Source organism: Triticum aestivum, chromosome 4D (genome assembly GCF_018294505.1).
Source record: "Triticum aestivum cultivar Chinese Spring chromosome 4D, IWGSC CS RefSeq v2.1, whole genome shotgun sequence".
Taxonomy (NCBI): Eukaryota; Viridiplantae; Streptophyta; class Magnoliopsida; order Poales; family Poaceae; genus Triticum; species Triticum aestivum.
The window spans coordinates 223,683,384-223,755,271 of NC_057805.1; the positions used below are offsets into that span (position 1 = coordinate 223,683,384).

General features: G+C 49.6%; 1 protein-coding gene and 1 long non-coding RNA gene across 3 annotated transcripts; one reads left to right on the forward strand and one right to left on the reverse strand.

Moving 5' to 3' along the window:
- Positions 1-52,125: 52,125 nt before the first annotated feature.
- LOC123097346 (uncharacterized) lies at positions 52,126-54,687 on the reverse strand. Its single transcript, XR_006447090.1, has 2 exons — positions 52,720-54,687; positions 52,126-52,607 (listed from the first exon to the last, which is right to left on the reverse strand). It is a non-coding gene; the product is annotated as an uncharacterized lncRNA (long non-coding RNA).
- On the forward strand, positions 53,966-58,897 carry LOC123097345 (uncharacterized). 2 transcript variants are annotated; one of them, XR_006447089.1, is made up of 5 exons: positions 53,966-55,616; positions 56,944-57,040; positions 57,151-57,640; positions 57,781-57,891; positions 58,462-58,897. XR_006447089.1 is itself a non-coding variant. In XM_044519068.1 (4 exons), the coding sequence occupies exons 2-4, from the start codon at positions 57,482-57,484 to the stop codon at positions 58,621-58,623; spliced, it is 432 nt and encodes a 143-aa protein (XP_044375003.1). In that variant the 5' UTR covers positions 56,872-57,040; positions 57,151-57,481; the 3' UTR covers positions 58,624-58,897. The 2 variants fall into 2 exon arrangements, 1 of the variants encoding a protein (XP_044375003.1); XM_044519068.1 differs by lacking the exon at positions 53,966-55,616 and having other exon boundaries at positions 56,872-57,040.
- The last annotated feature ends 12,991 nt before the right edge of the window (positions 58,898-71,888 follow it).

Here is a 71,888-nt window from a genome sequence, read left to right on the forward strand (position 1 = left end):
AGAAGCATGAAGAGCTGAGGGGCGAGGTCAAACTCCCCCGGCAAGGTCCTTGCCGGGGCGGCCTTCACGGCCCCAGCAAGAGCCTTGTCGGGGCAACTTGCCCAACACCAGCGGAGCCTCCACCCTTGAGCCTGAGAGTTCCGACGTCCTCAACCACATTGGAACCAAGGCTCGGGAGGCACATCCATGGTGGCATGCAGATCTTTGTGAAGACCAAGAACATACAAGACTAGATGGGAATCAGAAAGCGAAGATCCTCGGCAAGATCCTTGCCGAGGATACCCACGAGACCCCCCGGCAAGACCCTAGCCGGGGACGCCCATGACGCCGCGGCAAGACCCTTGCCGGGCCCTGGAAAGATTCTTGCCGAAGACATCCGCGGGGCCGCAGCCAGGCCCGCACCTGCCAAGGCTCCACCGCCATTCCCACACAGCTGCCAGCCCACCAACTAGGCAGGCACCTGTGTGGCGACGTGCGGCTTCCAGGCCAACTCAGCAAGCAGCTGCGTGGTGGCATGCAGATCTTCGAGAAGACTCTGCCACCGCACCAACTCAGCAGCCAGCCAGCGTGGCGTTACACACCTCGTCAGCTCGGACGCGTGTCGGAGCGAGGCGAGGCAACGACAGGCGGCACGAGCTTACTTGCCGTCCCCAATAAAGCAAGAAGGGCATGTTGGCAGCGCATTAAATGTGTTTTTCCTACCGTGCCAGGAGATAGACTCGACCACTGTACAACTTTCCACCTCCTATGTGCCACTGTGGCAGCCCCTTTTGACTATGAAAGGAGGCCCGCGGCGTACTGAGAGAGGATTCCAACTTTTGGACCCTGCACGGTTTGTAGCTAGTCCAAGAACAGCAGATAAACACAAGCTAGCAGGAGTAGGGTATTACGCATCGATTGTGGCCCAAACCTGGATAAATCTCCCATGTTGATCCCTCAAACCCGCTCTTTCCACGACCCCGCGCCCGCCGACCGTAGAAGGGATTCCCCGTGATCCCATAGGTGTCATTTCCACCGACATCTTTGGCGCGTCAGGTAGGGGGCGCAAGCTGTGAAAATCCGGTTTGAAGGTTAGCACACCGACTTCATCATCACCATGGCCCCCAAGAGAAATGGGATCACAGCGATCGGCTCGTCCGGAGCCGGCCCGTCCACGCCAATGCGAGCAGGCGGACGGGTGGCCACGGATGGGGCCGGAGACGTGGCCCGCGAGCATCCACGACATTCTGGTGATCGAAGCCAGGCGAGCGGCGCCGTCCGAATCCGAAACGACGAGCCACACGCCGCTGGGTCCGGGGGCGGGGCCATGCTACCCACGGGCGGCGCGGCAGCCTCTACGGCACCCCGGCTGGCACCCGTGCCGCGCCCTTCCCAGGCCACGCGCGATGAGCAACACCGCGATGCCGGAGCCCCCGGGCACCGCCGCAGAAAGAGCCATGTGCGCCACTCGCGGGACAAACCAGGCCGGTGATACGTCCATTTTGCATCATGCTTTTATATTGATATTTATTGCATTATGGGCTGTTATTACACATTATGTCACAATACTTATGCCTATTCTCTCTTGTTTCACAAGGTTTACATAAGGAGGGAGAATGCCGGCAGCTGGAATTCTGGGCTGGAAAAGGAGCAAATATTATAGACCTATTCTGCACAACTCCAAAAGTGCTAAAACTCCACGAAAGTTATTTTTGGAAATAATAAAAAATACTGAGCGGAAGAATTACGTCAGGGGGGCCTCCACCTGTCCACGAGGGTGGGGGCGCGCCCTACCCCCCTGGGCGCGCCCCCCTGCCTCGTGGGCCCCCTGTTGGCCCTCCGGTGCCCATCTTCTGCTATATGAAGTCTTTCGTCTGAAGAAAAATCATAAGCCAGCTTTCGGGACGAGACTCCGCCGCCACGAGGCGGAACCTTGGCGGAACCAATCTAGGGCTCCGGCAGAGCTGTTCTGCCGGGGACACTTCCCTCCGGGAGGGGAAAATCATCGCCATCGTCATCACCAACGCTCGTCTCATCGGGAGAGGGCAATCTCCATCAACATATTCACCAGCACCATCTCCTCTCAAACCCTAGTTCATCTCTTGTATCCAATTCTTGTCTCTAAGTCTGGGATTGGTACATGTAGGTTGCTAGTAGTGTTGATTACTCCTTGTAGTTGATACTAGTTGGTTTATTTGGTGGAAGATCATATGTTCATATCCTATATGCATATTAATACTCCTCTGATTATGAACATGAATATGCTTTGTAAGTAGTTACGTTTGTTCCTGGGGACATGGGAGAAGTCTTGCTATTAGTAGTCATGTGATTTTGGTATTCGTTCGATATGTTGATGAGATGTATGTTGTCTCTCCTCTAGTGGTGTTATGTGAACGTTGACTACATGACACTTCACCATTATTTGGGCCTAGAGGAAGGCATTGGGAAGTAATAAGTAGATGATGGGTTGCTAGAGTGACAGAAGCTTAAACCCTAGTTTATGCGTTGCTTTGTAAGGGGCTGATTTGGATCCATATGTTTCATGCTATGGTTAGGTTTACCTTAATACTTTTGTTGTAGTTGCGGATGCTTGCAATAGAGGTTAATCATAAGTGGGATGCTTGTCCAAGTAACGGCAGCACCCAAGCACTGGTCCACCCACATATCAAATTATCAAAGTACCGAACGCGAATCATATGAACGTGATGAAAACTAGCTTGACGATAATTCCCATGTGTCCTCGGGATCGCTTTTCTCTATATAAGAGTTTGTTCAGGCTTGTCCTTTGCTACAAAAGGATTGGGCCACCTTGCTGCACTTTATTTACTTTTGTTACTTGTTGCTCGTTACCAATTATCTTATCACAAAACTATCTGTTACCTATTATTTCAGTGCTTGCAGAGAATACCTTGCTGAAAACCGCTTATCATTTCCTTCTGCTCCTCATTGGGTTCGACACTCTTACTTATCGAAAGGACTACGATAGATCCTCTATACTTGTGGGTCATCAAGACTCTTTTTTGGCGCCGTTGCCGGGGAGTGAAGCGACTTTGGTAGGTGGAATTTGGTAAGGGAAAATTTATATAGTGTGCTGAAATTTACTGTCACTTGTTACTATGGAAAGTAATCCTCTGAGGGGCTTGTTCGGGGTATCTTCACCCCGACCAGTAGAGCAAAGAGTTGCTCCTCAACCTACTAAACCTACTGAAAATGAAAATGTCTACTTTGAAATTCCTTCGGGTATGTTAGAAAAACTGCTAGCTAATCCTTTTGCAGGAGACGGAACAATGCATCCTGATGAGCACCTAATCTATGTGGATGAAGTTTGTGGATTATTTAAGCTTGCAGGTGTACCAGGTGATGTTATTAAGAAGAAGGTCTTCCCTTTATCTTTGAAGGGAGATGCTTTGACATGGTATAGGCTATGTGATGATACGGGATCATGGAACTACAAATGATTGAAATTGGAATTTCATCAGAAATTTTATCCTATGCATCTTGTTCATCGTGATCGCAATTATATATATAATTTTTGGCCTCGCGAAGGAGAAAGATCGCTCAAGCTTGGGGGAGGCTTAAATCAATGTTATATTCATGCCCCAATCATGAGCTCTCAAGAGAAATGATTATTCAAAAAATTTATGCTCGGCTTTCTGATAACAATCGCACCATGCTCGATACTTCTTGTGCTGGCTCTTTTACTATGAAGACTATTGAATTCAAATGGGATTTATTGGAAAGAATTAAACGCAACTCTGAAGATTGGAATCTCGACAAAGGTAAGGAGTCAGGTATGACACCTAAGTTTGATTGTGTTAAATCTTTTATGGATACCGATGTTTGCCGTAAATTTAGCACTAAATATGGACTTGACTCTGAGATAGTAGCCTCTTTCTGTGAATCTTTTGCTGCTCATATTGATCTCCCTAAGGAGAAGTGGTTTAAATATCATCCTCCCATAGAAGTAAAAGTAGCTGCACCTATTAAAGTTGAAGAAAAGACTATCACTTATAATGATCCTATTGTTCCTACTTCTTATGTTGAGAAACCACCTTTCCCTGTTAGGATAAAGGATCATGCTAAAGCTTCAACTGTGGTTCGTAAAAGCAATATTAGAACTTATACACCTCCTGAGCAAATTAAAGTTGAACCTAATATTGCTATTGTTAAAGATCTATTGTCTAATAATATTGATGGGCATGTTATTCATTTCCGTGATGAAACTGCTAGAATTGCCAAACCTTGTGCTAAAGATAAACATAGACCTGTGGTAGGCATGCCTGTTATTTTTGTTAAAATAGGAGATCATTGTTATCATGGCTTGTGTGATATGGGTGCTAGTGCTAGTGCAATACCTGTTGACTTATATAAAGAAATTAAGCATGATATTGCACCTACTGAGTTAGAAGATATTGATGTCACAATTAAACTTGCCAATAGAGATACTATTTCACCAATGGGAATTGTTAGAGATGTTCAAGTCTTGTGTGGGAAAACTAAATCTCCTGCTGATTTTCTTGTTCTTGGCTCCCCACAAGATAGCTTTTGTCCCATTATATTTGGTAGACCCTTCTTGAACACAGTAAATTCTAGGATAGACCGTGAAAAGGATGTTGTTACTATTAGTCTAGGTGATATGTCTCATGAGTTTAATTTCTCTAAATTTCGTAGACAACACCGTGAAGAGGAATTACCTAGTAAGGATGAAATTATTGGTCTTGCTTCTATTGCCATACCTCCTAGTGATCCTTTAGAACAATATTTGCTTGACCATGAAAATGATATGTTTATGAATGAAAGAAGGGAAATAGATGAAGTATTCTATAAACAGGAACCCATCCTGAAACACAATTTGCCTGTTGAAATCCTAGGGGATCCTCCTCCACCCAAGGGTGATCCCGTGTTTGAGCTTAAACAGTTACCTGATACTCTTAAATATGCTTATCTTGATGAGAAAAAGATATATCATGTTATTATTTGTGCTAACCTTTCAGAGCATGAAGAAGAGAGATTATTGAAAACTCTGAAGAAGCACCGTGCTGCTATTGGATATACTCTTGATGATAATAAGGGCATTAGTCCCACTCTATGTCAACACAAAATAAATTTGGAGAAAGATGCCAAACCGGTTTGTGATCACCAACGACGACTGAATCCTAAAATGAAAGAAGTGGTAATAAAGGAAATACTAAAGCTCCTTGAGGCAGGTATAATTTATCCCATTGCTGATAGTCGGTGGGTAAGTCATGTCCATTGTGTCCCTAAGAAGGGAGGTATTACTGTCGTTCCTAATGATAAAGATGAATTGATTCCGCAAAGAATTATTACGGGTTATAGGATGGTAATTGATTTCCGCAAATTAAATAAAGCTACTAAAAAGGATCATTACCCCTTACCTTTTATCGATCAAATGCTAGAAAGATTATCCAAACATACACATTTTTGCTTTCTAGATGGTTATTCCAGTTTCTCTCAAATACCTGTGTCAGCCGATGATCAATCAAAGACCACTTTTACTTGCCCTTTTGGTACTTTTGCTTATAGACGTATGCCTTTTGGTTTATGTAATGCACCTGCTACCTTTCAAAGATGCATCATGGCTATATTCTCTGACTTTTGTGAAAAGATATGTGAGGTTTTCATGGACGATTTCTCCATTTATGGATCCTCTTTTGATGATTGCTTGAGCAACCTTGATCGAGTTTTGCGGAGATGTGAAGAAACTAACCTTGTCTTGAATTGGGAAAAGTGCCACTTTATGGTTAATGAAGGTATTGTCTTGGGGCATAAAGTTTCTGAAAGAGGTATTGAAGTTGATAAAGCCAAGGTTGATGCTATTGAAAAGATGCCATGTCCCAAGGATAAAGGTATAAGAAGCTTCCTAGGTCACGCCGGTTTTTATAGGTGGTTCATTAAGGACTTCTCAAAAATTTCTCGGCCTCTGACTAATCTATTACAAAAAGATATACCATTTGTCTTTGATGATGATTGTGTAGAAGCATTTGAAATACTTAAGAAAGCATTGATCTCTGCACCTATCGTTCAGCCACCTGATTGGAATTTACCCTTTGAAATCATGTGTGATGCTAGTGATTAGGCTGTAGGTGCTGTTTTAGGGCAAAGAGTTGATAAGAAATTAAATGTTATTCAATATGCTAGTAAAACTCTAGACAATGCTCAGAGAAATTATGCTACTACTGAAAAGGAATTCTTAGCAGTTGTATTTGCTTGTGATAAGTTCAGACCTTATATTGTTGATTCTAAAGTAACTATTCACACAGATCATGCTACTATTAAATATCTTATGGAAAAGAAAGATGCTAAACCTAGACTTATTAGATGTGTTCTCTTGCTACAAGAATTTGATTTGCATATTATTGATAGAAAGGGAGCTGAGAACCCCGTTGCAGACAACTTGTCTAGGTTAGAAAATGTTCTTGATGACCCACTGCCTATTGATGATAGCTATCCTGATGAACAACTAAATGTCATAAATACTTCTCGTACTGCTCCATGGTATGCTGATTATGCTAATTATATTGTTGCTAAATTTATACCACCTAGTTTCACATACGAGCCAAAGAAAAAGTTTTTCTATGATTTGAGACACTACTTTTGGGATGACCCACATCTTTATAAAGAAGGAGTAGATGGTGTTATTAGACGTTGTGTACCTGAGCATGAACAGGAACAGATCCTACGCAAGTGTCACTCTGAAGCTTATGGAGGACACCACGCTGGAGATAGAACTGCACATAAGGTATTGCAATCTGGTTTTTATTGGCCTACTCTCTTCAAGGATGCCCGTAAGTTTGTCCTATCTTGTGATGAATGTCAAAGAATTGGTAATATTAGTAGACGTCAAGAAATGCATATGAATTATTCACTTGTTATCGAACCATTTGATGTTTGGGGCTTTGATTATATGGGACCTTTTCCTGCCTCCAATGGATATACACATATTTTAGTTGCTGTTGATTACGTTACTAAGTGGGTAGAAGCTATTCCAACTAGTAGTGCTGATCATAACACTTCTATTAAAATGCTTAAAGAAGTTATTTTCCCGAGGTTTGGAGTCCCTAGATATTTAATGACTGATGGTGGTTCACATTTTATTCATGGTGCTTTCCGTAAAATGCTTGCTAAATATGATGTTAATCATAAAATTGCATCTCCTTATCACCCGCAGTCTAGCGGTCAAGTAGAATTGAGTAATAGAGAGATCGGATTAATTTTGCAAAAGACTGTTAATAGATCTAGAAAGAATTGGTCCAAGAAACTTGATGATGCACTATGGGCCTATAGAACTACATATAAAAATCCTATGGGTATGTCTCCGTATAAAATGGTTTATGGGAAAGCATGTCACTTACCTCTAGAACTAGAACATAAGGTATATTGGGCCATTAAAGAGCTCAACTATGATTTCAAACTTGCCGGTGAAAAGAGGTTATTTGATATTAGCTCGCTTGATGAATGGAGAACCCAAGCCTATGAAAATGCCAAGTTGTTCAAAGAAAAGGTTAAAAGATGACATGACAAAAGAATACAAAAGCGTGAGTTTAATGTAGGTGATTATGTATTGTTATACAACTCTTGTTTATGATTTTTTGCAGGAAAACTTCTCTCTAAATGGGAAGGCCCTTACGTTATCGAGGAGGTCTATCGTTCCGGTGCCATAAAAGTCAACAACTTCGAAGGCACAAATCCGAAGGTGGTGAACGGTCAAAGAATTAAACATTATATCTCAGGTAATCCTATAAATGTTGAAACCAATGTTATCGAAACCGTAACCCCGGAGGAATACATAAGAGACACTTTCCGGAATGTTTCAGACTCCGAAAAGGAATAGGTATGTGGTACGGTAAGTAAACCGACTCCAAAACAGTTCTAATGGCAATTTTTTCCGTTTTGGAATATTTAGAAAAATAGAAAAATAAGAAGCAGTCCGGGAAGGACACGAGGGCTCAACGAGGGTGGAGGGCGCGCCCTACCCCCCCCCCCCCCAGGCGCGCCCCTGCCTCGTGGGCACCTCGTGTGCTCTCCGGACTCCGTTTTCTTACACGATACGTATTTTGGTCGGTAAAAATTCATTATTTAATCTCCCGAAGGTTTTGACTCCTCTATCACGCAAATATTTTCTGTTCTTGTTTCGAGCTGTTGCTGCTGCAGATTAGAGCAAGATGTCTTCTCAAGAGTCAGTCGGGGAGAGCCGGGTGTCTCATACGGCATCGAGACCAAGGACAAACAGCGATGCTGACCACTTTGGGCCAGCAACGGAAGAAGAGATGGAGGCTGATTTGATGAGGATAGATGCCATGGAGGATCAAGAGGTCACTTCTCGCTTCCGAGCTGGATTCACGATGGGGGAACTACAGAGCTCGGCTATTCCAAACTCGGTTATCCCTTCCAATGTTTGATTTCTTTCTTATGAAAATATGAAGAAGAGTGTCACTTGTTCTCCCGCAGCTATGCAACACCCTTGGGTGCAAGGAGCTTTAGCCGTTACAGGGAAGCTTTGTAAGGAGATAATGGATCTCAAGTAGCAACTCCATAAGCTTGAGGAAGAGAATCGTATCCTAAGGGGCATTATCGCCAAGAATATCACATCACCATCCCCGAAGAAGGAGACATAATCACATGGGTATGGGCACTCCCCTTGGCAACTGCCAAGCTTGGGGGAGGTGCCCCGGTATCGTATCATCATCACACTCCTATCTTTACCGTTTTTCTTAGTTCGATCCTTTTAGTAGTATCTTGATCTAGTAGAATAAATTTTATGGCATGATCTAGTTTTGAGCTTTGCTTTATGATCCCTCTATGTAATCGAGTCCGTGAGCTATATATAATCAAGATTAGTGTTGAGTTAAGCTTGATTATTTTGTTATGATCTTGAGGGAATAAAAGAAAAGAAAAAGAATAAAAAGAAACAAAGAGATCATATTGATCTTATGGAGAGTAATGACTTCACATAGAAAGAGTATGATGATTGAAAATTGTTGAGAGTTGACAAACATAGCTTTGGTCATCGTTGCAATTAATAGGAAGTAATAAAGAAAGAGAGGTTTCACATATAAATATACTATCTTGGACATCTTTTATGATTGGGAGCACTCATTAAAATATGACATGCTAAAGAGTTGATGTTGGACAAGGAAGACAACATAATGGGTTATGTTTTCTTATATCTGAGATAAAGTATATTGTCATGGATCATCCAACATGTTGAGCTTGCCTTTCCCCCTCATGCTAGCCAAATTTTTTGCACCAAGTAGAGATACTACTTGTGCTTCCCAATACCCTTAAACCAGTTTTGCCATGAGAGTCCACCATATCTACCAATGGATTGAGTAAGATCCTTCAAGTAAGTTGTCATCGGTGCAAGCAATAAAAATTGCTCTCTAAATATGTGTGATTGATTGGTGTGGAGGAAATAAGCTTTATACGATCTTGTGATGTGGAAGAAATAAAAGCGAAAGACTGCATAATAAAGGTTCATATCACAAGTGGCAATATAAAGTGACGTTCTTTCGCATTAAGATTTTGTGCATCCAACCCTGAAAGCGCATGGCAACCTCTGCTTCCCTCTGCGAAGGGCCTATCTTTTATTATTATCTTCTACCTTATGCAAGAGTCATGGTGATCTTCACCTTTCCTTTTTATATTTTATCCTTTGGCAAGCACAGTGTGTTGGAAAGATCCTGATAGATATATCTAATTGGATATGGGTTAGCATGAACTATTATTGTTGACATTACCCTTGAGGTAAAAGGTTGGGAGGCGAAACTATAAGCCCCTATCTTTCTCTGTGTCCGATTAAAACTCCGTAACCACAAGTATTGCGTGAATGTTAGCAATTATGAAAGACTAAATGATAGTTGAGTATGTGGACTTGCTAGAAAGCTCTGACATAGACTCTTTCTGATGTTATGATAAATTGCAATTGCTTCAATGACTGAGATTATAGTTTGTTAGTTCTCAATAAAGTTTCTGATTTATACTTTGCATTGTGAATATATTATTACTTGAGCATAAGAAATCATATGACAATATCCATATATGTTGCTGTTATGAGAATAATCATGATGCCCTCATGTCCATATTTTATTTTATCGACAGCTCTACCTCTAAACATGTGGACATATTTATCGTTATCGGCTTCCGCTTGAGGACAAGCGAGGTCTAAGTTTGGGGGAGTTGATACGTCCATTTTGCATCATGCTTTTATATTGATATTTATTGCATTATGGGATGTTATTACACATTATGTCACAATACTTATGCCTATTCTCTCTTATTTCACAAGGTTTACATAAGGAGGGAGAATGCCGGCAGCTGGAATTCTGGGCTGGAAAAGGAGCAAATATTAGAGACCTATTCTGCACAACTCCAAAAGTCCTGAAACTCCACGAAAGTTATTTTTGGAAATAGTAAAAAATACTGAGCGGAAGAATTACGTCAGGGGGGGCCTCCACCTGTCCACGAGGGTGGGGGGCGCGCCCTACCCCCCTAGGTGATGAGGACATAGACCTAGGGTAGGGCGATAGGCCTGACCTATACGTCTTACCTAAGGTCCTTGTCCTAGAAGCAAAGAAGTTCAAGAGCAAATAGAGAGGGCTCAACAAAGGTGTCGAGTGCAATCCACTCGACCTACCATTCACTCGGAGATCTCTCCTTATTTAGGTCACTCGACCACTCAACCACTCGACGTGCAGAAGACCTAAAGCCACTTTGCGCAGCAACGGTCGGACGTTTACTCATAGACTTAGTGATCATTTATAGAACTTTATTATTGACGTTACCTGTAACGCTCTCACTTTATGTACATTGAATCCTGTGTAACGGAGGGGAGCTGGGGTCCTGGCACACTCTATATAAGCCACCCCCCTCCTCTGAGACAAGGGTTCGCACCCCCTATAACACACACACACATATAATCCAGTCGACCGCCTCCGGGCTCCGAGACGTAGGGCTGTTACTTCCTCCGAGAAGGGCCTGAACTCGTAAAACTCTTGCGTACAACTTCTCCATAGCTAAGATCTTGCCTCTACATCCCTACCCCCCATTCTACTGTCAGACTTAGAACCACGACAGTTGGTGCCCACCTTGGGGCAGGTGTCTTAGCGACTTGTTGGAGAAGTTGTGATTTTTCCGATCCCCATCAGCATGGTTTCAGGCGGAGGATTGGCCGAGGGCCGCGAGATCCGTTTCGGCGCGCTCGTGTTCGTCGCCGACGACTCCGCTTGGCTCCAAGAAGCTCCACTCGACGTCGAGGCTCTCCCCGTCCGCGGGGCAACGCACTTTCGCGCGTACGTCCGCGGCGTCCTCCTGCGGCAGCCGTCGACTCAATATCGGTCGACTCCGGTGGCGTCTTCGCTCCCTGCTGTCCGCCGGCACAAGAGTTCCGGTCGGTCGAGGCTCCAGCGGTGGGTGAGGCACGCGGTGGCTCGCCAATCAGCCACCCCCCAAGTCGCGGCAATCGAGCCCGACGAAACTCTCTACGGCCTGTTCGACTGGCTCCGTTGAGACTACGTCCGAGTGCGATAGCAGTGACCCCGCGGTGGAAGTCCTGATGGTCAACGGACCGCGCAGTCCTCCTGGCTTCCCCCGCCAGGATGGTGGCGACGGCGGAGGCGATCCGTCGCATGCCCATGAGGAGTACCGCCCCGAGCCGCTCTCTTCGCAGCAGAGGGAAGAGCTTCGCCGCCGCAACATGGATGCACTTCACACTCCCATCGTTGGAGAAACCCCCGAGGCCCTGGCCTTGGAGGGGGTGCGCCTGGCCAACTTGGCTGAGCGCACTCGACTGGAGAATCTCCAGCACGCACTCGACGAGCGTGCTCGGCAGTGGATTCCTGAGTCCAGTCGACGACAACTTTTTCCGCCTCCTACTCAGGTATACCGAACTCCGATTCGGAATCTCACAGCTGCAGCCCGAATAGCAGAGTTGATCAAGCCCTCCCAGTCAGAAGCTGGCAGAGGTTTGATGCAGATCAGGGCTTTAGTCTAGGCAGCAGGAGAACAAAACACAGCAGTATCTCAGTCGCGGAATAGGATCCATAGCAGATCCGTGGTAGTAGACACAGTCCAGTCGGCTCACAGTCCAAGATCGCCCCCGAGGCGTGAGGGACGTGGAGACCGACGAGATCTGTATAGAAACCGTGAGCAGTATAATCACCGACTCGACCACGATGATCGTCGCCGAGTGCCCACGCCTCCCCCAAGGAGTGGGTCATACGCACCTCGGCAACACGATGACAGGCGCCCTCACAGTGGTGGGCGAAGGACTCCAGTCGACCCCCGGGAGCCAGGCTTTGAGGCGAGATCCATTCTTGTTCAAGGTTTGGTTGACAGGAACAGAGCACACAGAGATGGCCACGATAGAGATTACCCGACCGGCAGCAGGGTGCATGTTTCGGGTCCCGAGTGTTTCAGCAGAGCCATCAGAGCAGCAGTGATTCCTCCCAACTTCAGGTTGGTGACTGGAGTCAGCAAATTCACTGGTGAGTCCAAGCCTGACACTTGGCTTGAGGACTACCGAGTGGCTGTGCAGATTGGTGGTGGCAATGACGAAGTGGCCATGAAGCACCTGCCTCTGATGTTAGAGGGTTCGGCCATAGCGTGGTTGAATCAGTTAGCACCTGGCAGTATTTACAGTTGGGAAGAGCTTGCCCGAGTGTTTGTCAGAACATTTGACGGTACGTGCAAACGACCAGCGGGGCTAACTGAGCTACAGTCTTGTGTGCAGAAGTCGAATGAAACTTTGAGAGATTATATCCAGAGGTGGATCACGTTGCACCACACAATGGAAAATGTGTCTGGTCACCAAGCAGTTTGTGCCTTCAAGGAAGGCGTCAAGTATCGAGAATTGAATCTGAAGTTCGGTTGGACCGGAGATATGTCTCTGAGTCGAATGATGGAAATTGCCACCAAGTATGCTAATGGTGAAGAAGAGGATCGGCTCCGGAGTGGCAAGCACAAGACAGTCGCCCACGAAACCGGGGGAGGGAACTCCAGTCGGAAGCAAAAGCGCAAAGCCGAGCCAGCTGGTCCTGGAGAAACCTTAGCCGTGACTCAAGGAAAGTTCAAGGGGAAGCCCAAAGGGTCATGGAACCCCAAGAAAGTAAAAGATCAAGACGGAAATGATGTGTTGGATTTACCATGCCACATTCACATCAAAAAAGATGAGGAGGGTAATCTCATTTACCCGAAACACACCACTCGACAATGTCGGCTCCTAATCCAGCAGTTCTGAGAGAAACAGCCCAAAGAAAAGGAGAAAGAATCGGTCAAAGTTGAGGATAAGGAAGAGGACGATGATGGTTACCCCCACGTCAATTCCACTCTGATGATTTTCGCTGATGTTGAGAGCAAGAGTCGACTGAAAGTCATCAACAGAGAAGTGAACATGGTCGCTCCGGCGACGCCCAGTTATTTAAAGTGGTCCCAGACCGCCATTACATTCGACCAGTCTGATCACCCGACACACATAGCCACCCCTGGGAGGCAAGCGTTGGTGGTCGACCCAGTCGTCGAAGGCACTCGGTTGACTAAGGTTCTGATGGATGGTGGCAGTGATCTGAACATACTGTATGCGGAGACCTTGAAAGGAATGGGCATTCCGATGTCCAGACTCAGTGAAAGCAATATGAGTTTCCATGGGGTTATTCCTGGCAAGAAGGCTGAGTCACTCGGCCAGATCGCCCTCGATGTGGTTTTCGGTGATTCCAAGAATTATCGCAAGGAAAAGTTGACGTTTGAAGTCGTCGATTTGTAGAGTGCTTATCATGCTATTCTGGGCAGGCCGGCTTATGCACGTTTCATGGCTCGGCCATGTTACGTTTACCTTAAATTGAAGATGCCTGGTCCTAAAGGAGTGATTACCATCACTGGCAATCAGAAGAAGGCAGAAGAGTGCTTCCAGAAGGGCTCAAAGATCGCCGATGCACAAATGGCAGTTGTGGAATTACAGGAGTATCAAAAAATGCACATCCGAGTGATTTGTTGCGAGCTAAGAAGCTTGCCACGGATTCAGCATTTCAGTCGTCTGGTGAAACAAAGCGGATTCATATTCACCCGAACGATCCCAATGCTGCTCCGACTCACATCTCGACAACACTCGACTCCAAATAGGAAGAAGCGCTCATCCAGTTCCTCCGTGAGAACTGGGACATCTTTGCATGGAAACCTTCTGACATGCCAGGTGTTCCCAGGGGGCTGGCTGAGCACCGTTTGCGAGTCGACCCGAAAGTGAAACCGGTCAAAGAACACCTTCGACGGTCCGCCGTGCAGAAGAGAAAAGCAATCGGTGAAGAAGTGGCTCGACTCCTAGCAGCTGAGTTTATTCGAGAGATTTACCACTCCGAGTGGTTAGCCAATGTTGTCATGGTCCCCAAGAAGGACGACTCACTTCGCATGTGCATTGACTTCAAACATATCAATCGGGCCTGCCCGAAAGATCACTTTCCTCTCCCCCGCATCGATCAAATTGTCGACTCGACTGCAGGGTGTGAGCGCTTGTCCTTTTTGGACGCTTATTCCGGGTATCATCAGATCCGACTGTATGGACCCAATGAGATAAAAACAGCTTTCATCACTCCATTTGGGTGCTTCTGTTATGTCACCATGCCATTCGGTCTGAAGAGTGCTGGAGCCACATTCATGAGGATGATTCAGAAGTGTTTACTCACTCAAATCAGTCGGAATGTGGAAGCATACATGGATGACATTGTGGTCAAGTCACGTAAAGGTTCCGACCTGTTGGCTGACCTTGCTGAAACTTTTGCAAACCTCAGAAGGTATGATATCAAGCTTAATCCATCAAAGTGCACATTCGGAGTTCCAGGTGGAAAATTACTCAGTTTCCTCGTTTCATTTCTCCGAATGAAGCGCCCTGTGCGTGTGCACGATGTCCAGAAGCTTACAGGTTGTTTGACCGCCTTAAGTCGATTCATTTCTCGCCTCGGTGAAAAGGCATTGCCTCTTTACCGACTTATGAAGAAGTCTGATAAGTTCGAGTGGACTCCCGAAGCTGATGCAGCATTTGCAGAGCTCAAAGCCCTGCTTTCCACCCAGCCGGTGCTTGCTGCCCCAATCAGCAAAGAGCCTTTACTGCTTTACATTGCAGCCACTAGACAAGTTGTCAGTACAGTACTTACGGTCGAACGGGAAGAGGAAGGAAAAGCCTATAAAGTTCAGCGCCCAGTATATTATGTTTCTGAAGTTTTGACCCCATCAAAGCAAAGATATCCACATTATCAAAAGCTTGTTTATGGGATTTATATGACCACGAAGAAGGTTGCACATTATTTCTCTGACCACTCCATTACAGTCGTCAGCGACGCTCCATTATCAGAGATTCTGAACAACAGAGATGCAACTCGTCGAGTGGCAAAGTGGGCGATTGAACTCCTTCCCTTGGATATTAAGTTTGAGGCAAAGAAAGCTATCAAGTCCCAAGCAATAGCAGATTTCCTCGCCGAGTGGATCGAACAGCAACTGCCGACTCAAATCCACTCGGAGCACTGGACCATGTTCTTTGATGGTTCCAAGATGCTGAATGGTTTCGGTGCTGGGGTGGTACTGGTATCCCCCCGAGGAGACAAGCTCAGATATGTTCTCCAGATTCACTTTGATTCCTCCAATAACGAAGCGGAATATGAAGCACTTTTGTATGGGTTACGTATGGCCATCTCACTCGGCGTCCGTCGCCTCATGGTCTACGGCGACTCAGATTTGGTAGTCAATCAAGTGATGAAGGAGTGGGACGTCAGAAGCCCAGCTATGACTGGTTATTGCAATGCGGTGAGGAAGTTGGAAAAGAAGTTTGAGGGGTTAGAGCTCCATCATATACCCCGACTAAAAAATCAAGTAGCCAATGATTTGGCAAAGATAGGTTCCAAGAGAGAAGCCATTCCCAGCAACGTGTTTTTAGAACACATTCATACACCTTCAATTCAAGAAGATCCTTTCACTGAAGAGCCCCCGCAGCCTAAGAGTGCCACAGATCCGACTGAAGTCGAAGTCCCAGCCGTGGTTGACCTGATCATGGAGGTTTTGGTCATCACTCCCGACTGGACAGTGCCATACATTGCGTATATCCTTAGGAAGGAACTCCCAGAGGATGAAGAAGAGGCTCGACAGATCGTCCGTCGATCCAAAGCCTTCATTGTGATAAAAGGACATCTGTTCAGGGAAAGCGTAACTGGAGTCAGCCAGAAATGCATAACATCAGAAGAAGGTCGAATGATCCTCAACGACATCCACTCGGGGACCTGTGGTCACCATGCGTCCTCTCGGACCATTGTGGCCAAAGCATACCGAGCTGGATTTTATTGGCCACGAGCAAATGAAATGGCGAAAGATATAGTCGACAAATGTGAAGGCTGCCAGTTTTACTCCAATATGTCCCACAAGCCTGCGTCAGCCCTGAAGACTATTCCACTCGTCTGACCCTTTGCTGTTTGGGGATTGGATACGGTTGGACCCCTAAGGACTGGTAGGAGCGGCTTCACTCATGTGCTTGTAGCAGTCGACAAGTTTACCAAATGGATTGAAGCCAAGCCTATCAAGAATCTTGAGGCCAGTACTGCCGTCAGTTTCATCAGAGAATTGACATTCAGATACGGAGTTCCGCACAGCATCATCACTGACAATGGGTCGAACTTTGATTCTGATGAGTTCAGAGCCTTCTGTGCTTCCCAAGGCACACGAGTCGACTATGCTTCAGTCGCCCACCCACAGTCGAATGGACAAGCAGAAAGAGCAAATGGCTTGATTCTCAAAGGACTGAAACCCCGTCTAATGCGTGATCTCAAGCACGCAGCAGGCGCCTGGGTCGATGAACTTCCATCAGTTCTTTGGGGATTGAGGACAACTCCCAATCGGTCGACTGGCCGAACTCCATTCTTTTTGGTTTATGGAGTTGAAGTTGTTCTACCGAGTGACTTGCTTCACAATGCACCCCGAGTCAAGCTCTTCTCTGAAGACGAAGCAGAACAGGCCCGGCAGGACGTAGTCGATCTCCTAGAGGAGGAAAGAGAGATGGCCTTAATCCGGTCGACCATTTATCAGCAAGACTTGCGTCGATTCCACGCCAGAAACGTGAGGGGCCGAGCCTTTCAAGAGGGAGACTTGGTTCTTCGAGTGGATCAGCAGAAACCAAACAAGCTCGCCCCTGCTTGGGAAGGCCCCTTCATTGTCACCAGAGTTCTCCACAATGGAGCATACCATCTTTACAATGTCGAGCATCAGAAAGACGAGCCACGGGCTTGGAACGCGGAGCTGCTCCGCCCCTTTTATACTTGAGTACTCATTCGGATGAGATGTAATAAGAAATACCTTTGTAGTTTGTTTATCAAAGACAAGAGCTTTACAGTCTTCCTAAATGGTTGTTGTTACTTTTGTTTGCCTCTGAAATCCCCCAGTGGGTGACTTTGCCACGAATCCGTTTCGCCTAAGTTTGAAAAATCCTACCAAGTGATGAGCAAGCCTCTCACTTGGGGGCTTAGCCGCGAATCCGTTTCGCCTAAGTTTAAAAAATCCTACCGAGTGGTGAGCAAGCCTCCCACTCGGGGGCTTAGCTGCAGTCCAGTACTCGCCTAAGTTTAAAAAATCCTACCGAGTGGTGAGCAAGCCTCTCACTCGGGGGCTTAGCCGCGAATCCGTTTCGCCTAAGTTTAAAAAATCCTACCGAGTGGTGAGCGAGCCTCCCACTCGGGGGCTTAGCTGCAGTCCAGTACTCGCCTAAGTTTAAAAAATCCTACCGAGTGGTGAGCAAGCCTCCCACTCGGGGGCTTAGCTGTAGTCCAGTACTCACCTAAGTTTAAAAAATCCTACCGAGTGGTGAGCAAGCCTCCCACTCGGGGGCTTAGCTGCATTCCAGTACTCGCCTAAGTGTAAAAAATCCTACCGAGTGGTGAGCAAGCCTCTCACTCGGGGGCTTAGCTGTAGTCCAGTACTCGCCTAAGTGTAGAAAATCCTACCGAGTGGTGAGCAAGCCTCCCACTCGGGGGCTTAGCTGCAGTCCAGTACTCACCTAAGTGTAAAAAATCCTACCGAGTGGTGAGCAAGCCTCTCACTCGAGGGCTTAGCTGCAGTCCAGTACTCGCCTAAGTGTAGAAAATCCTACCGAGTGGTGAGCAAGCCTCCCACTCGGGGGCTTAGCTGCAGTCCAGTACTCGCCTAAGTGTGAAAAATCCTACCGAGTGGTGAGCAACCCTCCCACTCGGGGGCTTAGCTGCAGTCCAGTACTCGCCTAAGTGTGAAAAATCCCACCGGGTGGTGAGCAACCCTCCCACTCGGGGGCTTAGCTGCAGTCCATTACTCGCCTAAGTGTAAAAAATCCTACCGAGTGGTGAGCAGACCTCTCACTCGGGGGCTTAGTTGCAGTCCAGTACTCGCCTAAGTGTAAAAAATCCTACCGAGTGGTGAGCAACCCTCCCACTCGGGGGCTTAGCTGCAGTCCAGTACTCACCTAAGTTTGAAACACATCTTTATCCACAAGGACGACGAGGTGCAGGTCGACTGCAACCTTCTCCTCGGAGCTACGCCACAAATACAATGTACGCTCCATCCTCATCCGCAAGGACGACGAGGTGCAGGTCGACTGCAACCTTCTCCTCGAAACTACACCACAAGTACAACGTACGCTCCATCCTCATCTACAAGGACGATGAGGTGCAGGTTGACTGGAATCTCCTCCTCAGAGCTGCATCTTAAGTTCAAAGATTATTTCGAGTGAAGAACAAAACCCACTCGAAGACAAACGCAAGCATATTTCAAGGTAAACAAAGTTTAGATAAATCCTAAGGTTCCAGACCGCATATCAAAAGTACTCGAGCATCAAGCCCGAAGAAGTTTAAAGATTACACAATCACTCGGCATTCCGAGGCAAATAAAGGTGGAGCATAATGTTTTTTGGTCACTCATCGGGAGAAGGACTGGCTGGGTCGCAGAAACTGTCAAGGTCTATGCTGTCTGCGATGCGAGTGGCAGCGTCAAGGAAAGTGTCCATAAAGGACTGGAAAGTGTGCCTTTTTGTGTTAGTAACCTTGAGCTCTGCCAGCTTGTCTTCTTTGACATCCTTGCAGTGCACTCGGACCAGAGACAAGGCGACATCAGCACCGCAGCGAGCAAACGACTTTTTCCATTCTTGCACTCGGTCAGGTATTTGGTTCAGTCGAGCCATCAGAGACTCGAGGTCTTGAGATAGTTCCGCCTGAGGCCAGAGTTCAGCATCAACCCGAGTCATCGCCGCCTTCAGGCGGGCAAGATAAGCAACCGCGCTGTCCATGCGAGATTCCAATCGCAGCACATTCATTGCAACATCATCTTCGACTGGGCAATTTATGGGGTCGAGACCTTTCTCGACCCGCCCAGTTTCTGCTTCAAAATCTTGGCAAAGCTCTGCACAGTTGAGTAAACGGTGAGTCGAAGATATGATCGGGCTTAACAGTCGACCGCAATAAGTCAGTCAATCATCAGTACCTTCAAGTTTTAGGACTAGCTTGGCAGCAAGCTGGCCCAGATAAGACTCCAACTCGCCCTTCCTGGCCTTGAGGCTCCCAAGCTCATTTGTCAGCTTGTCCTTGTCTTTCTTCAGTCGCTCGACCTCCCGATTGGCGTCAGAAATAGCAGCCTTCAGTTTGGAGTTCTCTTCTTCTAACTTGCCGACTGAAGCAAGCTTCTTGTCAGCAAGCTCCGTCTTTTCTCGCGCTTCCTTCTGTGCAGCAGCAAGATCCTGATCCTTCTTCTCCAAAGCCGGCTTCATTTTCTCTAAAGAAAACATTCTTCAGACGGGCTTCGAGTTGACGGTTTTCACTACATACATCTGCTCGAGTGGAGTCACTCGGTTCAAAAAATGGAAAGGAAAAGTGCCAGCAGTGAGATAGACAGTTGACGATTGGTTACCTCCCATGGCAGCTACTTCATCACGAGCAGTCTTGAGATTCTTCTTGGCCAATTCCAGATCAAGGTTGAGGCTGATTTGCTGCTTGTTCATTGCAGCAAGCTGAGCCCCAAGATCACAAGATTTCTGCAGTATAAGCCATATCAGTTAACTGAGATAAAAAGACATCACAGTGATAGCTACTCTAAGACTACCACCGAATCAAACATTCAACGGCAGTCTCGGGGACTACACCCAGTGGGTGCACTTAGCGTGCCCCCACTGGTTTGAATAAACACTCGACATGACCTGCCCAGTGCGAGAGTAAAAAAAGAAGTTCTCAGACCATAGTCGACTGCCCGCAGTCAACCACGGTCTCGGCGACTACACCCAGTAGGTGCACTTAGCGTGCCCCCACTGGTTCTGGTTTCATTCGACCTGGTCCGTCCAGACCGAGTGACAAAATTTAGATTCTCATACCACAGTCGACTGCCCGCAGTCAACTATGGTCTCGGGGACTACACCCAGTGGTTGCACTAAGAGTGCCCCCACTAGTTCAAAGACTCAATTCAAGATGACTCAAATTGCCTCGTACAACTTCATAACAGTCACACCCACTAGGTGATCGGATGAGAAGTATGATCAATCAGGAATCAACTAACCTGGACATTGGTCTGCAGAGCTGCTCCAGCGTTGAAGGCCACCTGACTGGCCTCATGCACCACTTTCATTTGCCCCATCACAAGGTTCAACTCAAGAAGAGCTTCTTTGGCGGCAGCCGGTGGGTCGTCCGGAGTCTGAGACACAGTGAAAAGCGATGATGGCAGAGCACTCGGTATTGGCGCAGCAGAAGTCTGAGCAGCTGATCCTGATGGGCAATCAGTCGACAGCGGGATAGCGAAAGTGACGTTGGTACGTGCCGGGTCTGTCGACCGCTCGACTGCTGTCTCAGGCATCTCAGTCGACTGAGGAACCTGGACCTCCGGCGTCTTCCCGCTCAGTTCCGCGTCCCTAATCCTCCTTCCCCTCAGCGGTACTTCTTCATCGTCCGGGAGCACAACAACGTCTCGTGGTGCTGCAACAGACAGAGAAAGTCAAAGACATAGCTGACAAACAATCCAGTCGTCCAAATAAATTTGAATCGGGCAGACTAACTGGCTTTGGAGGTAGCTGCATCGGCGGTTTCCTCGTCGACTGGAGTCTTGTCGATATCCATATCAGTCGCAGCCGAGGCCAGGCTGTAAAGGTTCATCATCCACTCGGTCAGTACAAGAGAATCGATCAGAACAAGAAAATACAGGGAGAACATTTACCCAGAAGCAACAGGAACGTCCATCTTGATTTTAGGCAGGGTCTTTCGAGCCTTCGAAGGATTGATCTTGGGCTGCTTGGTGACCTTCTCAGCCAATTCTGGAGTCGAAGACCCAGCGCGCTTTTGAGATGGAGCGCTCGAGGCCACAGCCTTGCCGCGCCTGCCCGCGGGATCATGGTGCTGCTTGGATCGACGTTCGGAATGAGGTGGTGAGTCGGCTACCTCCTCGTCGTCCGACTCATCGCTCTCATCTTCATCACCGTCGGCTGGTGACTCCCACTCGGCGCTCTCCTCCATGCTGTCCTCGCCTTCATGGTCCTGCTCCAGAGCTTGCTCACCATTGGGCATTGAGTACATCTCTGTATAAATCTACAAAACAAGGAGCCGAGTGGAAATCAGTCGGATCAACAAACAGTCAGAAAACACATCCAAATTCAATCAAGTGTAGTGGCCAAACCTTGTCTGGCTAGTTGCTTTCGCTAAAAGGTTTGACCCTCCTGGCACCCCTGGGGTTGTCCTTGTTCCCGGTGATGCCCCTCAACCACTCGGCCACTGTTTTGGCCTCCACCTCCTCCGGATGAACCCGAGCGGTATCACCAGCCCCGGAGTACATCCACATGGAGTGGTCACGAGCTTGGAGTGGTTGAATGCGTCGACTGAGGAACACCTCTAGCAGATCCATGCCAGTGACACCTTGGTTGATCAGTTGAACTACTCTCTCGACCAACATGCCCGTCTCCGGCTTCTCCGCGGCGATCACTTTCAACGAAGATGGAGTTTGAACACGATCAAGAGAGAAAGGGGAAGTCCAGTCGACTGGCCTGGAGTCGCAATATCCTGGCAATAGAACCAGGTCGACTGCCAGCCCCTGACCGACTCAGGAAGAGTCATCGAAGGGAAGGAACTCCTCTTCCTCTTTTGAATACCCAGACCCCCACACATCTGGATAACATGGGTTTTCTCGTCGTTCGAGTTCGCTTTCTTCACTGTTTGGGAGCGGATGGTGAAAATGTGCTTGAAGACACCCCGGTGCGGTCGACACCCCAGAAAATTCTCGCACATGGACACGAATGCGGCAAGGTATGTGATGGTGTTGGGAGTGAAATGATGGAGTTGAGCCCCGAAGAAATTCAAGAAACCTCGAAAGAAGGGTTGTGGAGGAAGCGAGAAACCGTGGTCGACATGGGTGGCAAGCAGAACACACTCACCCGGTTGCGGCTGTGGCTCCGTTTCCCCCTCCGGCAGCCGCGCGGACCCATGGACGATCAGCCCTGACTCGGCCATATCATCCAAGTCCTCCTGCTGAAGCGAGGAACGGATCCAATCTCCCTGGATTCCACCCCGTGGCAGCCCTGAGTGCGATGAAGATCCCCGATTCGTCTTCTTGCCTTTCGCCGCCCCCGTCGCCTTCTTCGCGCACTCCAGCGCCGCTGTTTTCTCCTTCCCCATGGCGGCAGAGCGGAGGCGTCGAGAGTGGAGAAGTCGGATGGGGTGAAAGAGCGAGAGGAAGAAGAAGGAGAATGGGCACGCACAGTGCGGACGCCTCGGCCTCGCCACTTTTAAAGGCCCACTTCCGAGTGGCTGACGCGTGGGTCCGGGCGATCCTGTCAAATCCCACAACAGCCGTACACAGGATACGTGGCGAAAAAGGTGGCGCAGAAATCGAAACTTCCTGTTTATCCACTCCGCTTACCACGGCACGCTCCGCCTGGCGCGCTTTCACCAAAATTTCGAATCCCGTGAAATCCGGGATCCTCTGCAACCGATCACGCCAAAGATTTCGCGTCAAAGACAACACTTGGCGGGTGACATTATAAAAACCAATCGGCAATTCCTAAATCGATCAAGGCGACTGAAATGAAGCCGAAGTACCAACACTAGCCTCCGTTCAGAGATGAGTTCTTGAGAAAGGCAAGAGTCAAAGCAAGATCAACTTCAACCTTCTTTTCACTCGGACCTCAATCCATTCGGGGGATAATGATGAGGACATAGACCTAGGGTAGGGCAATAGGCCTGACCTATACGTCCTACCTAAGGTCCTTGTCCTAGAAGCAAAGAAGTTCAAGAGCAAATAGAGAGGGCTCAACAAAGGTGTCGAGTGCAATCCACTCGACCTACCATTCACTCGGAGATCTCTCCTTATTTAGGTCACTCGACCACTCAACCACTCGACGTGCAGAAGACCTAAAGCCACTCTGCGCAGCAACGATCGGACGTTTACTCATAGACTTAATGATCATTTATAGCACTTTATTATTGACGTTACCTATAATGCTCTCACTTTATGTACATTGAATCCTGTGGAACGGAGGGGAGTTGGGGTCCTGGCACACTCTATATAAGCCACCCCCTCCTCTGAGACAAGGGTTCGCACCCCCTGTAACACACACACATATAATCCAGTCGACCGCCTCCGGGCTCCGAGACGTAGGGCTGTTACTTCCTCCGAGAAGGGCCTGAACTCGTAAAACTCTTGCGTACAACTTCTCCATAGCTAAGATCTTGCCTCTACATCCCTACCCCCATTCTACTGTCAGACTTAGAACCACGACACTGGGCGCGCCCCCTGCCTCGTGGGCCCCCTGTTGGCCCTCCGGTGCCCATCTTCTGCTATATGAAGTCTTTCGCCCGAAGAAAAATCATAAGCAAGCTTTCGGGACGAGACTCCGCCGCCATGAGGCGGAACCTTGGCAGAATCGATCTAGGGCTCCGGCAGAGCTGTTCTGTTGGGGACACTTCCCTCCGGGAGGGGAAAATCATCGCCATCATCATCGCCAATGCTCCTCTCATCGGGAGAGGGCAATCTCCATCAACATCTTCACCAGCACCATCTCCTCTCAAACCCTAGTACATCTCTTGTATCCAATTCTTGTCTCTAAGTCTGGGATTGGTACCTGTAGGTTGCTAGTAGTGTTGATTACTCCTTGTAGTTGATGCTAGTTGGTTTATTTGGTGGAAGATCATATGTTCAGATCCTATATGCATATTAATACTCCTCTGATTATGAACATGAATATGCTTTGTGAGTAGTTACGTTTGTTCCTGAGAACATGGGAGAAGTCTTGCTATTAGTAGTCATGTGAATTTGGTATTCGTTCGATATTTTGATGAGATGTATGTTGTCTCTCCTCTAGTGGTGTTATGTGAACGTCGACTACATGACACTTCACCATTATTTGGGCCTAGAGGAAGGCATTGGGAAGTAATATGTAGATGATGGGTTGCTAGAGTGACAGAAGCTTAAACCCTAGTTTATGCGTTGCTTTGTAAGGGGCTGATTTGGATCCATATGTTTCATGTTATGGTTAGGTTTACCTTAATACTTTTGTTGTAGTTGCGGATGCTTGCAATAGAGGTTAATCATAAGTGGGATGCTTGTCCAAGTAAGGGCAGCACCCAAGCACCGGTCCACCCACATATCAAATTATCAAAATACCGAACGCGAATCATATGAATGTGATGAAAACTAGCTTGACGATAATTCCCATGTGTCCTCGGGAGCGATTTTCTCTATATAAGAGTTTGTTCGGGCTTGTCCTTTGCTACAAAAAGGATTGGGCCACCTTGCTGCACTTTATTTACTTTTGTTACTTGTTGCTCGTTACCAATTATCTTATCACAAAACTATCTGTTACCTATTATTTCAGTGCTTGCACGGAATACCTTGCTGAAAACCGCTTATCATTTCCTTCTGCTCCTCGTTGGGTTCGACACTCTTACTTATCGAAAGGACTATGATAGATCCTCTATGCTTGTGGGTCATTAGCCGGCGTGCATGCTCGGACGCCTATGGAAGCGGCGTGCGACCGCGAGACAGTGACAGAGCCCCTTCTAACCCGGTTAGAAATCGGAGCGCGTCACGGTCAACGCAGCTCTCACCGCCGCCTACGCCAGCAGAAGCGCTAGCGCACGTGCAGCTGCTCCTCGACTTCCCGCTGCTGCGGAGAAGCTCGACGAGTGGAGGGCCACCATCCGAAGCCTTCTCAGCTTCGCCAACAAAGACGAGCCGCTCCCAACGGGACCCTCACACCGGCGTCCCGTCGAGCCGGTGCATGCCGGTGGGGGGGACCAGAGACGCTGCGACCATGGTGCACTCCCCCCCCCCCCCCCCCCCCCCCCCCCCGCGCGCGACCGCGACAGCAGCCACCGGCCCGTCGGGCCGACGTCGGTGACAACGTTTCCACAATGTCATCCGACCCGCGAACCCGCCACGACCAACATCAAGTCTTGTTTTGTACGAATACCTTTCGGGATGAAGAGCGCTGGTTCAACATTTGCCCGAGCAGTCCAGATTGGTTTTGAGCCCTAGCTACATAGAAATATGGAACTTATATGGATGACATAGTGGTCAAAACCAAGGACAGGGCCACACTCGTGCAAGTCTTAGAAGAAATATTCGCAAATCTGCGCAAGATCAACCTCAAGCTCAACCTAGAGAAGTGTGTGTTCGGTGTCCCCTCCGGAAAACTTCTTGGGTTCTTTGTGTCTCAACACGGAACCAAAGCAAATCCTAACAAGATGAAGGCGATCGAGCAGATTGAGGCACCGAAACGGGTCAAGGACGTCCGTAGGCTCGCTGGCTACGTTGCTGCCCTGAGCAGGTTCATCTCCAAATCTACTGAGCGCGCCCTCCCCTTTTTCAAAGTTTTGAAAAAGTCGGGTCCAGTAAAGTGGACTCCGGAGGCAGAGGCAGCACTGCAAGATTTGAAGAGGTACCTCTCCTCCACGCCAATACTAGTCGCGCCTAAACCACAAGAGCCGTTGCTGTTGTACTTAGCAGCAATGAATCAAGTGGCCAATGTTGCTCTGGTGGCGTAGAGGGAACTTGAGAGAGAAGCAGCAGTAGCAGCAACGCCAACGGATGGCGGGCCGGGGCCCTTCCCGGCAGAGCCTGACGCCGGCAAACCAGAACCCCCGGCAAGGCCCGGTCCCGGCGAGGCAGAGTCTGAGCGGATGGGAGAAGTAGGACAGAAGAAGAAGATGGTGCAGCACCCAGTGTATTTTGTCAGTTCCCTCTTGCAGGGGGCTAGGTCAAGATATTCTGGAATGCAGAAACTGCTTTTCGGCCTCCTCATGGCCTCGAGAAAGCTGCGTCACTATCTCCAAGCGCATGAGATCACCGTCGTCACCCGCCTCCCTTTGCAACAGATTTTGCACAACCTAGATGCGGCGGGGAGGATTGTGGAGTGGGCACTGGAGCTGTCGAGCTTTGGCCTCAGGTTTGTAAGTACTTCAACGATCAAGAGCCGAGCCTTGGCAGAGTTCATAGCAGAATGGACCGCAACGCCCGACAAGGATATTCAAGAGACCACCCTTCCCGGCAAGGAGACGAGCAGTGAGTGGATTATGTACTTTGACGGAGCTTTCTCAATCCAAGGTGCTGGTGCCGGCGTACTACTCGTCGCACCCACCGGAGAGCGCCTCAAGTACGTAATCCAGATGCACTTTCCTCGAGAAAAATCAACGAACAACACGGCGGAGTACGAGGGGTTGCTTGCCGGTCTCAGGATCGCGGCTGTAGCGACCCGACCTCAAACGGTCAAGTCTTTGTGCTTCAGTGTCATCCCTGGATCGGTAATGCTGACACACACAGTACTCGAAGGATTTATAATAGAGTAGCAATCACACACTTATTACATCGAATGTCTCCAAAAGAGAACTTATTACAATAAATATGGCTTAAGGCCATCTAACACGATAACAGCGGAAGGCTTGGAAGATAAAGTGAGTCCATCAACTCCAACGGCATAGCTGAGTGCATGACAACGACCTATCGCACCTTTACTTGTCATCTGAAAAGTCTGCAACATAATACGTTGCAGCCCGAAAACGGGTCAGCACATGGAATATGCTGGCAATATAACACAGTAGAGCAATGAACAGATAATGCTATCACTATATGCATATATGGCTGGTGGAGGCTCTAAGGTTATATAATTTTTGTGAAAAGCCAATTTTTCCCTACAACAATGGAATATATTTTATTTAACTATCATGGTAGTTGAAACATCATTGAGAAGGTTCCTCCAACTCAATCCCAATTAAAGGTAATTATCAACCCAACAAATTAAATTAGAGTGATGAGATACAGTAGGATAATCCAAGTACTAGATACTCAAGATGTCCATAACCGGGGACACGGCTAACCAAGATTAGTTTGTACACTCTGCAAAGGTTTGCGCACTTTTCCCCACAAGACTCGATCGCCTTCGTTGGATTTCTCACACTACATGGTGTTTGAGAAACGGATGACCGAGACACAGTCTTTCAGAAACATTAACTCTTTACTCTGGGTGGACAGTTACACCTACTTTCCCTCTACATCTGCTAGCCCACCACTGGAAGAGGTCATGCAACATACTCAACTATGCCAGAGCCCATAATAGCTTGTGGCTGCACACGGAAGTTTCTAGCATGAATAATCTTATGATCCCTTTGAGCCTAGGTGGCGGACCGTAGGATGATCACACGGGTACTCCGGGATATCCTAGGACAACACTGGATTCTCCAGGTGCCCAAACAAGCAATCCACCCAGATGTGTATTAAGGTTGCCACCTTAAGTTGAACCATTAATTAACAATCTCACATCTGTCATGGAATACACTCAAACCTAATCCCCGTCTACGAGCATAGCATAGCAATATAAGCATAACGTAGAAGTAACTCCCAAGGGTTTGATATTAAAACAGGTAATAGGTTCTACCTCATCATCTACTTCCCAAACCCACATGTTAAGAGATCCTACTCATGCAATGTGTGAGGATTGTAGCTAATGCATAAAAACTGGGTAATAAAGGGATATGATCAAAGTGTTACTTGCCTTGCTGACGATCCGCAAAACCTAGTGACTCGTAGTAGCACGCTTCGCACTCCGGGAATTCTATCGCAAACAAACAATAACATACATAAGCAATCAAGCAAATATGCACGGGTAAAACTCAAATAAGAAGATCTAACCAGAAATTTCAACTTAAGAACTCCGGTTTGCAAAAAGAATCAAATCAAACGGAGCAACAAAACTCACACGGCGAAAGAAACAAGATCCGATTACTAATCTGGACTAAAGTCAAATTTTACAGTATCAAAATCTTGTTCAAGTTGGTTAAGAAAAAAGAGGGCTTCGAGGCGAAGATCTAGGCGCTTGAATCGCCTGATTCCAATAAACGAGCGAAAAGATAAACTAAAACGAAAATCGGATCAGAAATCGCGATAAAAAATAATCGCGAAAAACCCGAGAAAAAGAAAAACTGACGAACAAGCTAACGAACGAACGTTCGCTGTCTGTGACTAACGGACGAAAACCGTCCGTTAAAACGAACGTACGAACGGGCGTTCGCTAAATAATTAATCAAAACAACTAAACCGATCTATTAAAAAACAGATCTAGGGTTTACCTAAAAAACCGAACGAAAAAATAACGCGGCAACTCCGGCGAACTCCGGCGAGGCGGCGGCGGCGCGAGGCTCGAGGCGGCGCGGGGCTTGAGGCGGCTAGGGTTTCGAGGTGGCACGGGCTGGGGTGGGCTGCGGTGGGGTGGCGGCTTATAAAGGCTGGGCGGAGCGGAGTCCGGGTCGCCCACGGCGGCCCAAGTCGGTTTGATTTTTTTTTAAATAATTCTGACGGGCAGAAAAAGAAAGAAAAAGAATACTAAACGGACTCCAAACATCCCGAAATAAATTTTCCCCGTCCTCTAGAAATATGCCGGACAAGGTGAACATTTATTTGGGCCTATAATGCAATTTTGAAAAACGCGTATTTTTCCTATGCAAATAAAATAGCAATAAAATCCCAAATAAAATCATTGATTTGATTTTAATATTTTTCCTCCAATATTTCATTTATTTCGGAGAAGTCATATTATCTCCTCTCATATATTTTAATATGAAATATTTTCGGAGAGAAAAATAATTAAAACAAATGATCCTCGCTTCGATATTTGATAAAAAATCAAATATGAAAACGGTGAAATCCCCAACTCTCTCCGAGGGTCCTTGAGTTGCTTAGAATTTCGATGATTGCGAAACAAAATGCAATAAAATATGAGATGCATGAATGACCTACGTATAACATTCCAAATTGAAAATTTGGGATGTTACAAACCTACCCCCTTAAGATGAATCTCGCCCTCGAGATTCGGGTTGGCTAGAAAATAGGTGTGGGTGGTCTTTGCGAAGATCATCCTCTCGTTCCCAGGTGGCTTCATCCTCGGTATGGTGGCTCCACTTAACTTTGCAAAACTTGATGACCTTGCTGCGAGTAACTCGGCTGGCAAACTTAAGAATGTTGACGGGTTTCTCCTCATAGGTCAGATCACTGTCCAACTGAATCGCTTCCAGGGGCACTGTATCTCTCAGAGGTATATCGGCCATCTTAGCAAGGCACTTCTTCAATTGGGATACGTGAAACACATCATGAACTCCTGACAATCCTTCAGGTAACTCCAACTTGTAGGCAACCTCTCCCATACGTTCCAAAACTCGGTATGGTCCTACAAATCTCGGGGCTAACTTTCCCTTAACTCCAAAATGTTTCACCCCTCGGAGTGGTGATACACGAAGATATGCTCTGTCTCCGATCTCATAGGCTACCTCCTTGCGTTTCGAATCTGCATAACTCTTCTGCCTGGACTGAGCTACCTTCAGCCTGTCTCGAATCAACTTAACCTTCTCTTCAGACTCTTTGATCAAATCTGGTCCAAACAACTGTCGGTCTCCCACTTCATCCCACATCAATGGTGTTCTGCACCTTCGTCCATATAGGGCTTCGAACGGTGCCATCGTCAAACTGGCCTGGTAGCTATTGTTGTACGAGAACTCCGCGTAGGGCAAATTATCATCCCAACTAGATCCATAATCTAGCACACAAGCTCTCAACATGTCCTCTAGAATCTGATTGACTCTCTCGGTCTGTCCATCTGTCTGCGGGTGAAATGTTGTACTGAACTCTAGCCTAGTTCCCAAAGTCTGGTGTAGCTGGTGCCAAAACTTTGAGGTAAACTGTGTTCCTCTATTTGATACGATGGTCCTCGGAACTCCGTGTAGACATACGATGCTGGTCATGTATATTTTGGCCAACTTCGCACTTGTATAGGTGGTTTTCACTGGGATAAAGTGAGCCACTTTGGTCAAGCGATCAACTACTACCCAGATAGAATCATATCCTGATCGAGTCCTGGGCAATCCGGTGATGAAATCCATGCCAAGCTTATCCCACTTCCATTCGGGTATCGGCATAGGCTGCAGTAATCTTGCTGGCTTCTGATGTTCTGCCTTTACTCTCTGACATACATCACATATGGCTACATACTCAGCAATATCCTTCTTCATACCAGTCCACCAGAAACGCTCCTTCAAATCCAAATACATCTTGGTGTTTCCGGGGTGTATCGAGTATGGCGAGTGGTGAGCCTCCTGAAGTATCAACTTCCTGATCTCCGCATTATTGGGCACATAAACACGGTCCTCAACCCATAAGGTGTCGTGCTCATCCTCACGAAAACCTTTGGCCTTTCCTTTGCTCATTCTCTCTTTTATCTCGGCAATCTCTTTATCATCCTTCTGCGCTTCTCGAATCTTTCCCAACAATGTTGATTGAACCTCCAATGCTGCAACAAAACCTCTAGGGACTATCTCCAAACGTAGTTCCCTAAGATCCTCGGCTAACTCCTTTGGCAATCCTCCGCTTACGAGGGTATTGGCATAACTCTTCCGGCTCAAAGCGTCTGCTACAACATTGGCCTTTCCTGGATGATAGTGCAACTTCATATCATAATCCTTTATGAGCTCCAACCATCTCCTCTGCCTGAGGTTCAATTCCTTTTGGGTAAAAATGTACTTCAAACTCTTGTGATCCGTGTACACATCACAACGGTTTTCGATAAGATAATGTCTCCAAGTCTTGAGCGCATGCACTACGGCTGCTAACTCCAAATCATGAGTGGCATAATTCAACTCATGCGGTTGAAGCTGTTGGGATGCATACGAAACAGCTCTTCCGTCATGCATAAGTACACCTCCAAGTCCTGAGCGTGAAGCATCGCAATACACTTGGAAGTCCTTGCATATATCCGGCAGAATCAGCACTGGGGTTGTAGTCAAACGTTTCTTCAACTCCTGAAAACTTGCCTCACATTCTTCCGTCCATTTGAATTTGGTATCCTTCTTCAACAATGCCGTCATTGGCTTCGCAATCTTGGAAAATTTCTCAATGAATCTCCAATAGTATTCCGCGAGTCCAAGAAAACTGCGGATCTCGCTAACTGAGGTGGGTGTCAACCACTCAGTGACTGACTGAACCTTGATGGGGTCTACTGCTATACCTTCTCCTGATATAACATGTCCAAGGAATCCAACTTCCTTCAACCAAAACTCACATTTGCTAAACTTGGCATACAACTGATGTTCCCTGAGTTTCTCGAGGACTAAACGCAAATGCTCCTTGTGCTCCTCCTCATTCTTCGAGTATACCATTATATCATCAATGAACACCACCACAAATTTATCCAAGAATTCCATGAACACCTTATTCATCATACTCATGAAATAGGCAGGGGCGTTAGTCAGTCCAAATGACATGACCGTATACTCATATAATCCGTACCTTGTGGTGAATGTTGTTTTTGGTATATCCTTCTCTCCAATCTTCAGCTGGTGATATCCTGATCGCAGATCGATCTTCGAAAACACTTTAGCTCCTTGCAGCTGGTCAAACAAATCATTGATCATCGGCAATGGGTACTTGTTCTTGATCGTCACCTCATTTAGTGCGCGATAATCAACAACCATCCTTAAGGATCCATCCTTCTTCTCAACTAGAAGCATTGGGGCTCCCCACGGTGATGAACTTCTTCGGATGTAACGTTTCTCTAATAACTCCTTAATCTACTTCTTAATCTCCTCCAGATCATTTGCGGGCATCCGGTATGGTCTCTTCGATATCGGTCCAGTGCCTGGCAACAGTTCTATCAAAAACTCGATGTCCCGATCTGGGGGCATGCCGGGTAATTCCTCTGGAAATACATCTGGATAATCCTTCACAACAGGTACTTCCTCCTGAACAACTCCTGAGAGGGAATTTACTTGGGTCCTCCTTGGCGCATGCCTGGAAACATACTTGATCCTTTTTCCCTCTGGGGTGATGAGCAGAATTGACTTACTAGCACAATCAATGCTTCCTCCATACTTTGACATCCAATCCATGCCTAATATCACATCCAATCCTTGTGACTCCAAAATTATTAGGTCTGGCAGGAAAACATGGCTACCAATGGTTAAGGGTATCTGGTCACACCATCAGCTGGCCATATACTCTACTCCAGGTGAACTTACTAACATAGGTGTCCTAAGGGCTTGGGTTGGCAACTTAAACTTATCGACAAATCCCCTTGATATGTATGAATACGATGCACCAGTATCGAAAAGAACAAGAGCGGTAAAAGACCTAACCAAAAACTTACCGATAACTGCATCAGGCTGCTCCTCAACCTCCTCCACGTTCACGTGGTTCACTTGTCCCCTATTGAAAGGGTTGGGCTTCTTCCCAGCGCTTCCATTACCATTGCCGTTCTTCAATTCCGGACAATCGTTGGCGTAGTGTCCAGTCTTCCCACACTTGAAACAAGTAATGTGACTTTGGTCCTTCTTGGCGGGTGTGGCTGGGTTAGAGCGGTTCTGATTGTTGCCTGCTCCATTCCCGTTTCCATTCCTGGGGCCACTGTGATTATGGGAACTTCCTCCATTGTGAGTGTGGCCTCCATGGTTATGGATAAGTCCTCCCGAGTTCGGGGTTAAACGAGGCTTCTGCTGAGCTCCAGAATTGTACTTTCCTTGCCCGTACTTCCTCTTGCGGCTCTCAATCTGTTGCTGCTTCCCTTCCATCACAAGCGCTTTGTCTACCAACTTCTGGTAGTTAGCAAATGTTGCCACCATCAACTGCATGCTCATCTCATCATTAAGCCCTTCCATAAACTTCTCCTGCTTCGCGGCATCAGTGGACACATCATCAGGGGCATAACGGGATAGCTTGCTAAACTCATCCACGTACTGAGCTACAATACGGTTTCCCTGGCGTAAGTTGCGAAACTCACGCTTCTTCATGCTCATAGCTCCAGTTGAGACATGGGTTGTGCGGAATGCTTGCTGAAACTGGTCCCAAGTGATATTGGCTATGGGGAAAGTGGTTGTGTAATTCTCCCACCATGAGACTGCTGGTCCATCAAACTGATGTGCGGCAAAACATACCTTCTCTGCATCTGTGCAACCAGCGGTGGTCAACTCCCTTCCAATCCTGCGTAGCCAGTCATCCGCAACTATTGGCTCGATGCTACTGGAAAACACCGGCGGCTGTAACCTCAGAAAACGGGCTAAGTTGTCAACTGGGGGCGGGTTGTTGTTGTTGTTGCCTTGGTTATGGACTAATATCTGCATCAAGGCATTCTGCAGCTGGATCAACTGGGTGATCTCCGGTGGGATGCTGGCAATGTAACACAGTAGAGCAATGAACAGATAAATGCTATCACTACATGCATATATGGCTGGTGGAGGCTCTATGGTTATAATGTTTTTGCGAAAAGCCAATTTTTCCCTACAACAAAGGAATATATTTTATTTAACTATCATGGTAGTTGAAACATCATTGAGAAGGTTCCTCCAACTCAATCCCAATTAAAGTAATCATTAACCCAACAAATTAAATTAGAGTGATGAGATACAATAGGACAATCCAAGTACTAGATACTCAAGATGTCCATAACCAGGGACATGGCTAACCATGATTAGTTTGTACACTCTGCAGAGGTTTGCGCACTTTTCCCCACAAGACTCGATCGCCTCCGTTGGATTTCTCGCACTACATAGTGTTTGAGAAACGGATGACCAAGACACAGTCTTTCAGAAATATTAACTCTTTACTCTGGGTGGACAGTTACACCTACTTTCCCTCTACATCTGCTAGCCCACCACTGGAAGAGGTCATGCAACATACTCAACTATGCCAGAGGCCATAATGGCTGGTGGCTGCACACAGAAGTTTCTAGCATGAATAATCTTATGATCCCTTTGAGCCTGGGTGGCGGACCGTAGGATGATCACACGGGTACTCCGGGATATCCTAGGACAACACTTGATTCTCCAGGTGCCCAAACAAGCAATCCACTCAGATGTGTATTAAAGTTGCCACCTTAAGTTGAACCATTAATTAACAATCTCACATCTGTCATGGAATACACTCAAACCCAATCCCCGTCTACGAGCATAGCATAGCAATATAAGCATAACGCAGAAGTAACTCCCAAGGGTTTGATATTAAAACAGGTAATAGGTTCTACCTCATCATCTACTTCCCAAACCCACATGTTAAGAGATCCTACTCATGCAATGTGTCAGGATTGTAGATAATGCATAAAACTGGGTAATAAAGGGATATGATCAAAGTGTTACTTGCCTTGCTGACGATCCACAAAACCTAGTGACTCGTAGTAGCACGCTTCGCACTCCAGGAATTCTATCGCAAACAAACAATAATATACATAAGCAATCAAGCAAAGATGCACGGGTAAAACTCAAATAAGAAGATCTAACCAGAAAGTTCAACTTAAGAACTCCGGTTTGCAAAAAGAATCAAATCAAACGGAGCAACGAAACTCGCAAAAGAAACAAGATCTGATTACTAATCTGGACTAAAGTCAAATTTTACAGTATCAAAATCTTGTTCAAGTCGGTTAAACAGAAAGAGGGCTTCGAGACGAAGATCTAGGCGCTTGAATCGCCTGATTCCGATAAACGAGCGAAAAGATAAACTAAAACAAAAATCGGATCAGAAATCGCGATCGAAAATAATCGCGAAAAAACCCGAGAAAAAAGAAAAACTAACGAACAGGTAACGAATGAATGTTCGCTGTCTCTGACTAACGAACGAAAACCGTTCGTTAAAACGAAGGTACGAACGGGCGTTCGCTAAATAATTAAACCCAAAAAAACCGAACCGATCTATTAAAAAAATACAGATCTAGGGTTTACCTAAAAAACCGAATGAAAAAATAACGCGGCAACTCCGGCGAACTCCGGCGAACTTCGGCAAGGTGGCGCGGCGGCGGCGGAATGGCGCGGTGGCGGGGCGGCGGCGACGGCGCGGGGCTCGAGGCAGCTAGGGTTTCGGGGCGGCGCGGGCTGGGGTGGGCTGCGGTGGGGTGGCGGCTTATAAAGGCTGGGCGGGGCGGAGTCCGGGTCGCCCACGGCGGCCCAAGTCGGTTTTTTTAATAATTCTGACGCGCAGTAAGAGAAAGAAAAAGAATATTAAACGGACACCAAAAATCCCGAAATAAATGTTCCCCGTCCTCTAAAAATATGCCGGACAAGGTGAACATTTATTTGGGCCTATAATGCAATTTTGAAAAACGCGTATTTTTTCTATGCAAATAAAATAACAATAAAATCCCAAATAAAATCATTGATTTGATTTTAATACTTTTCCTCCAATATTTCATTTATTTTGGAGAAGTCATATTATCTCCTCTCATATATTTTAATATGAAATATTTTCAGAGAGAAAAAAATTAAAACAATGATCCTCGTTTCGATATTTGATAAAAATTCAAATATGCAAACGCTGAAATCCCCAACTCTCTCCAAGGGTCCTTGAGTTGCTTAGAATTTCGAGGATCGCGAAACGAAATGCAATAAAATATGAGATGCATGAATGACCTACGTATAACATTCCAAATTGAAAATTTGGGATGTTACAGCGGCAGACCTCGGAATCAAGAAGCTCATCATCAGAGGTGATTTGTAGCTCGTCGTCAAGCAAGTTAACAAGGATTATCATAGCTCATTGATGGAGGCCTACGTGAATGAAGTAAGGAAGTTGGAAGAATGTTTCGACGGCCTACAGGCAGAACATGTTCCCCGAGCGGAGAACATCATTGCCGACGACCTGTCGAAACGCGCTGCCCTCAAGTTGCCTGTGGATCCAAGTACCTTTGTACTTCAGTTAACTCAGCCATCCATTGAGCCATCAGCAGGGCAGAACAAGCGAAGGAAGACAAGCCCCGACAAGTACCTTCCCGCCGAGCTCCCAGGAGCTGCCGGCAAGGAGGTTGCCGGGTACCCCAAGCATGCCGAGAGGCAACCACCTCCGAAGGGCCCCAGGCCCTGACCGTAGAGGCGGCCGCCCCTACGGCCAAAGTTGAGCCTTTAGTCCTCGCTGTCGAGCCCCAGGCCCTGGCGTGGGCACAGCACACCGTTCATTTCCTCCAAATAGGGGAACTCCCTGAGGAGCAGGAAGAAGCAGAAAGAGTAGCCCGTCGGTCCAACATGTACCAGTTTGTGGATGATACCCTATACAGAAGGAGACCAAACGGTGTCAGGCTGAAGTGCATTCCTCAAGAGGACGGACTGGAGCTATTGGCAGAGATACATGGAGGTATGTTTGGCTCCCACATAGGGTCAAGAGCAATTGCCGGCAAGGCATTCCGGCAAGGTTTCTTCTGGCCCACAGCCCTCCAGGATGCAGCTGCGCTAGTAACCAAGTGTGAAGCGTGTCAGTTCCACTCAAAGAAGCTTCATCAACCAGCTCAAGCCCTTCAAACAATCCCTCTCTCCTGGCCATTCTCGGTCTGGGGGCTCGACATACTGGGGCCCTTCCCCCGTGTTGTCGGGGGCTTTGAGTACTTGTATGTCGCAATCGACAAGTTCACAAATTGGCCCAAAGTGGAAGCAGTGAGGAAGGTGACAGCACAGTCAGCCATCAAGTTCTTCAAGGGGTTAGTCTGCCATTTTGGTGTGCCGAACAGGGTCATCACCGACAACGGCACGCAGTTCACAAGCCGCACCTTCGTGCAATACATCCAGGACCTCGGCAGCAAGGTCTGTTTCGCTTCAGTGGCACACCCACGGAGCAACGGCCAGGCGGAGAGGGCAAATGCTGAAGTACTGCGAGGCCTGAGGACAAAGACTTTTAACAGGCTGCACAAGTGTGGGAGGCGCTGGATTGATGAGTTGCCGGTGGTTCTTTGGTCGATCAGAACGATGCCAAATTGAGCCACCGGCCAGACACCCTTTGCCCTGGTATACGGGGCAGAAGCAGTTCTCCCCACAGAACACACATACGGGTCACCTCGAGTGATCACTTATGATGAGCTTAAGCAAGAGCAGTTGCGGCAAGATGACGCAACGCTCCTTGAGGAGGATCGTCTTCGGGCGGCTATGCGAGCTGCACGCTACCAGCAAGCCTTGCGCCGCTACCATAGCTGCAAGGTTCATGCGCAAAGTTTTGAGCAAGGCGGCCTTGTTCTTCGGCGCGTTCAGTCGGCCAAGAATTCCAACAAATTGACGCCAAAGTGGGAAGGCCCTTATCGGGTAATACGAGTCACCAGGCCTGGCGCAGTCCGCCTGGAGACCGAAGATGGTATCGCCGGGCCTCCCGGCAAACCACCTTTTGTACAAGCCTTGCCGACAAGGCATGTAACCCTTTGTACAGAGCCAGGCGCAGACCCTAAGCATAAATAAATGAAGCGCTAGCGCCCTAAGTTTTCGCATGCATGCTAGGTTGAGTCTCTCTCTTTGGTAGGGTTGATAGTGCTCAGCGGCAACTAACCCCTAGCATAGAGGTCGAGTGTGTGTCTTTCCGTCCTTTCCAGTCCTTTCTTTGGTTCGCAGGCTGCATAGGCGTTTCTGCCAAGCCATTTAAGAGCAGGGAGACGGACCGACATCCTCGACCCCGGCAAGCCATTGCTGGGGGCTGCAGATTCAAGTATCCAACCACGGCAAGCCAAGGTTGCCAGGGGCTGCAGATTCAAATAAGTCTTTTATCCCCAGTTATGCATTTCCGTATGGAACTGGGACGTATGAAACCTCGTTTATTCCTGGGCCACCGTGCTCCCCCTTTCCTATGCCCAAGAACTATTCTCTTGGCCGGAACTTGGTTGTAGTTGCAGTGACAAGGAAACAAACGAAGGGCCTAATCCTACTTCGCCCCTCCCTCCGCCAAGAGCGTGAGTATGGTCGTGCTATGAAGTGAGGGGACGGCGAGGCCTGTTGCCGAGCAACAATGTTTATCTTAGGAATAACAAGGATTCATTCCTTGGCATGGGCCTCGCTCATGCACAAAGACCCCGGCAAGCACCCTTTTTCATTAATACGTTCCAAACAAGTACAATTCGTACAGAATGTAAACATGAGCAAGGGGATTACAAGGTTTAAATCTGACAAGTGCCCGCAGGCTTAAAAACTAAAAAAGATAAGTGCCCCGTGATCCCCGTTCTTTCCCCTTTCCTCCCAGGTGCGGCAGGTGAAGGCAAAAAGGAGGCGACGGGGAACACGCCGATGGAGATCTTGACGAGGAAGACCCTCGGCAGGGCACGTGGCCAAGGGAGGAGGGCAGCAAGGTCAGTCAGAGTCGGCGTCCTCCCGCTTGATGCCCTCGTCGTCGCTGTCGCTGTCCTCCTCGTCACTCCCGCTCGAGGAGGAGTCTTCATCATCGGAGGAGCTCTCCACGCAACAACTTAGGCGAGTTCCCAAGTGCCCAAACACCTTGACGGAGAGCAAGCCGTTCTCCATCAATTTGAAGTGGAGAACGAGCCCCTCCGACAGGCTGTGGGCACAAGCGAAGGTTTTAAATCCATACGAAGATACATAACGTGGGGGCGGGGAAGTCGACGCCGACATGCATGCTGCCATTCTCACAGCCTCTCATATGTAGCCTCAAAGCCTGTGGCGGGTCAAGCTCCATCTCCCGAGCGAACAGAGTAGGGAGACGAAGACGACGGCGCACTGGCCTGTGCAGCCTGATGAAGAATTCGCGGGGCTGAACTCCGACATGGCCCTCCATTGGGGGAGGGGCCGCTGGCGGAGGCGAGGCCGGTGCGCCGCCCTGTCCTCCTCTTCCCCGAGTGCCACGGCGGCCTCGGCCTCGCCCCCTCCCCATTCCTCTCACGGCCGGCTCCGCTGCCACGAGCTCTTGGGAAGGAGGGGCACGCTGTCGAGTAGAGACCCTCGTCACCGCCATCGGAGTGCCGGCGCGCCCTCTCGCCATAGCAAAGGGAAGGAAGGACTCAAGGTGGAAGGAGATGAATGTTGAAGGATTGAGGGGTGCCATCCCCCTCCCCTTCTTATAAAGGGGCGGGGCCGGGGCTCGGCCGCCCCACTTAACCAATCCGGCCGCCAGGGACGCAGGGAATCGGGACCAACCCGCTGCTCCAATCAGCGACGACCCGGTTTCCAGCCTCGCGATTAAGGCCCGTGCCCTCCGCGTCCACCGCCTGCCATCTTCGGGGCATGGGGGACACGTGGCGAGCAAGCCAAAATCGAGACGACAAGTGAAGTGACTGTCTTCCACCCCGTGATCGTGGGGCGCGGGCGCCTTGAAGGCCATGACTCGAGTCCACTTAGTAAATGAGCCGCGCCCCTGTGTTTTCCTCTTTTTATGGGGAAGGCGCGAGCCGCCTCTTTACCATGATGTGACGCACGCGTGCAGCAACCGTCCTGTCGGATCTCGGGTTTTGGCAAAACCCTGAAGCTTTGAACTCTGGGGTGCGCGCGAAGTTCTCCCCCTACCGATCCACGTCCTAGCTTTGCTAAGATCTCAAGGACTAACACGACGAACTCGCAACAGAGAGAACACAAGATTTATACTGGTTCGGGCCACCGTTGTGGTGTAATACCCTACTCCAGTGTGGTGGTGGTGGATTGCCTCTAGGGCTGAGGATGAACAGTTACAAGGGGAAGAACAGCCTCCTGAGGTTGAGGTGTTCTTGTGCTCGGTGTGTGGCTAGAGATTGGCCCAAGATCAGATGCCTGAGGCTTAGTTGCCTCCTACTATGGTGGCTAGTCCTATTTATAGAGGCCCTGGTCCTCTTCCCAAATATTGAGCGGGAAGGGAGACAACAATGGCCAATTTGAAAGGGGACAGCTAGTACAGCTTATCCTGACAAAAGTAGTCTTCGCCTGCCAAAGGCTCTGGTGGTGACGCCGTCTTGGGCTCCATGGTGACCTCCGTCTTGCCATCCTACTGGTCTTGGTCTCGTTGCATTGATATAGAAACCTTTGCTTGACGCCTCGGTACTCCGCGCCTGCGCTTGCCTCCTTAGCACCAAAGAGGAAACAAGTACACTATGCGTGCTGGCGCCCGCCTGGCGTCCGCCTGGTCTCGGTCGTCATGGCTCACGTCACGAGAACCTCGCGAGGTTTGCCTTGCCATGATCTCTCCGCCCTTCGCGAGCCAACCTGGTGAGGTCGCTCCTGACGAGGTCTTGTGTCGTCCGCCTCGCGAGGCTTGGCCCCTTGCGAGGGCCTTGAATGCTTGTTGGTGAAGATGGGCCGTACAGGCCCACTTGCAGAGCCACGCCGTGGGCTGTAGGCAGGCAAGTCTGGGGACCCCCGTTCCCAGAACGCCGACAGTAGCCCCTGGGCCCAAGGCACGCTCGGGCTTGGCTTCAAGGGGAAGCCAAAGGTAAAGTGCAGAGCGCCGCGGCCTTGGTCGATGCATGGCGGTTGATTAGACGTGGGCGTCTCCGCTTCCCCACGCAGCCTTGGAATCCGCCTGGCTACGCGGCCACCGCAACCTACACAGTTATTCTTCCATCCCCCGCACCATACTTCCCTGGTTCCTCTGCTTCTCCGAGACTCTGCTCCTCTTTCCAATCTGACCTGAGCTCTGCCCTCTCCATCGTCATGGCGCCGAAACAAGCAGATAAGGGGAAGAAACCTCTGCCTCTGGCTAGCGCGCCTCCGGCCGCCGAGCCCACAGTTGGCCGGTCGCTGATGCTCAACGATGAGGCCATGGGCAAGGTGCGTCCCATGCTCGCCTCTAGCTTCAATGAGTGGGGAAAGACGGTGGCTTGGCCTGCGTCTCGTGCTCGCATTGACCGGGCTGCCACCAAGGTCCCGATCTTCATCGATGCTCTTTGGGCCGGCCTGGTCCCTCCTTTCTCTGCCTTCTCCAACGCGGTGCTTGAACATTACCAGATCCACATGCTGCATCTCGACCCCCAATCCGTGACTCTTCTCGCCGTCTTCCCCTTCGTTTGCGAGGCCATGGTGGGCATTGCCCCTTCCGTGGCCCTTCTCCGCCACTTCTTCTTGTTGCATCTGGTGGATCCCCGGCAGAGCTCGGGGTGTGTGAGCTTCCATGCCATGGCCGAGGCAGCCGGCTCGGGGATTGATTTTGACCTCCCGTCGCCCGCGGGCAGATTTCGGACGCGCTGGGTGTATGTGGACGTAGGGGTGCTCAGCCCCCTGCTCTCGCCTCCGTCGTCGCCTGCCGTCCCCAACTCCGGCTGGGGCCATGAGAAGCTCGTGAGCCCCTGTCTTGTCCCCGTCTGGCTCGGGCTGAAGAAGCTGAAAGATCTTGGTGTGACTGCGCCTATGGTGGTGAAGGAGTTCGTCAGGCGCCGGGTCGCTCCACTCCAGCGCCATTCTTGACCGATGTGGGCCTTGCTCAACAGCAAGGACCATATGAGGCTTCAGGAGTCCGACCACTCGTACTCTCTGTCGGAATCTGTAGACATAGTTTCTGGGCGTCTTTAAAAACTGCTCCCTCCTAAGACGCGGCAGACGGTGCTTGAGGTCTTGGCGGGCGTTTCGTTGCCAGACGACATGCCTGGGAAGAGTTGCTTGTTGTACCGCTGCTCGAACAAGGAGGAATTCGCGGAGCACATACCTTCTTTTGACGAGTGGGGGCTGCGCCCAGACGGCCTGGTGGGGCCCCGCGAGAACCCCATCAACGTGGTTCCCCTCTTCGCTGTGGGTGCCGAGCTCACCCCGAGTGTGGAAGCAGGGGGCGAGCACCATCCGGGGCCGGTGACCCCAACACCGAGGTGATGATGCCGCCTAGGGCTCCCGAGGCGTCGTCCTCGGGAGCCCGTGATTCTTGTCCTGGGGCGGCAGTTGCGGGGGCGACGCAACACGCGACTCCTAAGGCCGAAGCTCTTGAGACCTTGGTAGGTCGCCGCGAGGTGGCGCCCGGCAATTCTCTTCAGCTAGGCGCCCCTGAGGCTGTCCCCTTAAGAACTTCTCCTGCTGCACCTCGTGCTGGCCGCCATGTCCAACGCTTTGGTCGGCTCTGCGTGGACTTCAAGGAGCTCCGGAAGAGGAAGAGGTCCCCGAGCGGTAGCGGTGGCATCTTCGGGTCGTTGAAGCGGAGGAAGTACATCGCCATTGACGAGTAAGTGATGTATCTTTGTGGCTTCTTAAGTGCTGCCTTCCTTCCTGACGTTGGTTCTTCAGGGTCCCTTCCGTCATAGCCGTTGAGTCTTTCGAAAAGCAGTCTCCTCCCTCTTCGACTCTCCGATGTCCTTGAGCACCCTGAGCCCGCACGCCGCTCCTGGTGCGGGGTCGGTTGGGGAGGCACGCTCGCCTCCATCGCGCCTTGAGCCCGCGGCCTCGTCGCCCCTCCTTTGCGGCCTTGCTTGGAGCTTGGCGGGCATGCCCAGGACTCCTTCTCTGGTCATTGACGGTGGTTGGTTGGCTTCGGTCTTCGGCCCCTCTTCAAGCAGCGGGCCCCGTCTAGTTCGGGCCCCCCCCCCGCGAGGCCTGGCTGGCGCCTGGGGCAGTGCCAGCCCCCTGCCAAGAGGGGGCGCACCGCTTCAGGCCTCGCCCGCAGCCCCCATGGTGGAGGACGAGATGGGCCATGCGCTTGAGTTTGAGCACGAACGGAGCGTCGTTCGCCATGAGCTCTTCCAGGAGGCGATGGGCGTGATGAACCGGCTCGGCGGTGAACTCGCGAACGTCGACGCACGCCTCAAGGCTGAGTGTCTTCGGCTGGCGGAGGAATGGCATAAGCTGAAGGTGGCTATCAACCTTGGCCGCCATCAGCGCGATCTTGACAACGCGAAGGCCAAGGCGTCTCTTGAGGTCTCTCGTGAGGCTTGCTCCTGAGCTTTGGAGGAGGCTCGCGAGGCTGACCACCGTCGCGAAGCTGCGGAGAAGCGCGCGTGGGAGCTCCAGGCCTGGAGTGCATCCCTAGAGCAGCAGGCGGAGGCGCGCAAAGCCACCCTTGCGTCACTAAGGGGGACGCCCACCGAAGAAGAAGAGGTCCGGAGGCGTGAGGAGGCGTTGGCACTGGAAGCCGTGGAGCATAGCCTCGAGCTTGAGCGGTTGGAGACGAGGGAGTGTCAAGTTGCCCAAGCGGAAGATGTCGTTGGTGCATGCGAGGCCAAGGCTCAGGAGGAGGTCGATCGCCGGGTGGCCGAGGTTTGCGCGGGTCTTGAGGGTAGGCATGATCTGAAACTGCAGCTTGCAGAGACGGAGGCTGCAGGTAGGGCTGCTGCCCTTAGGCCCAGGCTAGCTGAGGTAGAGAGGCGCGAGGAGGCCACGACAGCCGCCCTGGTTACGGCGCAGGCGGATCTGGCCTCCGCCCGCGCCGACCTGCTCTCTCTTCAGAAGCGGGTTGCCGACGCCGAGGCCATCGCATGGCAGAACAGGGAGGAGGTGCTTCAGTGGTGGACATTAGAGCGCGAGCACGCCCCCATGCTTCAGAGTCTCAGGAACAGGGCCAACACCGCGCTGGGCCATATCTGCGACGAGAATGCCCCTCATCCTCATACGGACGACTACGCCAGCCACCTTCGCGTCTTCTCCGACGTGGTGACGCGCCTGGAAGCTCGATCCGATAGAGCCCGCCAGCTCGTGGAAGAGAGGAGTCGTGGCCTGCTCGGGCGCGCATTCTCCCGCGTCTTCAGCCATCTTCGGAACACCTTCCCCGACTTCGACTTCGAAGCCGCCATTGCTCCCGTACCCGCGGTCATCCGGGGCGACCTCGCACGGTGAGTGGAGGACAACGTGGATGCGCTGGTCAGGGCCTTCGCCTCTGAAGATGACGCGGTGGTAGTCGCGGCAGACGAAGGTGACGTGGTTGACGACGGCGATGTCGGGGCCGGCGAAGGTGGAGGCAACGCCAGTGACGGCGAGAGCGACGCCAGCAGCGCGTCTGAAGATGACCTAGGGGACGCGGTGAGCGACATATCCGGCTAACTCCATGTTCCCCTGCTGTTTTACCCTATATGCAAGAACTCGGGCGTGGCCCCTAAAGATTGTAAGAGCATTTTGGGAGGGGGAGCCCCTCATGTAAACAAATCGCGGTTTTTATTCTTCTATGCCAAACTGAGTGCGCCTTTGTGGATCCATGAGTCTGGTGGCAAGTTTTGCTGTTGCGGCTTACCTTAGCCGAGGCAAGCCCCGAACCGGATCGTGAGGTCGTGAGTTCCCGCAGAGCTCCTGAAGGGTCTGCTGTCGCCCGAGAAGGCCTCGCGAGGATCAAGTGCCGATCGGCGCGCGCGGTGCGTGTGCCGCGCCCAGCCCCGCTCGCGAGGGGGAGGCAGCGAGTGCGAACTTCAGAATAAGGCAAGAACCAGATAGCAAGAAATCGTTTGAACGAGAAAAGGCACCCCCCCCCCCCCGCGCGCATCAATGAAAATTCAACTTCGACTTAAATCCAAATCCAGAAGGCAAGGCTACAGAAAAGGGATCCAAAGCAAATGGCCGCGTCCAGCACCTAGTCTAGTCTTCTTGTCTTCGAGTCTTCTCACCAGCGCGGAGCTAGTGCTGCCACTAGGACATGGGAGGGAGCCCCCGAGGCCCGAGGGCGGCACTCCTGAGACTCCGGGGCGTGTACAGACCCACTCGTTATTACGTGAGAGTGTCACGGGCGGCGATCTTCACAGGCGTGAGCCTTACTTCATATCGCCAGATGAGGGCCCCGCCTTGCGCCTCCCTCGGCCATCGTTGGGGGCGACCGGAAACCAGGAAGCCACCAAAGGGGCAAAGGGGATGCCAGCGGCGCCCTCGGCGACCACGGGTCCTCTGCCGGGGTAGGGCTCGCAGGCGCCTCCCCGACAGAGGGCCTACCTTCGGGTAACGCCTTCCTCCACGCGATGCGGGGAGGGGCCTTGCTCCTGGCTCCTCCCGCGCAGCCCCCAGTGAGCCTCTCCTGATGGGGCGGACATCGCCGTGCCGGAACCATCGCCTCGTGCTGTGACCTGGTTCACCTGTGACTCATGGTTAGCGTAAGCTTGCCCCTGAGGAATTAGTGGTACCCTGTATCTGTTGTCGATGGCGCGGTTGGTGGGGCTCTCTGGCGGCTCCTGGAAGGCTTCAGCTCCTAACGCCTCCTCCTCCCAACCTGGCCCGAGGAACGAGCCGGGGTCGTCCTCCGGCGTGTACTCCTGGTCCATCATGCGGGGCACATAGGCCTCCGAGGCCGCTGCCGCGAAGACCTCGCCGAAGTGCACCACGCTCCATGTCGCGTGGAGCCGTATGCAACCCCATCCTGAGGATGGCTGGGCAGTGCTCTGATGGGGCCGTATGCGGCAACGCTCGTCCCCGCACCCATCTGGGGTGGTGCGGGCGCGACAGGGCGCCCTCCACCGTGGATCGTGTTGATGCCGACGAGGCCCCCGGGCGCGCCCGGGAGCACACGGGCGCGGCGAGGCCCGCCGTGGGACCCAGCCGCCGCCTAAGGCGTGAGCTGATAGCAGAAGGGCGGCGCTCCCGTGGCTGCTGCGTCTAGTAGCTCGGCGACGCGTTCCAGCAGTGCATCCCGGCTGCTCTCCATCAGTCGGCACCGCAGCAGCTCCCGTGCCATTGTGAGTGCAGCCCGCATGTTCGCCTGCTCCCGCTAGGTGTGTGGCGCCGTTGCCGTGGCGTGGCTTGCGGCCCTTGCAGCGGCTCGCGCTTGTCGTGGAGTAAGGGCGGACGGCGCCGGGCCGCGCCGCCCGCGTCCAGCAGCGTTAGGTGGCGCCCGTGCCGCCTGGAGCGCGGGGTTGAGGTCTTCCTGGGCAGGCGGGGTTGAGGTCTTCCTGGGCAGGCGGCGTCGTTCGGGCGGGCCAGGCTGCCCAGCGGTCGGCGTCAGCCCTCGGGTCGCCGGACATCGGAACCGTTGTGCGTCGGTGGATCAGCTGATGGGGAAGAGGCTCCGGTGCACCCCTATCTGGCGCGCCAAATGTCGGATCTCGGGTTCTGGCAAAACCCTGAAGGTTCGAACTCTGGGTGTGCGCGAAGTTCTCCCCCTACCGATCCACGTCCTAGCTTTGCTAAGATCTCAAGGACTAACTCGACGAACTCGCAACAGAGAGAACACAAGATTTATACTGGTTCGGGCCACCGTTGTGGTGTAATACCCTACTCCAGTGTGGTGGTGGTGGATTGCCTCTAGGGCTGAGGATGAACAGTTACAAGGGGAAGAACAGCGTCCTGAGGTTGAGGTGTTCTTGTGCTCGGTGTGTGGCTAGAGATTGGCTCAAGATCAGATTCCTGAGGCTTAGTTGCCTCCTACTGTGGTGGCTAGTCCTATTTATAGAGGCCCTGGTCCTCTTCCCAAATATTGAGCGGGAAGGGAGACAACAACGGCCAATTTGAAAGGGGACAGCTAGTACAGCTTATCCTGACAAAAGTAGTCTTCGCCTGCCAAAGGCTCTGGTGGTGACGCCGCCTTGGGCTTCATGGTGACCTCCGTCTTGCCATCCTACTGGTCTTGGTCTCGTTGCACTGATATAGAAACCTTTGCTTGACGCCTCGGTACTCCGCGCCTGCGCTTGCCTCCTTAGCACCAAAGAGGAAACAAGTACACTGTGCGCGCTGGCGCCCCCCTGGCGTCCGCCTGGTCTCGGTCGTCATGGCTCACGTCACAAGAACCTCGCGAGGTTTGCCTTGCCTTGATCTCTCCGTCCCTCGCGAGCCAACCTGGTGAGGCCGCTCCTGAGGAGGTCTTGTGCCGTCCGCCTCGCGAGGCTTGGCCCCTCGCGAGGGTCTTGAATGCTTGTTGGTGAAGATGGGCCGTACGGGCCCACTTGCAGAGCCACGCCATGGGCCGCAGGCAGGCAAGTCTGGGGACCCCGTTCCCAGAACGCCGACATGCCCAACGCACGACCCCCACGTCACGCATTCAACGCGGGTCGTGGGGAAGCGCAATGACCGAGGGTGTTACTGCAGTAAAAACTCCGCCGCACGCGCGCCCGCGCACCGTTCTGGGCCTGGCCCAATAACGCCCCGCGCTTATATGTGGCCCAGGCCCGGGGGCTCCTGTCGGTGTACAAAAGTAGGGGCCCCTTTTTATACCCCTTTACTCGTGCGCGGGCAGTCGCGGCCCCACGCCCATGGCCACGCTTGGCGGGGCAGAAGAAGCAAAAGATTACTAGAGCCGTGCTCAAGACCAGAAGCATGAAGAGCTGAGGGGCGAGGTGAAACTCCCCCGGCAAGGCCTTGCCGGGGCGGCCTTCACGGCCCCGGCAAGAGCCTTGCCGGGGCAACTTGCCCAACACCAGCGGAGCCGCCACCCTTGAGCCTAAGAGTTCTGACATCCTCAACCACATTGGAACCAAGACTCGGGAGGCGCCTCCATGGTGGCATGTGGATCTTTGTGAAGACCAAGAACATACAAGACTAGATGGGCCGGGGACGGCCACGATGCCGCGGCAAGACCCTTGCCAGGGCCTGGGCAAGACTCTTGCCAAAGGCATCCGCAGGGCCGCAGCCAGGCCCGCACCTACCAAGGCTCCACCGCTGTTCCCACACAGCTGCCAGCCCACCAACTAGGCAGGCACCTGTGTGGCGACGTGCGGCTTCCAAGCCAACTCAGCAAGCACCTACGTGGTGGCATGCAGATCTTCGTGAAGACTGTGCCACCGCACCAACTCAGCAGCCAGCCAGCGTGGCGCTACATGCCTCGTCAGCTCGGACGCGTGTCAGAGCGAGGCGAGGCGGCGGGACAAGCTTCCTTGCCGTCCCCAATAAAGCAAGAAGGGCACGTCGGCAGCGCATTAAATGCATTTGTCCTACGGTGCCAGGAGATAGACTCGACCACTATACAACTTTTCACCTTCTGTGTGCCACTGTGGCAGCCTCGTTTGACTATAAAAGGAGGCCCGCGGCGTACTGAGAGAGGATTCGGACTTTTTGGACCCGTCACACTTTGTAGCTAGTCCAAGAACACCAGATAAACACAAGCTAGTAGGAGTAGGGTATTACGCATCGCTTGCGGCCCGAACCTGGATAAATCTCCCGTGTTGATCCCTCAAACCCGCTCTTTCCACAGCCCCGCGCCCGCCAACCGTAGAAGGGATTCTCCGTGATCCCATAGGTGTCGTTTCCACCAACAGTTGTTATCTTGGTTCGTGAAGTTTTGCATGAGAAAATAGCTCGAAAGAGAAAGAGACAAACAAGCTTTTAAGCAAAAAGGAAAGATAAGCAAAGAGCTTATAAGTTAGAACCATAGCATCATACTACATTAAGATTGGATCATATCATCAGAATACCATACATATAGCATACTTGGGATAGAAGTCGTTGCATTTTTGCTTAGTAGATTGTGCACAAGTTTTGTATCCGCCATTTGTGCAATCGTGCTAGCATCTCTCTAGTGTTGTGCAACAAGAGCATTTTCGTGGATTCCCCATTTTGGCTCATTCCTTGGTTGCACGACCCCATTTATCTATTTGCGTGTGTGTTTCCGTGTACCCATATCTTGCTATTGGTCTACTTGTTGCACTTGCAAATTTGTGAATCTTTTCCAACATTATTGAGGCTCACTAACAATTGCATCAAATTTAGTGCCACCATCCTAACCAAGCTCCACCATAAGCTTTTAATTGTGTAGGTGCGAGAACCGACAAGAATTGGTACCAATTGTGCTATTTCCTTGTTACACTATTGAGTGGTCGTTGATCCATCTTCAACTTCGGTCAAGGTATATTTGGTATAGTTCTTCTCTTTCTCCCACTCACATATTTGCTTGGGACGATGGATAGGCCAAGTTCTTCTACCAACCCAGTCTTCCTAGAACAAGACGACGACCCGAACAACTACGTCACCAACCTACACGTATTTGGCACACAACGAGCTTTGCATCAAGAACAACAAGCAATGAGCGACCGCATCAACAACCTCGCCACCGACTTGCGACTCTCTGAGCAACGTACAAGAGACTACTTCGACAACAAGCTCGACGAAGAAAAGCAAGAGAGCAATGCAAGAATGGACGAGATTCGCGCCTTGTTGGTCAACCACTCTTCTACCTCTTCGTCCTACTCAAGACGGAGCCGCTCGAGTCGACACTCCGACGACACCATCTCCGGCTCAAGTACTCCAACATCAAACACTCATCGACGAGCCGCGCGCCAAGACCGGTAAGCAAACCTCAATCCTCTACACGACTCCAATCATCAAGAGCAACTTCAAGCGCAAGAGCATCGACATCGTCAAAACAAAGCTACATTCGTGCAAGCACAAAAACGTCAACGTCTACGCCAACAAGAGGAAGAACGAGTGCGCCAACTCCAAGAAGAGCAAGATGCTGAAGCACTACGACAACAACAACAACGTGAAGCCCAAGCACTTGAGGCCCAACGTGCCCTCCACGACACAAGTCGCGCCATCGCCGACCGCAATGGTCAAACACGCAAGCAACAATAAGCACTTCGCGAAGAAGTTCAAGGGAGGAACTATCAAGCTCGAATTCATCGTCAAGTTCCACAAGCTCCTCGACAAGAACCACGAGTTCGCAGAGAGGAAAATGAGGTTGACAACCCTCCACACCAAGCACAACATGAGATTAACAATCCTTCATGACAAGGGTGTCATCATCCCCGACCCCAACACAACGAAGAGCAACGCTACGGCAAGCTAAAGTTCACCATGCCCAAGTTCGCCGGAAGCAATGATCCCGAAGAGTACCTTTCATGGGCATTGAAGGTTGACAAGATCTTTTGTTTGCACAACTATGAGGAAGAGAAGAAGATCACCATGGCATCCCTCGAGTTCCAAGACTATGTCCTCATATGGTGGGAACAAGTCATTGAGCGACGACAAGCAAGAGGTGAACCACCCATCACCACTTGGGATGGCATGAAGGATGTCATGAGAGCACACTTCATGCCAACCTACTACAACCGCGACCTTTTCAAGAAACTCCAACTCCTCAAGCAAGGAACCAAGAGCGTTGAAGAGTACTACAAGGAGATGGAGATTGCCATGATAAGAGCCAATGTCACGGAAGATGATGAGCAAACTATGACACGTTTCTTGAATGGACTCAATCATCCTATCAAGAAGATCGCAGACTTCCAACCATACTCGAACCTCATCGAGCTAGTGCATCAAGCTACCAAGGCGGAACGTCAAGTGCAAGATGACTTCAAGTATGCCAAGTACTCTTCCAAGAAATACGGCGTCTCCAACACCCAAGCTTCAACGACTCCAGCAACTTCTAGCTCAACCAAGCCATCTCCAAGCAACGACGACAAGTCAAGTTACAAGAAAACTTCGACAACCTCAAGTCATCCTCCTACTACAAGCAACTTCAAGCCGAGAGCTTCATCATCCTCTACCCCAACCGATGAGATCATCAAGACAAGTTCCTTCAAATGCTTCACATGCGGCTGCCGAGGCCACAAGTCCTTCGAGTGTACAAAGAAGCGCACCATGATCTTTAACGACGATGGTACATATAACTCCATGAGTGAAGGAGAAATGGAAGCCCTTGAGCAAGTGGCCATGCAACGGCAAGTGAACGACGATGAAGATGATCAAGTCTTTTGTGACGAAGATCCAAGCCCCGCTCTCGTTATCTCCAAGGTCTTGACTCTTCAACATCAACAAGATGAAGACCAAAGATGCCATATCTTCCACACGAAGGCCGCATCAATGAAAGGTCCGTCAAGGTCATCGTCGATGGAGGGAGTTGCCATAACTTAGCAAGTGAAGAACTATGCTCCAAGCTCCAATTGGTCAAGATGAAGCACCCCCATCCATACATGGTTCAATGGCTAAGCGACTCCGGCACTATCCAAGTCGAGCATATGATACAAGTTTCCTTCAAGATCGGAGCATACGAAAACATTTTGGAGTGTGATGTTGTTCCTATGTCCGTCTGCCACCTCCTTGGACGACCATGGCAATTTAACCGAGGCGTCATCCACAACGGGCGAACAAACCACTATAGCTTCAAGATGAAGGAAAATGACTACGTGTTATGCCCTATGTCGCCTAGTCAAGTGATCGCCGACAAGCAAGCCACCCATCGCGAAGAGAACAGTGAGAGAGCAAACCACCAAAAAGAGAATGAGCGCCACAAGCCCAAATTGAGTGCCTCCATGATGAGCGACAAGAAAAACTTAGTACTATTTGCCACAAAAAGTGAGATGAGAGAAGTGTGTGAGAACCCATCAAGTGGTATGCACTATGTCCTTTTGTGCAAGGACGAGACACCAAAAACTAATACATCTCACCCTCTACCTTTAGCGGTGTCTTCTCTTTTGCAGGAATTCCAAGATGTTTTTCCCAATGAGCTACCTCTGGGACTATCACCACTAAGAGGCATTGAACACCGAATCGACCTCATCCCCGGAGCACCCCTTCCTAACAAGGCTCCCTACCGCATCAACCCCGAGGAAACTAAGGAGATCCAACGGCAAGTACAACAACTCATCGACAACGCCATGTACGAGAAAGTTTGAGCCCTTGTGCCGTCCTAGTAATCCTTGTTCCCAAGAAAGATGGTACATTTCGCATATGTTCCGATTGTCGTCCTATTAATGCTATTACCGTGCGTTATCGTTACCCTATTCCATAGAAAATAAATAAAACATATCATGTTTAATTAACTTAGTGTACAGTTCCTTAGAAACTTCTAAATGAACATATTGTACTTTATTGGAAAATTAAAAGACTCGCCGTATTTTTCTAAAATTGTGCTTTAGCAAGAATGTAAATAATATAAGGGGCTCATTTTTTTCGAATCTCCAAGGGGCTCAATTTCTTCCTGAATATTAATGCGATGTGCTAGCACCACGTTGGTTAGTTCTCTATTATCAGAAAAGTGCTTCCAAGCAAATCCCAGTCACATACTATTATCCCAAAAGTGCAGGGCAACATACTAAAAAGTACTGCACATGTGTTTACAAAAAGTTTGGTCTGGTTCTTCAGTTCTGATACATTTTCTTCAATAGTTGAAGACAAAAAATAAATAGTTCCTCACTGTTGAGTAACATTTGAATTAGATGACTAAAAAGTTGTTCACTTCAACTAACAGAAAGGTATACAAGGCATACAAGAATCTGGATATGCACACACGAAGAATCTGGATATGCACACACGAGAGCACGTACATGCATCAATTTCCTTTGACAGCAGCGGCCGGAGGGATGCACAGACGAGAATACAAGGGAGACCAGAAAATAAAATCTGAGGTCTCCAACCTGTAGCACAAATCCATATCATCGAACAACCGGCAACAAAAGTCGCAAGTGATGGCATTCTACAAGATCCAAGATCCATCGTAGTAGCACAGGAGTTTTATAAAAAGAAAGACAGGAATATGCTGGTGGAGAGGAGAGCTGGAAGAAACAAACAAATTATGAAAAATTGATGACACCGACAACAAAATTGCATGGCTGGAGTTATACATGATCCAAGATCCACCACACCGGCCTGTAGGTAGTCGCACTGGAATTAAAACACAAACAAAACTACTAAGGAAAGAAAGGAGAGCAGCAAGTACAAAACAAAATAGAAATAAATTTTGCAGAAGAACGGGTGAGACCATGGGAAAGGGAACCTAAATTTGCAAGACCACAACGCTTGCTCGGAATGGATATGGGCGTCAAGCTCGTCGGAGGGGCACCAGGTGGATCTGGCCGGAGGACAGGAAGGAGAAGGTGGTGGTGGTCGGCTTGTCACCGTGGTGGGGCTCGCTCGACGGCCAGCACGCCAGCAAAGCCGGGGGCCACGCCTCCCAAGTCGTGGTTGGGAGGAAGATCTGGTCGGAGGCCTCCAAATCGCGACGGTGGCTGGCTATGGAGGGGATAGGAGGGGTGGGCCGATTGGATCTGGTCTCGGAGATAACAGAGAGGGGGTAGTAGTCACGGGCTGAAGTAGGCTCAGGTAGGAATAAAGTAGATACGATTTGACTGTGTTGCAGCCGTATAGCCGAGTGAAATAGAAAAATAGGACTGCTGGCAGTGGGCCCTGGGTGGACCAGCCGGCGTGGATCCCAGTGAGAGCAGACGGACGCGATTCGCGCTGTGAACAGAACGCAAATGAAAAAGCATTTATCCTCAACCACACTGCTATGACTCGCCGTGTTGTCGGCCCTGCGTTGCTGACCCGCAGCCACCATGGCTTGCCTCACCAATTCACTGCCGCCTTGATCCACCTCCGTTGTGACCCCAAACTGGTCTTGGCCTCCAGTATGTCGTCTTGCCGCTGCGGACGTGTCTCACACCGAGCCGCTCCTCGTTGAGCAATCTCTGTTTGTTGCAAGCCGCCCGCCTGTCGCTTGCAAGCCGCCGCTGCCTCAAGCAACCCGCCGCTGGGCTGCCTCTAAGCCGCCCACACCATCAAGCCACCATGGCCGCGCCAAGCCGCCACCATCACCTTGAGCCGCCTCGACGGCCGCTCGCCTTTGAGTTGCTGACGGAGCTCCACCCTCATTGCCGCGCCTTTAAGCCGGCGCTCTGAGTCGCCGGTCCCGCTTCCACAGCTGTCTCAAGCCGCCGTATGACGAGCTTCTGCCGCCACCGCCGTACGTCAACCCATTGCTGCTATTCGTCTCTGCCACCGGGTCAACGGCCGCGCCCCCAACCGCAAGTCATCAACTCTGCGGCTTCTTCAAGTCGCCGCTGGCTCGCCGCGCCCTGTTCTACATCACCCGCCCAAAGCTCGGCCTCCTACCACTCACCCGCGGGTTCCGGCCCTCTGCCACCAAACTGCCGTCACACTTGACCTCGTGGTCCCGCCTCCGACGGCTGGCCGACAACAAGCCACCGCCGCGGGTATACTTCAGTCGCCCCTGCTCCTCTGTGATGGCCTCTGAGCCGCCCTGCATCACCTCCACACGCGGACAACCTGCCTTGAGGTCACTAGTGTTGCCTTTGAGCTGCCATCGCCTCCGAAGCAGCTCGCCCTGCCGCGGCCGACCTCGAGCCGCCGCCCCGCAGCCACGACCGTGGCTGACTCGCCTCTCCGCCATTGCGACCACGCGGCCTCGAGCCGCCCTCGCTTGGTTCCGCCTTCAAAGCGGCCTCCGCAGCCGCGCTTTGCCTCTTCCGCGGCCTTGTCACCTCGTTGACCCGCCGCTTCCACGAGCCGTCGCGCCAGCAAATCTCCGTCGTTGCCCCATCCAAAAATGTCCTTGCCCTCGCTTCCAAGCCGTAGTCGACGACTCGCCACTTCTGACCCGCATTTCGAGCCGGCCCCGAGACACCTCTGAATCGCCACTCCCACGGCCGTGCCAAGTTGCCTGCCTCCGAGCTACCCTCGCCGGAGCGGCCTCCAGCTGCCCGCCTCCATCGCGAGTCGCGCCTCGGCCATGGCTGCAGTCTCCTCTCGCCAGCGCCCTTTTGCCGCCTCTGAGCCGCCTTGCGTTGCTGAACCTCGCCTTGGCCCAACCCGCCGTAGCTCGCAGGCCGCCTTCATCGCCACTCCACAAGCCGGCTTGCCGCTTCTATGCCGCTCCGCCTCTCTACGAGCATCGATTTTCCCCGCTGCTCGCCGCCTCCCGCCGTCTCGTGCTGACTGCGCCTTGCGCGTTTCCGCAGCCGGCTGCGCTGCACCCGTCGATGGTTGTGCCTTCTAGGCCACTCCCCTCCTGCGCGCGCAGCCGCCCGATGTCCCCATCGTGGGCCCTCTCGACTTCCTCTGCCCGGCAAGCGCACCCGTCCGCGCGCGGCCCTCAACCCGCCCGCAATGGCCCGGTCCCCCAGCTCTCTCCTCAGGTGGCCTTGCCGCGCGGATCGTCTACCCCTGCGCGCCCGCCGCGGGTCGGATCCGGGTCGTCGCCCGCGCCCTGCTTACCCGTTAAGCTCGGTATTTTTTTTATGAATATATATATTGATTAGCTTACCAGGCTTGACGCCTCGTGAATACTAGTACTCTTCTTGAGGCGCCGTTTCCGCCTTCATCTGACGACAATACCTGGTGTTATTTGCCCTCTCCGTTTTTTCAGCATATATTAATTCATCCGAGAGCAGTCACTCTGGCTTGCGACATTTTTACGGAAACACTAATGCCCACACGTGTGGCACTTCTTCAATTCGCCCACACGTCTTGATCGTCGTCGATTCGTTTTTGCATGAATCTTGACACGAGAAGGCAGATTCCGTGTGCCATGTAGGACAAGGCCGGTGTGTGGTGTGTAGTTGGTTCGCCCGCACGCCGTTTCCCCCTCGGACGTCAGCGGTTTGCGAGTCGGGGTGTGCGCTGGAACTTACATCGCGCCCGCATGTCACGCATGACTTCGGTTGGCGTCTCCCATGACTCGCCATTCCCTCCCCTCACTGCGGTTCCATTACTCCCATCCGCATTCACTTCTCCCCAACCCACTATCCACAGAAGTTCCATTCGATTGGAGGAGAAGACGAGAGGAGGAGGCGGCGGAAGAGTCGACGACATTCGCGACCGTTGCTGGGGTTCACTCGACCAGAGCGTCATCCCCGGAGCAGCCGCAGTGAGAAGGTAAGGCTATCAAAGTTGGTCCCATTCCTCCCTGCGAAATATGTCCCCCTCCCTCCATGGTCACATTCCCCTCGAGCATTCTCGAGATTCCGGCGAATTGGCGGCACTCCGGTGTCCCCGTCGGCGGGGGAGTCGCGTGCGTGCCATTTAGGGCGGCATTGGGCAGTTTCCTTGTCGTCGTGGTGGTAGTCATGCCGGTGAGGCTCGCCCGGTCGGCAACCACATCCGTACATACGAGAGATTAGTTCCTGGATTTGCCTGTGTGAGTGATTTCTAGTTTGTTAGTTCTGATTTTGCCTCGAAGGCTATGGCCATCACTGTTTTTAGGGCGTTCTTTGTTGTTGAATTCAGGGTATGATAGTTGTGAATGAACCCTAGATCTAGTTTGGTGCATTTCAAAGCGTAGGATAATGACAGTCATGGCAATTTCAACACCCTTGTTTTGTCGCCAACTATCGCACTGATGGCAACTAATTTCCTGAATCAACTATGTAATTTGCCATGTCATATGTAGGATAATGTCAGTTTATGAGATCAAAGTCAGGGAGTAATTTTTGTGTATGATTTCTATATCTAGGTAGTTGCATATTTAAGTGTGTGATAATGGCAGTCACGGCAACTTCATTGCATTTGTTTACCTACAACTATCCTCTAAGTGGCAACTAATTTTGTGAATCAACTATGCCAGTTGCCATGTCATATGCAGAGTAATGGCAGTTCGACTGTACAACAGAGTCACTATGTTGCCATGTTGTTTTTGTGATAGCACAACATATTTGATTGCATCACATGGAAACTCATTTTTTTACGAGGACAGGGTGTGAGTTGCCACATTATGTGTTGTAGACTGGAAGTTGTCTGTCCTATTTGAACTGCCTTAGCTGCCACATCCTTTGTTTGTTAACATGGCAACTTGAACCTAGTAGATGTGGCCCGTCCTTTTACTAAGCCAATGTGCCATTTGCCACATTACATGTTGGACAATGGTAGATGGGTGTTCCTCTTTACTGCCTTAGTTGCCACTTTTATTAGTGCCAACATGGCAACTTGATTCTGCTACATGGCAACTGCTTCCCTAAGAAGCACACACACATGCAGTTGCCATGTTTCTGCATTTGCTTCTCCATTGGTTATTTGCTGCCTATTTGTGCATGTTCAGCACATGGCAATTACCTCCTTTTCAGATGCTACAACTTTGGGGTAAACATGGCAGTTTTCATTTTTTGTTATCGATGATATCCAGTGAATCATTATTTCGTGCATTTCTGTCTGCATCTATCGGCTGTGTTTTCATTTTACACTAGTGTGTTTTTTTTTCTTACCGTAGCACAATGGCTCGCAGTGACCATCAAGATGATGATGATGACTTCATGGAGTTACTGCCATAGAATCGTGCGACCGGTCGTACAAAATACGGAGATGAGGTTACTCTCCCCCTATGTTTTAATTTGACACTGGGTTTTCATTCTTCTGTTAGAACTAAATTTTTACTACATTGAACATGGCAACAAACGATCCTTTTTGTGTTATGCAGAAGAAGAAACGTCAGTGCAATAGGGCTTCGCAAGAACGCCTGACTATATTGAATGGAGGATTTACTGATGAGTAGAAGGGAGCTGCCGTGAGATGGGGATGCAGGCTCTGATGAATGTTCAGTGCACGAACCTAGTAAACCCTGTATGCTACTGGCTCGGTGAGATATATGAGCCTACGTCTAGGGAATTCGTGATTCCAGGACGTGGAAGACTGCCTTTGGATGAGGAATCTGTGTTCTGCACTTTGGGTGTGCCCCGTGGAGAAATCAAAGTCCGTACGAGGTCAATAATAAGATTGAGGAAGCCTTGTTCGCCCATTTGTTTCCTGCAATGGCATCCATGCCTAATACGACTGTGCTGGCAACTTCACTGGAGGGCATGAAAACCCATGGCGAGGTATTTAAGATGAAGCTGCTCATGTACTTGATCTCAGCTGTCTTTGCGCCTACCACATCTCTTCGCCCAAGCAACAAGTGCTTCCCTATCCTGGTGAATGCTCTCTCTCTACTTCTTTTCCCCTACAATCTTTTGATTTTGATGTCATGCGGAAGATAGTCACTACCAGTTTTTGATATTTTTATTCTGAATGCTGATGCGGCATCTTTTTGTCCTGAAATTGTGTTGTGCAGGCAAAGCTGAAAGACGTTAAGAACATGAATTGGTGTAAATTCATCGCGGACTTCCTACATGATGCATTCTCAAATAAGATGTGCCAAAAGGGCTGTCGCTTGCACCTAATGGTATTTTCCCCTACTCTTTTGCAAATGCTCTTACCACGGTTCATTCTTTCCTAAATCAACATTGCAACTGTTCATAAGTGTGAACCAAATTGTTTTGCATTTTTGGTATCTCTGTTTGGCCATAATCCGACAATCCAGAGTTTTTGACTGATCTTTTAACTGAATTTTGTATTTCCTTTTTTTGATTGCAACCGTAGGAGATCGTGCATGGCAACCCTTTGTTTCATTTCTCTATGACTCTTTTACATGTGAAAGTGAATTTGGTTTGATCCATGGCATCTGTAGTTGCTGCCTACAAGGCAATAGCATTTTTCTACAACACAAATAGTGTTCATTTCCTACATTCATTCTCTTTATACAATCTGGATGGCAACTATCATGTTGAACTGGTGGCAACTGCCAGCATAATAGGATGGCAACTGCCAACATAGCATGATGGCAACTAACATAGATAGATGGCAAATCTTTCTCCCCTTCTTTTCACCTTGTCACTCAAGGAAACTGCATAAGCTTTTTTTCAACATAGCATGATGGCAACTAACATAGCTTTCTTTTTATTGTGTATACTAGCTCATGTACGTCGATCGTCTTGATTTGTCAACTGTCGACTTTACTGAGATAGGAGGCCCGCCGCATCCACATAAGTTTGTTGTCTCTGCGTGGAGGTATGATGCTGTCAAGGCTGTGCTTGCCGTAGACAGGATATCTGATACAAAATATGGGAAACTGTAGGTTAGTTCTGCTGTCTTTCTTGCACAACATTCTTGAATTTAGATGTTCGATATCATATGAAAAAATCCCCATACGGCAACCATTTATGGCTAACAAGCGATAAATACCTTGGCAACCATGGTTGTCTGCACATGGCACCCATGTTTGACCCCATACGACAACTCCGCCATTCCGTGTCGAAACTCCTTCCTTTTTCCTTTTTGCAATCCATGAATTGTAGTCACTGCTCCTTATTTCTTTTGACATCTTATTGCAATCCATGTATTGTGTGAAGTGGCGATTATAAGCCAACTCTTTATCCCATTCTTGTTCATTACATGAGATTGTGTGAAGATGACCCTTCTTGCGACAAAACCACAATGCGGTTATGCCTCTAAGTCGTGCCTCGACACGTGGGAGATATAGCCGCATCGTGGGCGTTACAATTTGTTTGCTCCTATTCTGATGCATAGCCTGCTTTTGTACCTGCTATTGTTACCTACCTGCTTCTCCTAAACTGCTTCTCCGCCACCACCTCCGCCTCCGGAGGCATGGCAAGCTATCATGGCAGCCACCAACGCCAATGCTCAGATGATTCTGCAACTCTTGCAAGAACGCACCCAAGGGCAAGGCAATCAAGGCAATCAAGGTCAAGGCAACAATCAGCCTCGCTTTGCTACTCTCAACCAGTTTCTCGCAAATCAGCCCAAGTCTTTCAGCTACTGTGCCGAGGCCACGGATGCCGATGATTGGCTCATGGACATCAACAAGCATTTTGATTGTAGCAATGTCAGGCCTGAGGACTATGTCAAGTTCGCTTCTTTTTAGCTCAAGGATCAAGCTGCTGATTGGTATCAACAATACAAAGATTCCAGAGGAGGTCGTGTGATCACTTGGACTGACTTCTGTCGGGACTTCAAAGCGCACCACATTCCACAAAGTGTTGTTGAGAGCAAGCGTGAGGAGTTCCGCAATCTCAAGCAAGGCAACATGTCTGTGTATCAATTCAACATCCAGTTTCAGAAACTTGCTCGCTTCGCTAAACAAGACGTTCCTGATGAAAAGAGCATGATCTATCACTTCAGAGGTGGCCTTAGAGAGGATCTGCAGTTAGCTCTCGTTCTTGTTGAGCCTACTCAGTTTGATCAATTCTATAACATGGCACTGAAGCAAGAGGCTGCTCAGCTCAAGTGTGAGGCTTCTAAGAAGAGAGCCGGAGACGCAGAAGAGAGCCGGAGCCGGAGGCTTCTAAGCAAGAGGCTACTTTTGATCCTAAGATCATTGAAACTCTTTATACTAGCCTAAGGCAATCACAAACGATCGTGTGAACGGATTCTAAAGAATGGCATACTCGGACCAGAATGGATGATGTGGACTACCTTGTTACAGACAACACAAGGGGTGATTTGCTTATCACCGAAAATGGTCGGAACCCCTGGTGGGACCACTTTTGAAGATGGTCCTTATCAGTAATTACTAGGAAGGGTAATCCAAGGTAGGATGGCACAATGACGGTGCAAGCTGGGACAAAAATGCAAATGCTAGGAATGATTCTAGTAACTGGGGAGGAGCTCAACAGTAGAGAGTGAATCTACTGTTTGAAAGGTTTAGCATAACCGAAGGAAACTGGGAGCAATCCCAGTTAGTGCCGATGATAACACCTAGTGCTTGTGCGTGCTCTCAAGAACTTGAGCATTTCCATATTCATCAAGGTTTTACCAACATCCGTGTCGAGGATCCTGGCAACACAACATACTACCATGATGAACGGTGATGGAGGATGCAGGTGCAAAGGAGGACAACACTTTCTCAGATTTCACCTTAGCGAAGCCAAGGGAGCAAAATCTGGATGATCGACCGAGAGACATTTAGCACTCCGCTTCTAATGTTCTCCTTGATGTTCTAGCGTAACCCATTAGATGTGGTTTGGTATCTAGAACATCAAGTAAAAGGTCGGACTTCAGGAGCACAAGAACCCATAAGGAATAACTACGGAGGTAAGTCCTACGAAATCCTTATGGGGAGGTGGCCAACTTTATCAATCAAGATACTACAATAATAGGCCTTCCGGCTGGATGTGTTGGCCACGACATCCACTTTACCGGTTATCGAGAGGGCAATATTATAATTCTTGGAGAATGTTCCAACCATCATGTCTGCCTGAGATTTAGATCTGGTTGGTGTCAGAATATTCCAGACTCGTCAAGTCTAGGAAGAAAAATGAAGGTTTGCAACACAAATCGACGAGATAACGTTGCGAGATTCTCAGGGGATGAACTACGATAGCAAGCTCCAAAACACGAGCTGGTTCTGCTACAAACATGTGAGCACGTTGTCCCAGACAAGCATGATCACATGGTAGTCTTATAATAAAACACTACCGAGTTCTGGTTGGGAACCATCAACGAGGATATCGAAGTTCTTTCATAAGTCCGGATTAGCTCTTATGAAGGAACTCCTTCTCCTTGAACAAATCAATCAGTGGCTTGGTGTGCTAGGGATACATATAGAATGAAGGTTGCAAGTCTCCAAACCGCGGTATACTTCGCACATATGCATGACTGACTTGGGATGATTCCAGAGGAGGCAAAACAAACTTTCTCGAATTCACGGCGGCAACTTGCATCTAATGCACATGAATTAGAGTAAGTCACTTCTTTCATCCAACATATGCTTCATGACGGAACACGAAGATAATGCTTATAAAGTTTCCAATACTAGCTGGATGTTCAACACGAGTCATGGAGAAGGTAGCAGTGTTGCTGATGGGCTCAACAACATTTCATCCAGGTTTCCATGGAGATGGAATTCCATAATTATGTGAACAAGTGATAGCATTGGTCAGACCCAAAAGATATAATGGTGTATGCTCGAGGGATCAACCACGAGTAAGACAACATTATGAACATCGTTGGTCCTGATTTGATTTGATGATAGCCCATACTCAAATCAAGGTAGCCCATACTCAAATCAAGGTCTTGATACGACAATAGGTCCAACAACTGATCACAGGGACCAATCGATGAAGATATCATCTATCTTCAACACACGCAAATATATCCCTTAACATGAACTAAGTTAGCCAACCTTTTATCTTCCAACTCTCCAAGTTGTTGTTTAGCTTGACCAACTAGCTCAGGGGTATCCAACACAGATTCTTGGAGAAGGGGTGGTTTATTGGAAAACCAACTTGTTCACAAACTCAACATATCGGTCAGGGACAACCTGGTGGTACTTCCAAGAAGATATTTGGAAAATCACGATCCACCGACTTGTTATTAAGATCGAGAACAATCTTGCTTTTCAGGGCAAGACGATATGATCAACTGAGCAAGGGTTTGACAAAAATCCTAACTCATTGATTGAAGAGTGCACCAAAAATAAGGACTAGGTAGCACGATCAACCTCAGAATGGTGATTCGATAACCAACACGCTAAGGATGAAATTATTGTCCTTTAACTACCAAGCAACGGAATTGCTAGGAGTATAGATTTCACACACCACGATTCACTTGTCAGTATTCCGGTTACAATAATACGGAGACCGAGGAATGAATAACGATGGCCAGAAGTATCACTGCAACAAGAATTCATGAGGGTTGGTGCAATCCTCATGAGATTCCTGACATAAAGAGGGTAATACTCGTAGGTAGAACAGAACAAAAGCTGGTTAGGCATTTGATCTGCGGAATACAACTACTTTGACCCAATCCCAGAGATGGACGAGGTACTGGAGTTTGTTTCTCCTAGTCATTCCGGATTAGAATGGCTTGACAGACCACCAGAATAATAGGCATCGATAACACAAATGCACAATTACTCCTGACTATCAATTGATAGACGAGGGCCAGAAAATAACTAAAGAGGGACAACTCAAAGGAACATATGGTTTTCTGAGTTGTGGATGCATAGATTAGTATGTCGGGCGAAGCTCAACATTTCTTCCGGATAACCCATGGAGAAAGGGTAGAACTGGCAGATTCACAATGTAGAATGGAGAACTCATTAAGAGCACTCTGGTCGTGACCTTTTGGTTCAAACGAACTCCTGCCAAGAATGGTTCATGGTATTTAGAAGAACGATATACCTCGGACCTCGAGGACTAATGCAAAGGTTACTAATAACTTAAGGGAACTAGCAAACACTATCAACAGGAGGTAAGTGGAGTGAATCTTGGGCTCAAGAACCCAGAAGTAGAATGCCTACTAACTAGATGGCATCACGGGATGCTTTCGAGAATAATGGCCAGAATCTGCACACTGGGAATACAAGCATAGCTAGCTTACTAGGTAATCTTCTAAGACACCTAGGGTCGTAATAATAACTCCAACATATATGTCAAGGCAACAGAGTACCTCAACTCAACGATTAGTGTGGTTAATCTGGCCCAAAGGAACATCGAGAACGGAAAGAAGGGATTGCAAATGCATCGGACTATTTAGAAACCTGGGATGACTTGGACAGCATAACGACTGTAAATGCTCAAAAATACTTGAGACATCCTGCAAAATAGTGGCATGACCACTCAACATCACAATATAAACTTCCGGGATCAATGGTCAACATACGGAAGTAGTAGGAACTGAACTGAGGCTTAAGTCCATTAATCCTATGAGTCTACGGATTAGTAACACGTGAACCTGATAGAGAGAAGAGAAGCCTAGTTCTTAATCCCCGTAGAAGAGAAGAGGGTGACTCAGATCAGAAGGGCATAAGGTAAAGGAGTAAAAAGAGCCTTACGTTCCCTTCCACAATCAATTCCCTTACATAACTAAAGCATTTCTAGACTCAACTTCGACCAGTTTGGCTTGGTAAACCTACAGGCAGTCAGGCTCTGATACCAACGCTGTCGGGACCCCGATTCCAAGTCACACCGATCTAGCCTGTAACACCTCATATCACTTTGCGGCCTCACGCACGGTACTCCCACGGGTGTCGCCTTACCATGGCCCGGGACCGTTTGCGCCTTTTGGCTCGCGTATATGACAATGTCGCTAGCATCCATATGACAGAGAACCCGGGCCGACATGGCTAGTCGTGAACCCAAAGCGGCACTAACGTATGGGGACAGGCATACATGAATCAACATCGAACATGTCGGTCAGCAGCGTGCGAATCCGGGCTGTAGCACTGGGCTAACAGGACTCCGGGAACCCGGGCTATAGCAGGCTAGGCAGGACTCCGGATGTCACCGCGTGACATTTCCCCGAAGGGACAGACACAGGAACGAAGTGAATCACATGCCGGCCAGTCAAGTGTTCCGGAGCAGTAGTGCTGGGCTAGCAGGACTCCGGTGAACCGGGCTGTAGCGGACTACTATGGCTCAAGGAGGCACTAGACTACATTTCCCCATAAGAGAGGCTGCTAAGGATAGACAACTAGATTGTCGGATCCCACACATACCAAGCATTTCAATCATACACACAATATGCTCGATATGTGCAAATACAACATGGCATCACAACAAGACTCTACGACTCAGAGTATTTATTCATTAGGCTCCGAAGAGCCAGATATTACAAACATGGGTCTCATGACCCAACATTCAGAGCATACAAGTCAAAGCACATGCGGAAGCTCAACATGTCTGAGTACAGACATCTACAAATGAAAAAAAAGCTGAGAAGCCTGACTATTTACTAGATCCTGCCGAGGGCACAAGATCGTAGCTGAGGTATCAAGCTAAACGTCGAAGTCCACACGGAACTACTAGCGAGACTGACGTCTCTCTGCAAAACATAAAATAAGCAAACGTGAGTACAAATGTACCCAGCAAGACTTACATCAGAACTATCTACATATGCATCGGTATCAACAAAGGGGGTGGTGGAGTTTAACTGCAGCAAGCCAGCTTTGACTCGGTGGCTATCCTAACTACGACTGCAAGCAACTCTTTTGAGGTGGCGCACACGAGTCCACATATTCACCAAATCAATACTCCACTATGGACCCGCTCCCGTCTCCCTACGAGAACGCCATCCATAGCACTCACGCTTATCTTGCGCATTTTAGAGTATCCACTTTCACTTGTCTATGAACTGTTATAGGCAACCCAGAAGTCCTTTACCGCGGACACGGCTATTCGAATAGATGATGTTAACCCTGCAGGGGTGTACTTCGTCACACACGCTCTCGCCACTTACCACCATGTACACGTCGTGTACCTCGGCAACCTTCAAGCGGAAGCCTGGCGAGGGAGTCGGCCACAGCCTACCTAAACACTCAAGTCTCTAGTCCAGGTTTATCGCCTATTCAGGTTCCATCCGCAGGGAGTCCGGCCGAGGTTTCCACATACGGCCCCGAACGATGTGTGCAGGGTTCCCGAGACACCAAACGGGCGCCCGGTACACCGTGCCACATGCCTACCGCATCACAGCCCACCCCTCGGTCAGCGCTGTCCACGGCCTCCAGCATACTACAAACACCAGAAACTACTTGCAACTCCTGGACAGAGGACAAGGGTGATTAAGAAGCCGAGAGGGTCCATTGGTTTCGGGCCCAATGCGTGGTAGTAACTGTATCATGGATCACAAACACAGAACTCAGTTCCTGAGGACGGCTTCAATGAGACAACCCACCATGTACTCCTACATGGCCTCTCACCGCTACCTTTACCAAATCGTGTTCACACACTTGGCTCACACACAGTAGGACATGTTCACAACTTTCCAATTCATCCCCGATGAATCAGACCTGACACAACTCTAAGCAATAGCAGGCATGACAAACAAGCATGAATGAGTAGGCACATCAGGGCTCAAACAACTCCTACTCATGCTAGTGGGTTTCATCTATTTACTGTGGCAATGACAGGTCATGCAGAGGATAAGGGGTTCAACTACCGCAACAAGTAACAGTTGAATCGTTGTTGTCCTAATGTAGTAAAAGAGAGCAGGAGCGAGAGAGTGGGATTGTATCGGAATGAACAAGGGGGTTATGCTTGCCTGGCACTTCTGAAGATATTATAGTTCTTCATCGGTGTCATCGATCACGTCATCGGAGCATCGGCTACTGAGAGGGGACGATTACCGGCAAACAGAGAAGGGCACGATCAATGCAATGCACAATATGATGCATGCTATGACATGGCAATATGAATGTGTTTTGGGCTAATGCAAGCTAGAGCAGAATGGTTTGAGTTGATTTGAACCAAAGATTCAAATTCACATTCAAACTATGAATTCAAATAGTGCATTATCATGTTTTCACCTATACAGCAGGTATAACTTAGTTTGACATGCATGAAAATGATACAGATGGATAGATTGCATTTTTCTGATAATTTTTCATATATAAATTATTTCATTCTGAGCTACGGTTGATTTTATATGATTTTTAGAAGTTTATACTATTTTCTGGAATTTCCTGAATAAACTTAAATCCAGATAATGCTTTACTGCGTCAGCCTGACGTCAGTGTGACGTCAGCAGGTCAACTAACCCAGTCAGGTCAAACCTGACCAGTGGGGTCCGCACGTCAGTGTGACAGGGCAGGAACAGAGGCTGACCAGTGGGGCCAGGTCAACGGCCACGTCAGCGTAGTCAAACTGACACGTGGGGCCACTGGACTTAGATTAATTCAATCTATTTTTGTTAGATGGTTAATTATACAGTGGGGCCCGCATGTCAATTGCACAGGGCATCATTAGCACTAGCCTAATCGGGGTTAGGCCGGCGCTTAGCCGCCGGTGACCTCTGGCCACGGCGGAGGCACGCCGGAATCGCGGCTCCGGCATCCATTCGACGCGCGGATGGGTGCTATGGGTAGCTAGCGCTCGCGCCCATCCAATGGAACAAGCGGGAGGCCGTGGGGTGGCCGGAAGTAGCGCCGGCGTTGAGGTTAGCGGCGGCCGGGGCTACGGGACCGACGAAACGACGCTGCAGTGCACGGCAGGAGCAACGGTTGAGTGTTCCAGGCTCCTGACGGCGTGCTGAGCATGTTGCAGTGCTTGGTTGCGGTCATAGCTAGCTCTGGCCGCGGCGGCGATGTGGCCTGACGGCGGCGAGCTTCGGAGCTCATGAGGACGGCAGCTACAGGGTGAAATCGACGAGGTGGTTAGGGAGAAAAGGACCGGAGCCTCACAGTGAGTGCAGAGGTGGCCTCGGCGTGCTCGGGGAAGCACCGGAGCGAGCGGGGCGGCGAGAGGGATCTCCGGCGTTGGGAGGTTGAAGACGACGACGTGGAGGCACTCGGGGCGTCTGGCGTTGCACAGCTCGACGAGGAGGAAGAGGGATACTAGGCGGAGCTCTTGGGCATCTCAGGGCGTCGCCGGGATGGCGGTGTCCGCGGTGGTGGCGAGCGGCGGCGACGGAGGCGTTCGGGCGGGAAGAACAGAGGAGGGGAGAGCGAGAGAGAGCCGGACGGCTCTGGGGGTCGCGTGGCATCGTCCAGACGCGTCGAGGCGGAGCCAGGCAGGCAGGGAGGGAGGAGGTGGCCGCGGCATGTAGCTGCGCGCGTCGGGCAAGCGCCCTCGCCTACTGGCGCGAGGAGGAAGGCGACAGGAGAGCGCCTGGTGGGCTGGGCCGCCAGCTGGGCCGGCCAGGTGGGCTGCACAGTAGGTAGGTCCAGGTAACTTTCTCTCCCTCTTCTGTTTTCTAATTTGTTTTTGTTTTCTAATTATTTGCCTCTGTTTTGAGCTTAGGAAAAATACCAAGGCATTTCGTAAAATCCTGAAAATATTCATGGACACTTGCTGAATTATTTCAGTGGCCCAAAAATAGTTCCAACATTATTTGAACATTTAAATTATTTATAGCATTTAAATGCCCAAAAGTCAAATACAACAAGATTTAATTCAAAATCCAGGATGGCCTAGAAATAGGTGCATCATTTTTGGCAGGGGTTTTCACCTTTAACAAAAATCATGAACTTTTCTAAAGGGCATTTGGGTTCATAGAAAATATTTTTTACTTGAACCTAGTTGAATGCATTTGGTGCTAGGGTTTCAACATCCCCATTTCAAGTTTCTTTGAAAATTAAACATGATGACATGAGGAACAAGCAAAAGTCAAACAAGGGCTGATCTGGGGCTGTGACATTATCGATCTTGAGCCTGGCACTGAACCCGTTTGCAAGCGTCCATACAAGCTTGGACCCAACGAGCTGAAGGAATTGAAGAAACAGCTCGATGAACAAGAGCGTCTGGGTTTGATCAGACCGAGTTCATCTCCATGGGGTTGTGGTGTTCTTTTTGTAAAGAAGAAGGATGGCACGGACCGACTTTCTGTCGACTACCGTCCATTGAACAAGAAGACAATCAAGAACAAGTATCCACTTCCCAACATCAATGAGCTATTCGAGCAACTCAAAGGTGCTAAAGTATTCTCCAAGCTTGACCTTCGTATGGGTTATCATCAGATTCGCATTCGTGAAGAAGATATTCCCAAGACAGCATTCAGAACAAGCTTTGGTTCTTATGAATATACTATCGTGTCTTTCGGCCTTGTCAATGCTCCGCCAGTATTCTCTCGGATGATGAATTTCATCTTCAACCCCTATACCAATGAATTCGTCCTGGTGTATCTCGATGATATATTGGTCTTCTCCAACAATAAGAAGGATCATGCCAAACATTTGCGATTGGTGCTCGACAAGCTCAGAGAGTATCAATTCTATGCGAAGTTCTCAAAATGTGAGTTTTGGCTTGATGAAGTTCTTTTCCTTGGTCACATCATCTCTGCCAAGGGCATCACTGTTAATCCCGAGAAGGTGTCCGCAATTGTGAATTGGGAACCTCCTCAGAATGTCAAGCAGCTCCGCAGTTTTCTTGGTCTTGCAAGCTATTGCCGAAGATTCGTAGAGAATTTCTCCAAGATTGCAAAGCCTCGTTCCAACCTCCTCCAGAAGCATGTGAAGTATGTCTGGTCTCCTGAGTGTGATGTTGCTTTCAACACTCTCAAAGAGAAACTAGTCACAGCTCCTGTCTTAACTCCTCCTTATGAATCCAAGCCATTTGAAGTTTTCTGTGATGCTTCTCTCCAAGGTCTCGGTGCTGTATTAATGCAAGAGAAGAAAGTTGTGGCCTATACCTCTCGTCAGTTGAAGCCCAATGAGAAGAACTACCCCACTCACGATCTTCAGTTGGCGGCAGTTGTCCATGCATTAATAATGTGGAGACATCTCTTGTTGGGAAGACAAGTGGACATATTCACCGATCAGAAGAGTCTCAAGTACATCTTCACTCAGCCCAACCTCAACCTCAGGCAGACTCGATGGGTCGAAATGATTCAAGAGTACAATCCGAGTATTGAATATACTCCAGGCAAAGCCAATGTCATTGCAGATGCTTTGAGCAGGAAGGCTTATTGCAACAACTTAATTCTCAAGCCATTCCAACCGGATCTTTGTGAAGCTTTCCGCAAGCTGAATCTCCAAGTTGTTCCTCAAGACTTTCTTGCCAACCTCATAGTCTCTCCTACTTTGGAAGATCAAATTCGTGAGGCACAACTTCTTGATGCCATGGTGAAGAAGGTGAAACGTGGTATCGACAAGGGTCTTTCCAAATACAAGTGCTATCGCATTGATGACAGAGACACTTTATTCTTCGAGGACCGGATTGTGGTTCCTAAAGGTGATCTAAGGAAAGTCATTATGAACGAGGCGCACAATTCTCTTCTTTCCATTCATCCTGGAAGTACGAAGATGTATCATGACCTCAAGCAGTCGTATTGGTGGACTCGAATGAAGCGAGAAATTGCTCAATTCGTGAATGAATGTGATGTCTGTCGAAGAGTGAAAGCAGAACACCAACGACCAGCTGGTCTCCTCCAACCTCTTGCTATCCCAGAATGGAAGTTTGATCATATCGAAATGGACTTCGTGACTGGATTTCCAAAGTCCAAGCGTGGAAATGATGCTATCTTCGTTGTCATTGACAAGCTTTCTAAAATGGCTCATTTCCTTCCAATCAAAGAATCCATCACAGCAGTTCAGTTCGCAGAGCTATACACCTCCAGAATTGTCTCCTTGCACGGCATTCCACAATTGATTTCTTCAGATCGTGGAAGCATCTTCACCCCTAAGTTCTGGGACTCCTTCCAGAAGGCCATGGGCACAAACATTCGCTTCAGCACAGCTTTCCATCCTCAAACTAGTGGCCAAGTCGAGCGAGTCAATCAAATTCTTGAAGATATGCTCAGGGCTTGTGTCATTTCCTTTGGCATGAAATGGGAAGATTGTCTTCCATATGCCGAATTCTCCTACAACAACAGCTTCCAAGCAAGTTCGGGCAAGGCCCCATTCAAGATTCTCTATGGCAGAAAGTGTTGTACTCCTCTTAATTGGTCAGAGACTGGTGAACGCCAACTTCTTGGCAATGACTTAATCATAGAAGCCGAAGAAATGTGTAAAGTCATCCGTGATAATCTCAAAGCCGCGCAATCGCGCCAGAAGAGTTACTATGATAGTAAGCACCGTGATGTGGCTTTCGAGATCGGAGACCATGTCTACCTCCGCGTCTCTCCAATGAAAGGCACTCGTCGCTTCAATATCAAAGGGAAGCTTGCCCCTAGATACGTGGGTCCTTTCAAGATCATTGGCAAAAGAGGCGACCTCGCCTATCAACTTGAGCTTCCTTCCAACTTCGCGAACGTGCATGATGTGTTTCACGTGTCACAGCTTCGCAAGTGCTTCAAGATGCCTGAGCGCATTATCAACTTCGAAGATATCGACCTTCAAGAAGATTTGTCTTATCATGAGCACCCCGTTGCTATTCTTGAAGAAACTGAGCGCAAGACTCGCAACAAGTCAATCAAATTCCTGAAAGTGAAGTGGTCGCACCATTCCGACCGGGAAGCCACCTGGGAACGCGAGGACCATCTTCGTTCTGAATATCTGGAGTTCTTTCAGTCCTAGATCTCGGGACGAGATCCTGTCATAGTGGTGGAGTGTTGTAACACCCCGCATGTAACTTTCCTTATTTGTAACTCCAACTCTTGCCATTTTCGACTATGTGTTATGATATTCACTCCGTGGTCGGGTTTTGTCTTTCGTTTTGCATTTGGTTCATGTCATGCATTTCATATCATGTCATCATGTGCATTGCATTTGCATACGTGTTCGTCTCATGCATCCGAGCATTTTCCCCGTTGTCCGTTTTGCAATCCGGCGCTCCCATCTCCTCCGGTGCACCCCTCTTGTTTTCTTTCATGAGCGGGTGTCAAACGTTCTCGGAATGGACCGAGGCTTGTCAAGTGGCCTTGGTATACCACCGGTAGACCACCGGTCAAGTTTCGTTCCATTTGGAGGTCGTTTGGTACTCCAACGGTTAACCGGGTAACCGCAGAGGCCTTCTGTGTGTTGCAGCAAAACCCCCTCTCTAAACAGCCCAAAACCCACCAAACTCTTTTCCATGCTGTAGTTCGTTCGATCACGATCGTGTGGGCGAAAACCGCACCTCATTTGGACTCTCCTAGCTCCCTCTACCTATTTATATGCATCTCTCCCAAAAACGTTCGCAGGCAAACCCTAACCCGCTCCCCTCGCGCCGCGCCGGACGTGTCCGCCGCCACTGGACACCTCCCCGCCGTCGCGCCCGACGAATCGGGGGCCGCCACGTGGCAGCCCGTACACCGCCGCCGCCGAAGCCCGCGGGCCCAGCGCCGGCCCCCGAGCCCGGTCGCGCCCCGCCGCCCACGCCTCCCTCCAGCGCCGCCGCCTCGCCTCCCTCCGCCACCGCACCCGTGCCTGCCATCTCGCCGCCGACGCCCGCTGGCGCCACGCCGCCGCCGCCGCGCCACCGCGTCTCCTCCGCCGTCGCCAGCGCCGCCGCGCCGTCCACCTCCTCCTCCGGCGCCCGAGCGCCTCCTCTTCCCCCCGACGCCGGCCGCCGCGGCCTCCCTCGCCTCTCCCGTCGCCGGCGAGCTCCATCGAGGCCGACCCCCGATCTGGATCCAGAAGAACTCCCGTGCGTTGACTTTTCCCGAACCCTCGAGATTTTCTCTAAGTCATTTTCTGTCACAACATGTCCACTTGTTCATAGCATCGTAACTCTCTGCATATAGTTCCGTTTCGCATGTGTAATATACTGAATTGTTCGTCTCATGATGCTCTACATTTTGTTCAATTGCACCATGTTCATTTGAGGCCATGTTGATGCCCAAATCTCTGTTGCAAGAGTGCTAGTTGCTGTTATCTACTGGTTCTTAGCAGAACTTGGAGATTTGTTATTTTTGTATCATTTAATCTGTGCATCTTATGGGCGTGAGCTCTACATGTGTTTTGTTGTATGCCATGCTATCTTTCCAGTGGTGTATTCCATGTATTTTTGTGATCTCTGTGGTGACTAG

What these genes read in the sequence shown, in the direction of transcription:
- LOC123097345 (XM_044519068.1), top strand. Translation starts at nt 57,482, where the DNA reads ATGGCATCCATGCCTAATACGACTGTGCTGGCAACTTCACTGGAGGGC. An exon ending in ACAAGTGCTTCCCTATCCTG is followed by an intron (nt 57,641 to 57,780) that starts GTGAATGCTCTC and finishes TGTGTTGTGCAG; the next exon opens with GCAAAGCTGAAAGACGTTAA. An exon ending in GCTGTCGCTTGCACCTAATG is followed by an intron (nt 57,892 to 58,461) that starts GTATTTTCCCCT and finishes TGTGTATACTAG; the next exon opens with CTCATGTACGTCGATCGTCT.